Source organism: Delphinapterus leucas, chromosome X, assembly GCF_059928025.1.
Source record: "Delphinapterus leucas isolate spDelLeu-1000000601 "Yukka" chromosome X, BTC_Dleu_Yukka2, whole genome shotgun sequence".
NCBI classification, from domain to species: domain Eukaryota; kingdom Metazoa; phylum Chordata; class Mammalia; order Artiodactyla; family Monodontidae; genus Delphinapterus; species Delphinapterus leucas.
In genome coordinates, this window is record NC_143150.1 from 77,750,140 (window position 1) to 77,822,228 (window position 72,089).

Sequence of the window (72,089 nt, forward strand, 5' to 3'; positions counted from 1 at the left end):
CTTTTCCTGGGTCCTGGTGCACACAAGACTTTGTGTGTGCCCTCCAAGAGTGGATTCTCTGTTTCTCCCAGTCCTGTGGAGTCCCTGCAATCAAATCCCACTGGCCTTCAAAGTCAGATTTCCTGGGGATCCCTAGTCCCATTGCCAGACTCCCAGGCTGAGAAGCCTGACATGTGGCTCAGAACCTTTAATCCAATGGGAGAACTTCTGTGGTATATTTGTTCTCCAGTTTGTGGGTTCCCCACCAGCGGGTATGGGATTTGATTTTATCGTGATTACACCCCTCCTACTGTCTCATTGCAGCTTCTCCTTTGTCTTTGGATGTGAGGTATCTTCTTTGGTGGGGTCCAGCATCTTCCTGTCGATCGTTGTTCCACAGTTAGTTGTCATTTTGGTGCTCTTGAAAAAGGAGGTGAGTGTACTTCCTTCTACTCCACCACCTTGAACCAATCTCCCCCAGCCAGTCCCATCCCCTCCAGCTATCTATCGAGGAGACTACTTATTCTTCCATACCCATCTCCAATGCCACCTCTTTGGGGGAAATATCTTGAATCCTCCCTAAGACAACGTCCTGTCCTCTGCACTCTCACAACTTGCTTTGGGTTTTTTTTTCTAGAGTACCTTTCATACTAAAACATAATTATGTATGTGCCCATTGCCCCATTGTATCCATTTTCTAACTGATGCTGTAACAAAGTGCCACACACAACATAAATGGACCAGTGAGACCTTCAAGGTGGTGGAGGAGTAAGACGTGGAGATCACCTTCCTCCCCACAAATACACCAGAAATACATCTACATGTGGAACAACTCCTATAGAACACCTACTGAACGCTGGCAGAAGACCTCAGACTTCCCAAAAGGCAAGGAACTTCACACGTACCTGGCTACGGCAAAAGAGATAAAGAGACAAAAGATTAAGGACAGGGGGGCTTCCCTGGTGGCGCAGTGGTTGGGAGTCTGCCTGTCAATGCAAGGGACACGGGTTCGTGTCCCCTTCCGCGAAGGTCCCACATGCCACGGAGCAGCTGGGCCCGTGAGCCATGGCTGCTGAGCCTGCACGCCCGGAGCCTGTGCTCCACAGCAGGAGAGGCCACAACAGTGAGAGGCCCGCGTACCAAAAAAAAAAAAAAAAAAAAAGATTAGGGACAAGACCTGCACCTCTGGGAGGGACCTGTGAAGGAGGGAAAGTTTCCACACACTGTGAAGCCCCTCCACTTGCGGAGACAGAGACTAGCAGGGGGGAAACTTCAGAGCCACGGAGGAGAGCTCAGCAATAGGGGTGCAGAGGGCAAAGTGGAGAGATTCCTGCACAGAGGATCAGTGCCAACCAGCACTCATCAGCCTGAGAGGCTTGTCTGTTTACCCACCAGGGCGAGTAGGGTTTGGGAGCTGAGGCTCAGGCTTCAGAGGTCAGATCCCTGGGAGAGGACTGGGGTTGGCTGCATGAACACAGCCTGAAGGAAGCTAGTGCACAACAGCTAGCTGGGAGGGATCCAGGAAAAAGTCTAGAACTGCCTAAGAGGCAAGAGACTGTTGTTTCAAGGTGCGCAAGGAGAGAGGATTCAGAGCACCACCTAAACGAGCTCCAGAGACGGGCGCAAGCTGTGGCTATCAGTATGGACCCCAGAGACAGGCATGAAATGCTAAGGCTGCAGCTGCAGCCACCAAGAAGCCTGTGTGAAAGCACAAGTCGCTATCCACAGTGCAGCCCACCATTGGCAGGGTCCCAAGATACAGGGACAACTTCCCCAGAACACACTGCCCGCCTCAGGCTGTTGCAATGTCATGCTGGCCTCTGCTGCAGCAGGCTCGACCCGCATTCCACACCCCTCCTTAGTTCCGGCCTGAGTCAGCCAGAGCCCCTTAATGAGTTGCTACATTAACCCCATCCTCTCTGGGTGAAGAACAGATGCCCTCAGGTGACCTACACGCAAAGGCAGGGCCATATCCAAAGTGGAAACCCAGGAGCTGTGCGAACAAAGAAAAGAAAGGGAAATTTCCCCCAGCAGCCTCAGGAGCAGTGGATTAGATCTCCACAATCAATGTGATGTACCCAGCATCTCTGGAATACCTGAATAGACAATGAATCGTCCCAAAATTGAGGCAGTGGACTTTGGGAGCAACTATAGACTTGGGGTTTGCTTTCTGCATCTAATTTGTTTCTGGTCTTATGTTTATCTTAGTTTAGTATTTAGAGTTTATTATCGTTGGTAGATTTCTTTATTGATTTGACTGCTCTCTTCCTTTATATATATATATTTTTTTCTTTTTCTCTTTTTGTGAGTGTGTATAAGTATGCTTCTTTGTGTGATTTTGTCTGTACAGCTTTGCTTTTATCATTTGTCCTAGAGTACTTTCTGTCCGTTTTTGTTTGTTTGTTTGTTTTGTTTTGTTTGTATAGTTCTTAGCACTTGTTATCATTGGTGGATTTGTTTTTTGCTTTGGTTGCTCTCCTTTTTCCTTCTTTCTTTTTTTCTTATTACTTGTTAATTTTTAAATTTTTAGTAAGTTTTTTATTCTTATTTTAATAACTTTTAATTTCATTTTCTTTTCTTTCTTTCTTTTCTTTCTTTCTCTCTCTCTTTCTTTCTTTCCTTCTTACTTTCTTTCCTTCTTTCTGTCTTTCCTTTCCTCCCTTTTCTTGTGAGCCGTGTGGCTGACAGGGTCTTGGTGCTACAGCAAGGTGCCAGGCCTGTGCTAATACGGTGGGAGAGCCAAGTTCATAACATTGGTGCACCAGAGACCTCCCAGCTCCATGTAATATCAAACAGTGAAAGCTCTCCCAGAGATCTCCATCTCAATGTTAAGACCCAGCTCCACTCAATGACCAGCAAGCTACAGCGCAGGACACCCTATGCCAAACAACTAGCAGGACAGGAACACAAACACATACATTAGCAGAGAGGCTGCCTAAAATCATAATAAGGTCACAGACACCCCAAAACACACCGTCAGACTTGGTCCTGCCCACCAGAAACACAAGATCCAGCCTCATCCACCAGAACACAGGCACCAGCCACCTCCACCAGGAGACCTACACAACCCACTGAACCAACCTTAGCCACTGGGGACAGACACAAAAAGCAACGGGAACTACGAACCTCCAGTCTGCAAAAAGGAGACCCCAAACACAGTAAGTTGAGCAAAATGAGAAGACATAGAAGCACACAGCAGATGAAGGAGCAAGGTAAAAACCCACCAGACCAATCAAATGAAGAGGAAATAGGCAGTCTACCTGAAAAGTAATGCAGACTAATGATAATAACCATGATCCAAAATCTTGTAAACAGAATAGAGAAAATACAAGAAACTTTTAACAAGGACCTAGAAGAACTAAAGAGCAAACAAACAATGATGAACAACACAATAAATGAAATTAAAAATTCTCTAGAAGGAGTCAAGAGCAGAATAACTGAGGGAGAGAAACGGATAAGTGACCTGGAAGATAAAATAGTGGAAATAACTACTGGGAGCAAGAGGGCAGACAGCAGAAGCAAGAACAACTACAATCCTTCAGCCTGTGGAACAAAAACCACATTCACAGAAAGATAGACAAGATGAAAAGGCAGAGGGCTATGTACCAGATTAAGGACCAAGATAAAACCCCAGAAAAGCAACTAAATGAAGTGGAGGGAGGCAACTGCCCAGAAAAATAATTCAGAATAATGTCAGTGAAGATGATTCAGGACCTCGGAAAAATAATAGAGGGAAATATTGAGAAGATGCCAAATGTTTAACAAAGACCTAGAAGAATTAAAGAACAAACAAACAGAAATGAACAATACAATAACTGAAATGAAAAATACACCAGAAGGAATCAATAGCAGAATAACTGAGGCAGAAGAATGGATAAGTGACCTGGAAGACAGAATGGTGGATTTCACTGCTGCACAACAGAATAAAGAAAAAAGAATGAAAAGAAATGAAGACAGCCTAAAAGACAACTGGAACAACATTGAATGCAACAACATTCACCCTATAGTGGTCCCAGAAGGAGAAGAGAGAGAGAAAGGACCCGAGAAAATATTTGAAGAGATTATAGCCGAAAATTTCCCTAACATGGGAAAGGAAATAGCCACTGAAATCCAGGAAATGCAGAGAGTGACATACAGGATAAACCCAAGGAGAAACATGCCGAGACACATAGTAATCAAATGGGCAAAAATTAAAGACAAAGAAAAATTATTGAAAGCAGCAAGAGAAAGATGACAAATAACATACAAGGGAACTCCTATAAGGTTAACAGCTGACTTCTCAGCAGAAACTCTACAAGCCAAAAGGGAGTGGCATGATATATTTAAAGTGATGAAAGGGAAGAAACTACATCCAAGATTACTCTACCTGGCAAGGATCTCATTCAGATTCAGCAGAGAAATCAAAAGCTTTACAGACAAGCAAAAGCTAAGAGAATTCAGCACCACCAACCAGCTCTACAACAAGTGCTAAAGGAACTTCACTAAGTGGGAAACACAAGAGGAGAAAAGGACCTACAAAAACAAACCCAAAACAATCAAGAAAATGGAAAAAGGAATATACATATCCATAATTAACTTAAAGGTGGATGGAATAAATGCTCCAACCAAAATACACAGGCTCGCTGAATGGATACAAAAACAAGACCCATATATATGCTGTCTATAAGAGACCCAATTCAGACCTAGAGACACATACAGACTGAAAGTGAGGGGATGGAAAAAGATATTCCATTCAAATGGAAATCAAAAGAAAGCTGGAGTAGCAACACTCATATCAGATAAAACAGACTTTAAAATAACAAATGTTACAAGAGACAAGGAAGTTCACTACATATTAATCAAGGGATCAATCCAAGAGAAGATATAATAATTATACATGCATGCAATATAGGAGCACCTCAATACATAAGGCAAATGCTAACAGGTATAAAAGAGGAAATCGACAGTAACACAGTAATAGTGGGGGACTTTAAAATCTCACTTACACCAATAGACAGATAATCCAGAAAGAAAATTAATAAGGAAACACAAGCTTTAAATAACACAGCAGACCTGATATATTTAATTGACATTTATAGGATGTTCCATCTAAAAACAGCAGATTATACTTTCTTCTCACATGCACATGGAACATTCTCTAGGATAGATAACATCTTAGGTCACAAATCAAGCCTCAGTAAATTTAAGAAAATTGAAAAAATATCAAGCATCTTTTCCAACCATAATGCTATGAGATTAGAAGTAAACTACAGGGGAAATAAAGTAAAAAACACAAACACATGGAGTCTAAAAAATACGTTACTAAATAACCAAGGGATCACTGTAAAAGTCAAAGAGGAATCAAAAATTACCCAGAGACAACAATAAAAACATGACAATCCAAAATCTATGGGATACAGCAAAATCAGTTGTCAGAGAGAAATTTATAGCAATACAGTCCTACCTCAAGAAACAAGAAAAATCTCAAATGAACAATCTAACCTTACACCTAAAGGAACTAGAGAAAGAAGAATAAACAAAAACCAAAGTTAGTAGAAGGAAAGAAATCTTAAAGATAAGAGCAGAAATAAATGAAATAGAAACAAAGAAAACAATAGCAAAGATCATTAAACCAAAAAGCTGTTCTTTGAGAAGATAAAAAAAATTAATAAACTTTTAGGCAGACTCCTCAAGAAAAATAGGGAGAGGACTCAAATCAGTAAAATTAGAAGTGAAAAAGGAGAAGTTAGAACAGACCCCACAGAAACACAGAGCATCATAAGAGACTAGTACAAGAAACTCTATTCCAATAAAATGGAAAACCTAGAAGAACAGCCACAAATTTGTGTACAACCAGGAATTCTTACAAAGGTATAACCTTCCAAGACTGAACCAGGAAGAAATAGAAAATATGAACCAACTCAGCAATAAAAATAAATGGAATTGAGTTATTTGTAGTGAGGTGGATGGACCTAGTGTCTGTCATACAGAGGGAAGTAAGTCAGAAAAAGAAAAACAAATACTGTATGCTAACACATATATATGGAATCTAAAAAAAAAAAGGTTCTGAAGAACCTGGGGCAAGACAGGAATAAAGACGCAGAAGTAGAGAATTGACTTGAGGACATGGGAAGGGGGAATGGTAAGCTGCAACAAAGTGGGAGAGTGGCATGGACATATATACACGACCAAATGTAAAATAGATAGCTAGTGGGAAGCAGCCACATAGCACAGAGAGATCAGCATGGTGCTTTGTGACCTCCTAGAGGGGAGGGATATGGAGGTTGGGAGGGAGATGCAAGAGGGAGGAGATACGGGGATATATGTATAAGTATAGCTGATTCGCTTTGTTATAAAGCAGAAAGTAACACACCATTGTAAAGTAATTATACTCCAATAAAGATGTTAAATATATATATATATATATAAACAAACAGTCCAATCAAAAAATGGGCAGAAGACCTAAATAGACACTTCTCCAAAGGAGACATACAGGTGACCACGAAGCACATGAAAATCTGCTCAGCATCACTAATAATTAGAGAAATGCAAATGAAAAGTAAAATGAGGTATTACCTCCCACCAGTTAGAATGGGCATCATCAGAAAATCTACAAACAACAAATGCTGGAGAGGGTGTGGAGAAAAGGGAACCCTGTTTCACTGTTGGTGGGAATGTAAATTGATACAGCCATTATGGAGAACATTATGAAGGTTCCTTACAAAACTAAAAACAGAATTACCATATGATCCAGCAATCCCACTACTGGTCATATACCCAGAGAAAACCATAATTCAAAAAGACATAAGCACCCCAATATTCAGTGTAACCCTATTTACAATAGCCAGGTCATGGAAGCAACCTAAATGCCCAACGACAGAAGAATGGATAAAGAAGATGTGGTACATATATACAATGGAATATTACTCAGCCATAAAAGGAACAAAATTGGGTAATTTGTAGAGATGTGGATGGACCTAGAGGCTGTCATGCAGAGTGAAGTAATTCAGAAAAAGAAAAGCAAATATCATATATTAACGTATATATGTGGAATCTAGAAAAATATTACAGAAGAACTGGTTTGCAAGGCAGAAATAGAGATACAGATGGTAGACAACAAACGTATTGACACTAAGGAGGGAAAGTGGGGTAGGTGTGTGGTGGTGGTGGGATAAATTTGGAGATTGGCATTCACATATATATACTATGTGTAAAATAGATAACTAATAAGAACCTGCTGTGTAAAAAAAAAAATAAAATTCAAAAAAAAACCATAAAGAATGACACCAAAAAAAAAAGGCTTCAGGGTAGTGATGTGTAGAGTGATAGTAAGATGGGTTATAATAAAAACAAATTTTCAATCTCAAAAAAAAGAGGATAGGAGAAGTTTTCCCATGAAAATGGAAATAAAAAGATAGCTCAGGTAGCAATATTTATATCATTCAAAATAAACAAAAAATAGGCTGAAACAAGAGAAAAAAAATTACATAATGATAAAGGGATCAACCCAATGAGAAGCTAGAACAATTGTAAATATTTATGCAGCCAACATAAGAGCACCTAAATACATCAAGCAACTTTTAACAAACATAAAGGGAGAATTTGACAGTAACACAATAATACTGGAGATTTTAAAAATCACCTACATCAGTGGACAGATCATCCAGACAGAACTACAATAAGAGAAATCTGGCCTTAAAGACACATTATAACAAATAGACTTAGTAGATATATATAAAACATTTTATCCAAAAGCAGCAGACTATACATTTTTTCAAGTGCACATGGAACCTTCTCAAGGATAGACCATATGTTGGGACACAAAACAAGTCTCCATAAATGTAAGAAGATTGAAATCATATCAGTCATCTTTTCCAACCACAGTGGTGTAATACTAGAAATGAACTTCAAAAAAAAAATGAAAACCAGAACTGCAAGGAGGCTAAACAACATGCTATTAAACAACCAATGGGTCACTGAAAAAAAAAAGGAACTCAAAAAATACCTGGAGACTAAGGAAAATACAAATGTAACAGTCCAAAATCTATTGGATTCAGCAAAAGCAGCAAAAAGAGAGAATTTTATAACAATACAAGCCTACATGAGGAATCAAGAAAAATCTCAAGTAAACAGTGTAACCATATGCCTAAAGGAACTAGAAAAAAAACCCACCAAAGTAGAAAGAATGAAATGATAAAGATCAGAGCAGAAAGAAATGAAATAGAGACTAAAAAACATTAGACAACATCAATGAAACTTATACCTGGTTCTATGAAAAGATTAACAAAATTGATAAACCTTTAGCAAGAGTTATGTAGACAAAATGAGAGTGAGCCTAAATATGTAAAGTAAGAAATAAAAGAGAAGTTACAATTGACACCACTGATATAGGAAGATCATAAGAGATTACTACAATTATACACCAATAAAATGGACAACTTAGAAGAAGTGGGTAAATTCCTAGAAGCATACAATCTCCCAAGAGTGTTTCAGGAAGAAATAGATAATATGAATGGACCAATTACCAGTAATGCAATTAATTTGCTAATAAAAAAATTAACTCCCAACAATAAAAAGTTCAGGACCAGATGGCTTCACATGTGAATTTGACCAAACATTTAAAGAAGAGTTAACACCTATTTTTCACAGCATTCCAAAAAAATGAAGAGAAAATAACACTTTTGAACTCATTATATGAGGCCATCATCATTCTGATATGAAAATCAAAGACACCACAATAAAGAAAATTACAGACCAATATCACTGATGAACATAGATGCAAAAATCCTCAACAAAATATTAGCAAACCAATTTCAACAATACAATAAAAAGATCATATACCATGATCAAATGGATTTATCCCAGGGATGCAATGGTGGTCCAATATTTGCAAATCAATCAATGTGATACACCACATTAACAAAATGAAGACTTAAAATCATATGATCATCTCAACAGATGCAAAATAAGACGTTTGACAAAATTCAACATCCATTTATGATAAAAAAAAACCTCTCAACAAAGTGGGTATAGAACAAAGTGAGTATAGAATTGGGTATATGACAAAACTACAGCCAGCATCATACTAAAAATTCAAAAGCTGAAATTATTTTCTAAGTTCAGGAATGAGACAAGTGTGCCAAGTCTCCCCACCTTTATTCAACATAGTGTTGGAATTCCTATCAACAGTAATCAGATGGTAAAAAGAAGGAAAGGGAATCTGAATTAGAAGGAAATAAGTAAAATTGTCACTGTTTGCACATGACATGATAATATATGTACAAAATTCTAAAGATACCACCAAAATACTACTAGAACTAATAAATGAATATAGTAAAATTGTGGGATATGAAATTAATTACAGAAATCTGTTGTGTTTCTATACACAAACAATGAACTATCAGAAAGGGAAATTACTTTTTAAAATTCCATTTACAATTGCATCAGAAAGATAAAAATACCTAGAAATAATCTTTATAAAGCTTATTTAATCTCTCTAAGACAGGTACAAATATGATATTGATGTGCTTGTAAAGCTATAAGATTTTAATTAAAGAAATTGAAGAAAACACAAACAAATGGAGAATTATGCAGTGCTCATGGATTGAAAGAATTAATATTGTTAAAATGTCCATAATACTCAAGGCAATCTACAGATTCATTGCAATCCCTATCAAAATGCCAAATGCATTTTTTCACAGAACTGGAACAAATTCTAAAATTTATATTGAGACACAAAAGACCTTAACTAGCCAAAACAATCGTGAGAAAAACATCCAAATGTGGGGTATCATATTCCCTGATTTCAAACTGTACTACAAAGCTATGGTAATCAAAACATTATGGTAGTGGCACAAAAACAGACACATAGATTAATGGAACAGAATAGAAAGTCCATAAATAAACCGTCTCTTATATGGTCAATTAATCTTTGGCAGCCTCATCAACAAATGGTATTGAGTAAAGTGGACAGTTACATGCAGAAGAGTCAAACTGGACTACTTTCTCACACCACATACAAAAATAAACTCAAAATGGATTAAAGGTTTGAATGTAATACCTGAAACCATAAAACTCCCATAAGAAAACATAGGCAGTACACTTTTAGACATCAGTCTTAGCAATATTTTTCAGATACGTCTCCTCAGGCAAGGGACTCAAAAACAAAAATAAACAAATGAGACTACATCAAACTAAAAAGATTTTTACAGCAGAGGAACCTATCAACAAATAAAAAAGGTATCCTACTGAGTGGAAGAAGATATTTGAAAATGATATATCTGATAAGGAGTCAATATCCAAACTATATGTAGAACTCATACAACTCAACATCAAAAACAAACAACCCAATTATAAAATTGGCAGAAGACTGAATAGACATATTTTTCAAGGAAGACATATAGATGACCAATAGACACATGAAAAAAATGCCCAACATTAATAATCATCAAGAAAATGAAAATCAAACCACAATCAGGTACCATCTTACATCTTTCAGAATGGCTATCATCAAAAGACAACAAATAACAAGTGTTGACAAGGATGTGGATAAAGGAGAGCCCTCATGCACTGTTGGAGGCATTGTACATTGGTGAAACCACTATACAAAACAGTATGAAGGCTTCTCAATAAATTAAAAATAGAACTACCATATGATCTAACAATTTCACTTCTGGGTATTTACCCAAAATAAAACACTAATTGAAAAAGATATATGCATCTCAGTGTTCATTGCAGCATTATTTATAATAGCCAAGATATGGAAGCAAATTAAGTGTCCATTGATAGCTGAATGGATAAAGAAGTCATGGTATAAGATACAGTAAAAGTTACGTGGCCATAAAAAAATGAAATCTTGCCATCTGCAACAACATAGATAGACCTAAAGAGTTTTATTCTAAGTGAAATACATCAGTCAGAAAAAGCCAAATACAATGTGATTTCACTTATATATAGAACCTAAAAATAAATAAAATGAACAAACAAACAAAAACAGACTCATATACAGAGAAATGGTGTTTGCTAGAGGGAGGGGTTCGGGGTGGGCAAAATAGGTGAAGTGGATTCAGAGGTACAAACCTCCAGTTGTGTAATATTTAAGTCATAGGGATATAATATACAGCATAAAAAATTTGGTCAGTAATATTGTAATAACTTACTATAGGGACGGATATTTACTATACTTATTTGTGCAATCACTTTATACTATATACAAATTTCAAATCATTATGTAGTACACATGAAACTAACATAATATTGTATGTTAACTGTATTTCAATTAAAAAAAGAAAGAGCATGTGATGTGAAACAGTGTATATAAAGGAAAACGCTTTATTTATTTATTATTTTTATAATTTTAATTTTATATTGGAGTATAGTTGATTGACAATGCTGTGTTAGTCTCAGGTGTACAGCAAAGTGATTCAGTTATACAGATACATGTATCTATTCTTTATAAAATTATTGTCCCATTTAGGTTATTACAGAGTATTGAGCCTGTGCTATAGAGTAGGTCCTTGTTGGTTATCTACTTTAAATATAGCAGTGTGTACACGTCAATCCCAAATTCCCCATCTATCCCTCCCTCCTACCCTTCTTCCCTGGTAACCATGAGTTCGTTTTCAAAGTCTGTTTTGAGTAAAGTGAGCTCATTGGAGATAAAGCTTCTATACTTTTATCAAAGTGAAAATAAATGTGATTTCACTGTCCAGAAGATGGCGGAGGAGTAAGACGCGGAAATCACCTTCCTCCCCACACATACATCAGAAATACATCTACATGTGGAAAAACTCCTACAGAACACCCACTGAACGCTGGCAGAAATCCTCAGACCTCCCAAAAGGCAAGAAACTCCCCACGTACCTGGGTAGGGAAAAAGAAAAAAGAATAAACAGAGGCAAAAGAATAGGGATGGGACCTGCACCAGTGGGAGGGAGCTGTTAACGAGGAAAGGTTTCCACACACTAGGAAGCCCCTTCGCGGTCGGAGACTGTGGGTAGCGGAGGGGGGAAGCTTCGGAGCCGCGGAAGAGAGCGCAGCAACAAGGGTGCGGAGGGCAAAGCGGAGAGATTACCGCACAGAGGATCGGTGCTGACCAGCACTCACCAGCCTGAGAGGCTTGTCTGCTCACCCGCCGGGACGGGCGGTGGATGGGAGCTGAGGCTCGGGCTTCGGTCGGATCCCAGGGAGAGGAATGGGGTTGACTGCATGAACATAGCCTGAAGGGGGCTACCTCACCACGGCTAGACGGGAGGAAGTCCGGAAATAAGTCTGGAGCTGCCGAAGAGGCAAAAGACATTTTCTTCCCTCTTTGTTTCCTGGTGTGTGAGGACAGGGGATTAAGAGCGCTGCTTAAAGGAGCTCCAGAGACAGGCGTGAGCCGCGGCTAACAGCGTGGACCACAGAGACAGGCATAAGATGCTAAGGCTGCTGCTGCAGCCACCAAGAAGCCTGTGAGTGAGCACAGGTCACTCTCCACACCTCCCTTCCGGGGAGCCTGTGCAGCCCGCCACTGCCAGGGTCCCGGGATCCAGGGACAACTTCCCCGGGAGAACGCACGGTGCGCCTCAGGCTGCTGCAACGTCCTGCTGGCTTCTGCTGCCGTAGGCTCGCCCCACATCCACACCCCTCCCTCCCCCCGGCCTGAGTGAGCCAGAGCCCCTGAATCAGCTAATCCTTTAACCTCGTCCTGTCTGAGCAAAGAACAGAGACCCTCCAGCGACCTACACGCAGAGGTGGGGCAAAATCGAAAGCTGAGCCCTGGGAGCTGTGCAAAAAAAGAAGAGAAAGGGAAATTACTCCAAGCAGCCTCAGGAGCAGCGGATTAAATCTCCACAATCAACTTGATGTGCCCTGCATCGGTGGAATACCTGAATAGACAAGGAATCATCCCAAATTGAGGAGGTGTATTCTGAGAGCAAGATTTATTATTTTTTCCCCTTTTCCTCTTTTTGTGAGTTTGTATGTGTATGCTTCTGTGTGAGATTTTGATGTATAGATTTGCTTTCATCATTTGCCCTAGGGTTCTGTCCGTCCGTTTGTTTTTATTTTACTTAAAAATTTTTTTCTTAATAATTAGTTTTTATTTTAATAATTATAGCCAGGAGTCAGTGCTGTGCCCCTGAGGTGGGACAGCCACTGCAGGACGCTGGTCCAAAAGACATCTTCCTACTTGAAGTAATATCAAATGGCAAAAATCTCCCAGAGATCTCCATCCCAACAACAAGAACCAGATCCACTCAACGACCAGCAATCTACAGTGCCGGACACCCTATGCCAAAAAACTAGAAAGACAGGAACACAACCCCACCCATTTGTAGAGAGGCTGCCTAAAATCATAAGGCCACAGACACACCAAAACACACCACCAGACATGGACCTGCCCACCAGAAAGACAAGATCCAGCCTCATCCACCAGAACACAGGCACTAGTCCCCTCCACCAGGAAGCCTACACAACACACTGAACCAACATTAGCCACTAGGGAGAGACACCAAAAACAACAGGAACTACGAATCTGCAGCCTGCAAAAAGGAGACCCCAAACACAGTAAGATAAGCAAAATGAGAAGACAGAAAAAAACACAGCAGATGAAGGAGCAAGATAAAAACCCACCAGACCTAACAAATGAAGAGGAAATAGACAGTCTACCTGAAAAAGAATACAGAATAATGATAGTAAAGATGATCCAAATTCTTGGAAATAGAATAGACAAAATGCAAGAAACATTTAACAAGGACCTAGAAGAACTAAACATGAAACAATCAATGACGAACAACTCAATAAATGAAATTTAAAATACTCTAGAAGGGATCAATAGCAGAATAACTGAGGCAGAAGAACAGATAAGTGACCTGGAAGGTAAAATACTGGAAATAACTACTGCAGAGCAGAAGAAAGAAAAAAGAATGAAAAGAACTGAGGACAGTCTCAGAGACCTCTGGGACAACATTACATGCACCAACATGCAAATTATAGGGGTCCCAGAAGAAGAAGAGAAAAACAAAGGTACTGAGAAAATATTTGAAGAGGTTATAGTTGAAAACTTCCCTAATATGGGAAAGGAAACAGTGAATCAAGTCCAGGAAGCACAGAGAGTGCCATACAGGATAAATCCAAGGAGAAACACGCCAAGACACATATTAACCAAACTGTCAAAAATTAAATACAAAGAAAACATATTAAAAGCAGCAAGGGAAAAACAACAAATAACACACAAGGGAATCCCCATAAGGGTAACAGCTGAACTTTCAGCAGAAACTCTGCAAGCCAGAAGGCAGTGGCAGGACATATTGAAAGTGAAGAAGGCGAAAAACCTGCAACCAAGATTATTCGATCCAGCAAGGATCTCATTCAGATTTGATAGAGAAACTAAAACCTTTACACACAAGCAAAAGCTGAGAGAGTTCAGCACCACCAAACCAGCTTTACAACAACTGCTAAAGGAACTACTCTAGACAAGAAACACAAGAGAAGGAAAAGACCTACAATAACAAACCCAAAACAATTAAGAAAATGGGAAGAGGAACATACATATAAATAATTACCTTAAATGTAAATGGATTAAATACTCCCACCAAAAGACACAGACTGGCTGAATGGACACAAAAACAAGACCCATATATATGCTATCTACAAGAGACCCACTTCAGACCTAGGGACACATAGAGACTGAAAGTGAGGGGATGGAAAAAGGTATTCCGTGCAAATGGTAACCAAAAGAAAGCTGGAGTAGCATTTCTCATATCAGACAGAATAGACTTTAAAATAAAGACTATTAGAAGAGACAAAGAAGGACACTACATAATGATCAAGGGATCAATCCAAGAAGAAGATATAACAATAGTAAATATTTATGCACCCAACGTAGTAGCACCTCAATACAGAAGGCAACTACTAACAGCTATAAAAGGGGAAATCGACAGTAACACATTCATAGTAGGGGACTTTAACACGCCACTTTCACCAATGGACAGATCATCCAAAATGAAAATAAATAAGGAAACACAAGCTTTAAATGATACATTAAAGAAGAGGGACTTAATTGATATTTATAGGACATTCCATCCAAAAACAACAGAATACACATTATTCTTAAGTGCTCATAGAACATTTTCCAGGAGAGATCATATCTTGGGTCACAAATAAATCCTTGGTAAACTTAAGAAAATTGAAATTGTATCAAGTATCTTTTCTGACCACAACACTATGAGACTAGATATCAATTATAGGAAAAGATATGTAAAAAATACAAACAAATGCAGGCTAAACAATACACTACTCAATAACGAAGTGATCACTGACGAAATCAATGAGGAAATAAAAAAATACCTAGAAACAAATGACAATGGAGACAGGGCGACCTAAAACCTATGGGATGCAGCATCAGCCGTTCTAAGAGGGAAGTTTATAGCAATGCAATCCTACCTTAAGAAGCAGGAAACATCTGGAATAAACAACCTAACCTTACACCTAAAGCAATTAGGGAAAGAAGAACAAAAAAAACCCAAAGTAAGCAGAAGGAAATAAATCATAAAAATCAGATCAGAAATGAATGAAAAAGAAATGAAGGAAACAGTAGCAAAGATCAAGAAAACTAAAAGCTGGTTCTTTGAGAAAAAAGATTGATGAGCCATTAGCCAGACTCAACAAGAAGAAAAGGGAGAAGACTTAAATCAATAGAATTAGAAATGAAAAAGGAGAAGTAACAACTGACACTGCAGAAATACAAAAGATCATGAGAGATTACTACAAGCAACTCTATGCCAATAAAATGGATAACCTGGAAGAAACGGACAAATTCTTAGAAATGCACAACCTGGCAAGACTGAAACAGGAAGAAATAGAAAATATGAACAGAACAATCACAAGCACTGAAATTGAAACTGTGATTTAAAATCTTCCAACAAAAAAAAGCCCAGGACCAGATGGCTTCACAAGTGAATTCTATTAAACATTTTCAGAAGAGCTAACACCTATCCTTCTCAAACTCTTCCAAAATATAGCAGAGGGAGGAACACTCCAAAACTCTTTCTACAAGGACACCATCACCCTGATACCAAAACCAGTCAAGGATTTCACAAAGAAAGAAATCTACAGTCCAATATCATTGATGAACATAGATGCAAAAATCCTGAACAAAATACTAGCAAACAGAATCCAATAACACATTAAAAGGATCATACACCATGATCCAGTGGGGTTTATTCCAGGAATGCAAGGATTCTTCAATATATGGAAATCAATCAACGTAATAAACCATATTAACAAATTGAAAGAGAAATACAATATGATCATCTCAATAGATGCAGAGAAAGCTTTCGACAAAATTCAACATCATTTATGATAAAAACCCTGAAGAATGTAAGGATAGAGGGAACTTTCCTCATCATAATAAAGGCCATATATGACAAACCCACAGCCAACATCATCCTCAATGGTGAAAAACTGAAACCATTTCCACTAGGGTTAGGAACAGGACAAGGTTGCCCACTCGCACCACTCTTATTCAACATAGTTTTGGAAGATTTAGCCACAGAAATCAGAGAACAAAAGGAAATAAAAGAGATCCAATTCAGCAAAGAAGTAAAGCTGTCACTGTTGGCAGATGACATGATGCTGTACATAGAGAATCCTAAAAATGCTCCCAGAAAACTACTAGAGCTAATAATGAATTTGGTAAAGTAGCAGGATACAAAATTAATGCACAGAAATCTCTGGCACCCCTGTACACTAATGATGAAAAATCTGAAAGTGAAATTAAGAAAACACTCTCATTTACCATTGCAAAAAAAAGAATAAAATATCTAGGAATAAACCTACCTAAGGAGACAAAAGACCTGTAAGCAGAAAGTTATAAGATACTGATGAAAGAAATTAAAGATGATACAAATAGATGGAGAGATATACCATGTTCTTTGATTGGAAGAATAAACATTGTGAAAATGACTCTAATACCCAAAGCAATCTACAGATTCAATGCAATCCCTATCAAACTATCACTGGCATTTTTCACAGAACTAGAACAAAAATTTTCACAATTTGTATGGAAACACAAAAGACCCCGAATAGTCAACGCAATCTTGAGAATGAAAAACAGCTGGAGAAATCAGGCTCCCTGACTTCAGATTATACTACAAAGTTACAGTAATCAAGACAGTATGGTACTGGCACAAAAACAGAAAGATAGATCAATGGAATAGGATAGAAAGCCCAGAGATAAACTCACACACATATGGTCACCTTATCTTTGATAAAGGAGGCAGGAATGTACAGTGGAGAAAGGACAGCCTCTTCAATAAGTGGTGCTGGGAAAATTGGACAGGTACATGTAAAAGTATGAGATTATTTCACTCCCTGACACCATACACAAAAATAAGCTCAAAATGGATTAAAGACCTAAATGTGAGGCCAGAAACTATCAAACTCTTAGAGGTTAATATAGGCAGAAAACTCTATGACATAAATAACAGCAAGATCATTTTGACCCACCTCCAAGAGAAATTGAAATAAAACCAAAAATAAACAAACGGGACCTAATGAAACTTCAAATCTTCTGCACAGCAAAGGAAACCATAAAGAAGACTAAAAGACAACCCTCAGAATGGGAGCAAATATTTTCAAATGAAGCAACTGACAAAGGAATAATCTCCAAAATTTACAAGCAGCACCTGCAGCTCAATAACAACAAAAAAAAACCAATCCAAAAATGGGCAGAAGACATAAATAGATATTTATCCAAAGAAGATATACAGATTGCCAACAAACACATGAAAGAATGCTCAACATCATTAATCATTAGAGAAATGCAAATGAAAACTACAATGAGATATCATCTCACACCAGTCAGAATGGCCATCATCAAAAAATCTAGAAACAATCAATGCTGGAGAGGGTGTGGAGAGAATGGAACACTCTTGCACTGCTGGTGGGAATGTGAATTGGTACAGCCACTATGGAGAACAGTATGGAGGTTCCTTAAAATATTACAAATAGAAATACCATATGACCCAGCAATCCCACTACTGGGCATATACCCTGAGAAAACCATAACTCAAGAAGAGCCATGTACCAAAATGTTCATTGCATTTCTATTTACAATAGCCTGGAGATGGAAACAGCCTAAGTGTCCATCATCAGATGAATGGATAAAGAAGATGTGGCACATATATACAATGGGATATTACTCAGCCATAAAAAGAAACGAAATTGAGTTATTTGTAGTGAGGTGGATGGACCTAGAGTCTGTCATACAGAGTGAAGTAAGTCAGAAAGAGAAAAACAAATACCATATGCTAACACATATATATGGAATCTAAAAAAAAAAAAAAAAAGGTCATGAAGAACCTAGGGGCAAGACTGGAATAAAGACACAGACCTACTAGGGAATAGACTTGAGGATATGGGGAGGGCGAAGGGTAAGCTGTGACAAAGTGAGAGAGTGGCATGGACGTATATACACTAACAAAAGTAAAATAGATAGTGGGAAGCAGCCGCATAGCACAGGGAGATCAACTTAGTGCTTTGTAACCACCTAGAGTGGTGGGATAGGGAGGGTGGGAGGGAGGGAGATGCAAAAGGGAAGAGATATGGGAACATATGTATATTCATAACTGAGTCACTTTGTTATAAAGCAGAAACTAACACACCATTATAAAGCAATTATACTCCAATAAAGATGTAAAAATAAAAAATAAAATGATAAAAAATGTGAGACTTCCGGGAAGATGGTAGAAGAGTAAGACGCGGAGATCACCTTCCTCCCCACAGATACACCAGAAATACATCTACACGTGGAACAACTCCTACAGAACACCTACTGAACGCTGGCAGAAGCCCTCAGACCTCCCAAAAGGCAAGAAACCCCCCACGTACCTGGGGCAGAAGAATAAAGAATAAACAAAGACAAAAGATAGGGACAGGACCTGCACCAGTGGGAGGGAGCTGTGAAGGAGGAAAAGTTTCCACACACTAGGAGGCCCCTTCGCAGGCGGTGACTGTGGGTGGCGGAGGGGGGAGCTTTGGAGCCATGGAGGAGAGCACAGCAACAGGGGTGCGGAGGGCAAAGCGGGGAGATTCCTGCACAGAGGATCGGTGCCGACAGGCACTCACCAGCCCGAGAGTCTTCTCTGCTCCCCCACCGCGGCGGCAGGGCTGGGAGCTGAGGCTCGGACTTCGGTCAGAGCGCAGGGAGAGGACTGGGGTTCACCGCGTGAACACACCCTGCAGGGGGTTAGTGCACCACAGCTGGACGGGAGGGAGTCCGAGGAAATGTCTGGACCTGCCGAAGAGGCAAGAGAGTTTTTCTTCCCCCTTTGTTTCCTGGTGCGCGAGGAAAGGGGATTACGAACGCTGCTTAAAGAAGCTCCAGAGAAGGGGTCGAGCCACGGCTAAAAGTGCGGACCCCAGAGACAGACATGAGATGCTAAGGCTGATGCTGCCACCACCAAGAAGCCTGTGTGCGAGCACAGGTCACTATCCACACCCCTCTTCTGAGGAGCCTGTGCAGCCTGCCACTGCCAGGGTCCCGGAATCCAGGGTCAACTCCTCTGGGAGAACACACTGTGCGCCTCAGGCTGGTGCAACATCATGCTGGCCTCTGCCGCCACAGGCTCACCCCGCACTCCGTGCCCCTCCCTCCCCCCAGCCTGAGTGAGCCAGAGCCCCCGAAGCAGCGGCTCCTTCAACCCCGTCCTGTCTGAGCGAAGAACAGACGCCCTCCGGCGACATACACGCAGAGGCGGGTCCAAATCCAAAGCTGAGCCCCTGGGAGCTGTGAGAACAAAGAAGAGAAAGGGATATCTCTCCCAGCAGCCTCAGAAGCGGTGGATTAAAGCTCCACAACCAACTTGATGTACCCTGCATCTGTGGAATACATGAATACACAACGAATCATCCCAAATTAAGGAGGTGGACTCTGAGAGCAAGATTTATTATTTTTTCCCCTTTTCCTTTTTTTGTGAGTGTATTCTTCTATGTGAGATTTTGTCTGTATAGCTTTGCTTCCACCATTTGTCCCAGGGTTCTATCCATCCGTTTTTTTGTTTCTTTTCCTCTTAATAATTATTTTTTTATTTTAATTAATTTATTATATTTTACCTTTATTTGATTTTACTTTATCTTCTTCCTTTATTCCTTCCTTCCCTCCTTCCTTCTTTCCTTCCTCCCTCACTCCCTCCTTTCTTTCTATCTTTCTGCTTCTACTATTATTTTCTCTACTTTTTCTCCCTTTTCTTCTGAGCCGTGTGCATGAAAGGCTCTTGGTGCTGCAGCCAGGAGTTAGTGCTGTGCCTCTGAGGTGGGAGAGCCAACTTCAGGACACTGGCCAACAAGTGACCTCACAGCTGCACATAATATCAAATGGCGAAAATCTCCCATAGTTCTCCATCTCAACACCAACAACCAGCTACACTCAACGACCAGCAAGCTACAGTGCTGGACATCCTATGCCAAACAACTAGCAAGACAGGAACACAACCCCACCCATTAGCAGAGAGATTGCCCAAAATCATAATAAGTCGACAGATACCCCAAAACACACCACCAGACGTGGACCTGCCCACCAGAAAGACAAGATCCAGCCTCATCCACCAGAACACAGGCACTAGTCCCCTCCACCAGGAAGCGTACACAACACACTGAACCAACATTAGCCACTGGGGACAGACACCAAAAACAATGGGAACTACGAACCTGCAGCCTGCAAAAAGGAGACCCCAAACACAGTAAGATAAGCAAAATTAGAAGACAGAAAAACACACAGAAGATGAAGGAGCAAGGAAAAAAACCCACCAGACCTAACAAATGAAGAGGAAATAGGCAGTCTACCTGAAAAAGAATTCAGAATAATGATAGTAAGGATGATCCAAAATCTTGGAAATAGAATAGACAAAATGCAGGAAACAGTTAACAAGGACCTAGAAGAGCTAAAGATGAAACAAACAATGATAAACAACACAATAAATGAAATGAAAAATACTCTAGATGGGATCAATAGCAGAATAACTGAGGCAGAAGAATGGATAAGTGACCTGGAAGATAAAATAGTGGAAATGACTACTGCAGAGCCGAATAAAGAAAAAAGAATGAAAAGAACTGAGGACAGTCTCAGAGACCTCTGGGACAACATTACACACACCAACATTCGAATTATAGGGGTTCCAGAGGAAGAAGAGAAAAAGAAAGGGACTGAGAAAATATTTGAAGAGATTATAGTTGAAAACTTCCCTAATATGGGAAAGGGAATAGTTAATCAAGTCTAGGAAGCAAAAAGAGTCCCATACAGGATAAATCCAAGGAGAAATACACCAAGACACATATTAATCTAACTGTCAAAAATTAAATACAAAGAAAACATACTAAAAGCAGCAAGGGAAAAACAACAAATAACACACAAGGAAATCCCCATAAGGTTAACAGCTGATCCTTCAGCAGAAACTCTGAAAGCCAGAAGGGAGTGGCAGGACATATTGAAAGTGATGAAGGAGAAAAACCTGCAACCAATATTACTCTACCCAGCAAGGATCTCATTCAGATTTGATGGAGAAATTAAAACCTTACAGACAAGCAAAAGCTGAGAGAGTTCAGCACCACCAAACCAGCTCTACAACAACTGCTAAAGGAACTTCTCTAGGCAAGAAACACAAGAGAAGGAAAAGACCTACAATAATGAACCCAAAACAATTGAGAAAATGGGAATAGGAACATACATATTGATAGTTACCTTAAATGTAAATGGACTAAATGCTCCCACCAAAAGACACAGATTGGCTGAATGGATACAAAAACAAGACCCACATATTTGCTGTCTACAAGAGACCCACTTCAGACCTAGGGACACATAGAGACTGAAAGTAAGGGGATGGAAAAAGATACTTCATGCAAATGGAAACCAAAATAAAGCTGGAGTAGAAATTCTCATATCAGACAAAATAGACTTTAAAATAAAGACTATTAGAAGAGACAAAGAAGGACACTACATAATGATCAAGGGATCGACCCAAGAACAAGATATAACAATTTTAAATATTTATGCACCCAACGTAGTAGCACCACAATACAGAAGGCAACTACTAACAGCTATAAAAGGGAAATCGACAGTAACACATTCATAGTAGGGGACTTTAACACGCCACTTTCACCAATGGACAGATCATCCAAAATGAAAATAAATAAGGAAACACAAGCTTTAAATGATACATTAAAGAAGAGGGACTTAATTGATATTTATAGGACATTCCATCCAAAAACAACAGAATACACATTTTTCTCTAGTGCTCATGGAACATTCTCCAGGATAGATCATATCTTGCATCACAAATGAAGCCTTGGTAAATTTAAGAAAATTGAAATTGTATCAAGTATCTTTTCCAACAACAACGCTATGAGACTAGATATCAATTATAGGAAAAGATCTGTAAAAAATACAAACACATGGACGCTAAATAATACACTACTTAATAACGAAGTGATCACTGAAGAAATCAAAGAGGAAATAAAAAAATACCTAGAAACAAATGACAATGGAGACATGACGACCCAAAATCTATGGGATGCAGCAAAAGTAGTTCTAAGAGGGAAGTCTTTAGCAGTACAATCCTACCTTAAGAAACAGGAAACATCTCGAATAAACAACCTAACCTTGCACCTAAAGCAATTAGAGAAAGAAGAACAAACCCCCCCCAAAGTTAGCAGAAGGAAAGAAATCATAAAAATCAGATCAGAAATAAATGAAAAAGAAATGAAGGAAACGACAGCAAGGATCAATAAAACTAAAAGCTGATTCTTTGAGAAGATAAACAAAATAGATAAACCATTAGCCAGACTCTTCAAGAAAAAAAGGGAGAAGACTCAAATCAATAGAATTAGAAATGAAAAAGGAAAAGTAACAGCTGACACTACAGAAATACAAAAGATCATGAGAGATTACTACAAGCAACGCTATGGCAATAAAATGGATAACCTGGAAGAAACGGACAAATACTTAGAAAGGCACAACCTGCCATGCCTGAATCATGAAGAAATAGAAAATATGAACAGACCAATCACAAGCGCTGAAATTGAAACTGTGATTTAAAATCTTCCAAGAAACAAAAGCCCAGGACCAGATGGCTTCACAGGCGAATTCTATCAAACATTTAGAGAAGAGATAATACCTATCCTTCTCAAACTATTCCAAAATATAGCAGAGGGAGGAACACTCCCAAACTCATTCTACGAGGCCACCATCACCCTGATAACAAACCAGACTAGGATGTCACAAAGAAAGAAAACTACAGGCCAATATCACTGATGAACATAGATGCAAAAATCCTCAACAAAATACTAGCAAACAGAATCCAACAGCATATTAAATGGATCATACACTTTGATGAAGTGGGGTTTATTCCAGGAATGCAAGGATTCTTCAATATACGCAAATCAATCAATGTGATACACCATATTAAAAAACTGAAGGAGAAATACCATATGATCATCTCAAGAGAGGCAGAGAAAGCTTTTGACAAAATTCAGCACCCATTTATGATAAAAACTCTGTAAAAAGTAGGAATAGAGGGAACTTTCCTCAATATAATAAAGGCCATGTATGACAAACCCACAGCCAACATTGTCCTCAATGGTGAAAAACTGAAACCATTTCCACTAAGATCAGGAACAAGACAAGGTTACCCACTCTCACCACTCTTATTCAACATAGTTTTGGAAGTTTTAGCCACAGCAATTAGAGAAGAAAGGGAAATAAAAGGAATCCAAATCGGAAAAGAAGAAGTAAAGCTGTCACTATTTGCCGATGACATGATACTATACATAGAGAATCCTAAAGATGCTACCAGAAAACTAGTAGAGCTAATCAATGAATTTGGTAAAGTAGCAGGATACAAAATTAATGCACAGAAATCTCTGGCATTCCTATACAGTAATGATGAAAACTCTGAAAGTGAAATCAAGAAAACACTCCCATTTACCATTGCAACAAATAGAATAAAAATATCTAGGAATAAACCTACCTAAAGAGACAAAAGACCTGTATGCAGAAAATTATAAGACACTGATTAAAGAAATTAAAGATGATACAAATAGATGGAGAGATATACCATGTTCTTGAATTGGAAGAATCAACACTGTGAAAATGACTGTACTACCCAAAGTAATCTACAGATTCAATGCAATCCCTATCAAACTACCACTGGCATTTTTCACAGAACTAGAATAAAAAATTTCACAATTTGTATGGAAACACAAAAGACCCCGAATACCCAAAGCAATCTTGAGAACGAGAAACAGAGCTGGAGGAATCAGGCTCCCTGTCTTCAGAATATACTACAAAGCTACAGTAATCAAGACAGTATGGGACTGGCACCAAAACAGGAAGATAGATCCATAGAACAGTATAGAAAGCTCAGAGATAAACCCACGCACATATGGTCACCTTATCTTTGGTAAAGGAGGCAAGAATGTACAGTGGAGAAAGGACAGCCTCTTCAATAAGTGGTGCTGGGAAAACTGGACAGGTACATGTAAAAGTATGTCACTCCCTAACACCATACACAAAAATAAGCTCAAAATGGATTAAAGACCTAAATACAAGGCCAGAAACTATCAAACTCTTAGAGGAAAACATAGGCAGGACACTCTATGACATAAATCACAGCAAGGCCCTTTTTGACCCACCTCCTAAAGAAATGGAAATAAAAACAAAAATAAACAAATGGGACCTAATGAAACTTCAAATCTTTTGCACAGCAAAGGAAACCATAAACAAGACCAAAAGACAACCCTCAGATTGGGAGAAAATATTTGCAAATGAAGCAACTGTCGAAGGATTAATTTCCAAAATTTATAAGCATGTCATGCAGCTTAATAACAAAAAATCAAACAACCCAATCCAAAAATGGGCAGAAGACCTAAATAGACATTTCTTCAAAGAAGATATACAGACTGCCAACAAACACATGAAAGAATGCTCAATATCACTAATCATTAGAGAAATGCAACTCAAAACTACAATGAGATATCATCTCACACCAGTCAGAATGGCCATCATCAAAAAATCTAGGAACAATAAATGCTGGAGAGAGTGTGAAGAAAAGGGAACCCTCTTGCACTGTTGGTGGGGATGTAAATTGATACAGCCACTGTGGAGAACAGTATGGAGGTTCCTTAAAAAACTACAAATAGAACTACCATATGACCCAGCAATCCCACTACTGGGCATATACCCTGAGAAAACCATAATTCAAAAAGGGTCATGTACCAAATTTTTCATTGCAGCTCTATTTACAATAGCCCAGAGATGGAAACAACCTAAGTGTCCATCATCGGATGAATGGATAAAGAAGATGTGGCACATATACACAATGGAATATTACTCAGCCATATAAAGAAATGTAATTGAGCTCTTTGTAATGAGATGGATAGACGTAGAGTCTGTCATACAGAGTGACGTATGTCAGAAAGAGAGAGACAAATACCGTATGCTAACACATATATATGGAAGTTAAGAAAAAAAATGTCATGATTACCTAGGGGTAAAACAGGAATAAAGACACAGACCTACTAGAGAATGGACTTGAGGATATGGGGATGGGGAAGGGTAAGCTGTGACAAAGCGAGAGAGAGGCATGGACATATGTCCACTACCAAATGTAAGGTAGATATCTAGTGGAAAGCAGCCGCATGGCACAGGGAGATCAGTTCGGTGCTTTGTTGCTGCCTGGAGGGGTGGGATAGGGAGGGTGGGAGGGAGGGAGACACAAGCGGGGAAAAAAAACCCACAACATTATGCTAAATGAAATAAACCAGCCATAAAAGGATTAAAAAAATGTGATTTCAATAGACTGTAATAAGTTTGTATGCATATTGTGATGAATAGAGGAAGCACTACGAAAATGATACATAGTAATATATTCAATAGCACTATAAATAAATCAGAGTGTAATCAAAAAATTCTCAAGAAAAGCACATGAAGGCAAGAATGAGGAATGTGAGGAACAAAAATCAGAGTGAGCACACCGAAAAATGATAATAAAATGAAATACTTAAGTCCTAACATATAAACAATTTCTTTAAATGTAAATGGTTTTAATACACCAATTAAAAGAGGTTGGGAGATTGGATTAATAAGAGAAACATGACCCAATAAATACACTTCAAACGTGATGACAAAGATAGATTAAAGGTAAAAGGATAGAAAAAGGTATACTTTGTAAACATTTTATTTACTTTTCCACTGTTTTTAAAATATTTTTATTAGCAATAAATACTTTTTATCAAATTAAATTCGTGGTCATATTCTTTAATATTTTATTGGTTTAAGTTTTTATATTTCAAATATATACCATTTACTTATTGTGAAATTGATTAATCAAACTTGAGACTATTTTCATAAACACAGTAACTTTACATGACAGATTTTACAGCTTGAGGCTCACGTTAGTCAATTGATTTCTGTGTTCTGTTTTGAAGACATGCATAGAGATAATCCTAATTACACAGAATAGAAATGACAAAACATAAGTTTTTTAAATAGTAGTTTCCCTTATATTTAACAATGCTCTTTAATTAACTGTTCTAGAAAGCGTGACAAAGTATAGACTGTCTTGTGACGGTTTCAAAGTTGAATCATCAACAATATCTAATAACTATTGTCATTCCTGTATTGGTTTTTATTCTATGTGGAGGGCATGAATAAATGGCCTCCCCAGAAAATATGCCTCCACTACTTGGAAGAAAAGACATTTAAATTGTATGGTAACATTTGATATTAAGATATTTTAATCTGTGACCTTTCACATAGTTTCATATATCTTAGTTCTCTCATCAGAGGTGCATTCAATTTCTAAACAGTTGATCTAATTTGTTTTTCATATTGATTCCACACTTGTCTCAGTTTAATCTCAGACACCTTGAAGTTAAAAAACAAGAGATTATTTCTATACGCTGCCACAATGACTTTATTGAATGTGTTAAAAAAATATCAGCAGGACATGTAAGGTTGTACAACGATGTTATGTTGATATGTATCTAATGGCAGAGATATTTAGCTGATGGGATCTTTTTATCACCTTTCCCAAAAGTGATTTCTTGTCTCATTTGAATTATTCATAGGACATAATGTCTCAAACTTCATGATGAAAATTAAATTTGGTACTCACATTCCACAGATCTACAAACTGTGCTGAAAAGCCCATAGTCTAAAGAACATGCTTTATTCAGGTCAGACAATTTGCATGGAATTACCCAACATTGTTTAATGTTAATTTTTTTTCTTATTCAAACAGAAAGTCACAAAAATTATAATCATCCTCATCAGTTCACTCAGTCCCATGTAATTAATTTTTTTATCTTGATCTTTTGTTAGCACTTTTATGAATTAATCAGTTTTCCATTAGAGTTCTGAAAATGCTTATTCATTCATTTCAGCAGTATAGTCAGTTACCAGAAACCTGTGCTTGTCAGAGTCTTTTCCATGAATTCCTTGAAGATGGAACCCTTTTATAGGAATATTTTTGCAAAAGCATCTGAGTACACCCAGATCTGTCTGTAAATGACAAAAGACTTAAAAATGATCACGGTTAAAGATTTGATGAAAGTTCATAATAATGCAATTGACAAGGAAATTTAGTTATTTCTGAGATATACATTTTAAAATAATAACAAGAATTATGACTTATAAGATTATACCAGAACATATAAGATTTTTAGGAATTTCATGTAATGTCTGAAATATTTATATTAACATATTTCCATACAAATAACCCAAAGAAAGTTTAGTATTAGTTGTTTTTTAGGTTTTTTAAATTTTTAATTTATTTTTTTTTATACAGCAGGTTCTTATTAGTCATCAATTTTATGCACATCAGTGTATACATGTCAATCCCAATCTCCCAATTCATCACACCACCAACCCCACTCCCCCACAGCTTTCCCCCCTTGGTGTCCATACGTTTGTTCTCTACATCTGTGTCTCAACTTCTGCCCTGCAAACCGGTTCATCTGTACCATTTTTCTAGGTTCCACATACATGAGATAATGTACGATATTTGTTTTTCTCTTTCTGACTTACTTCACTCTGTATGACAGTCTCTAGGTCCATCCACGTCTCAACAAATGACCCAATTTCATTCCTTTTTATGGCTGAGTAACATTCCATTGTATATATGTACCACAACTTCTTTATCCATTCATCTGTTGATGTGCATTAAACATTGTTTAATGTTAATATTTCAAAGCAGAAATTGTTATATTAACATCAGATTAAGTAAACATCAATGTAAAGGAAACGTATAGAGACAAAGATGGTAATTACATAATGATAAAAGGGTCAATCCACCAAGAAGACACAACAATTCTAAATGTGTATGTAGCAAACAACAGAGCATCAAAAAACATCAAGCAAAAACTGATAAAACTGAAAGGAGAAATAGACAAATCTGAAGTTATGTTCAGAGATTTCAGCATTTCCCTTTCAGCAACTGATAGGCTGGAAAATAGCAAATTAGCAAAAATATAGAAGAATTAAGGTCCCTTGGCCAGCTATGTTCCTATGCACAGCTGCATTGTCAGAGACAGTATCTCCACTGGAGTCTTCTTTATCTAGGGCCTTTGGCAGAGACCTTCTTCAGGTGTGTCTGCATATGGAGGTGAGTAGAATATTAGCTACACATTTCTCTACTCTGACTCAATATGAAAACTTTTCCATTCATAGCTCTTCCCCTTTTTTTCCTCTCCCTGACCCTGAGTATGTAAAGTGGTAGAGGTCTTTTATTTGGGGCTCCCTGGGCAATGAGACAATTCCCTATAGCTGTGTTGATCTACCTTACTCTCAACTGATGCTCTTACAGGGAGAAAAAATTGAAAAATAGGGGAGTTGATGCTCTCTCCAGTTTAGCTTCTTGTGTATACTGTTACAGTAAGTAATTAAAGGCTTGTTGTATTAATCAGATTGTTGGTTTTAATTCTGGCTTGTTGTCTTTACTGGATACACCAACATATGGAAGTTCATTTGTCTTCAGCTTAGCTCAGCTCTTGACAAAACTTTAGGGGAGAGAGGTAACATCAGCAAATGGTGGAATAGGAGTTTCCAGCTTATGTCCCTTCACAGAAACATTGATACAACAGCTATCAACATGCAAAAATATTTTCATGAGAATTCTGGATTCCAATTAAGAGAATATAGTGCCCAGGATGAACACAGAAATTAGAAAAGACACATAAAAAAGAGTAGTAAGGGAAGTTTCACTCTCCCTGAGTCACCCCTCCCCCAAGCCCATGCAGCACAGGGTGAAGAGATATATCCTCCATACACTCCCATGAGAACATGGGGAAGTGAGTTTCTTAGGTCACTGTAGACCTTGGCATCTTGCCTGCATCAGTGAACCCTGATGCCAGGTCAGCCACTGTGGACACAGACAATAGGCTTACCAGGGCCATTCGCCCACAGACACCAGGGGAAGGCCTGCCTGTGGTCCCCACCTGACAGCCCATCTAGAATATCTGGCTGGGTTGACTAATAAAGGGATTTCCCTGCCAAAGCCAGTCTGTAATGACTTGAAGAGCTGACTACTTCTTCAAATACACAGACACCAACACAAGGCTGCAAGGATCATGAAGGATTAGAGAAACATGATACCACCAAAGGAATAAAATACCAACCCTAGATAAATGGAGATCTACTAATTGCCTGACAAAATTTTAAATTTTATTAAAGAAGCTCAGTGAGCCACAGGAGAACACAGGCAAACAACTACACAAAATCATGGAAATAATACATGAAAAAATGAGAAGTTTAACAAAGAGATAGAAAACATACCAAAGATGAGTTATGGATTTGAACAATAAAGTGAACTGAAAAATGCAATGGAGAGCTTCAACAGCAGGTTCAATCAAGCAGAAGAAAGAATCAGCAAGCTTGAAGACCAGTCATTTGAAATTACCCTGTCAAGAAGAAAAATAAAGACTAAAAAGGAATGAAGAAAGCCTACAAGATTTATGGAACACCATCAAGAGGGCTAATATGCATATTATAGGAGCCCCAGAAGGAGAACACAGCAAGTGGTAGAAAGCTTATTTAAGGAAATAATGCCAGAAAACTTCCCAAATCTGGAGAGACATATGGAATTCCAGGTACATGAAACTCAACAGTTTCCAAACAGATTGAGCCAAACAGGGTTTGCACCAAGATACAGTATAATCAAACTATCAAAGACAAAGAGAGAATTTTGCAATCAGCAAGAGATAAGACTTGTCACATATAAAGGTACCCCCTTAAGGCTATCCAAGGATTTCTCAGAAGAAAACTTGCATGCCAGAAGAGAGTAGGAGGATGCACTTAAAGTGCTGAAAGAAAAATGCTAACCAATCATATTTTACCTGGCATAGCTCTCCCTCAAAGAAGGAAAGATAAAGACTATCCCAGACAAACAAACATTGAGGGAGTTCATAACCACTAGGCCTATCTTACAAGAAACGATACAGGGAGTTATTTGAGCTGAGATGAAAAGATGCTAAATAGTAACATGAAAATATCTGAAAGTACAAAATCATGAGAAACCTAAGTATATAGTCAAATTCAGAATACTCTAATACTGTAAGGTGATATATAAAACAATTTAAACTCTAGTATAAAGATTAAAAGATAAAATTAGTTTTTAATCTTCATACTAAATATTTCCAAGCTATCAAACTTATAAGCTTTTGAACAGCAAAGAAATCCATAAACAAAATGAAAAGACCACCTACAGACTGGGAGAAAATATTTGTAAATGATGTGACTGACAAGGGCTTAATTTCCAAAATATATTAATAGCTCATACAACTCAATAACAAAAAAATAAATAAATAAAATAAAATAAACAACTTAAAAAAATGAGCAGAAGACCTAAAAATAGACATTTCTCTAAAGAAGACATACAGATGTTTAAAAAGACATGAAAAAATGCTCAACATCACTAATTATTAGAGAAATGCAAAGCAAAACTACAATGAGGTATCTCACACCAGTCAGAATGGCCATCATCAAAACGTCTACAAACAATAAATGCAGGAGAGGGTGTGGAGGAAAAGGAACCCTCCTACACTGTTGGTGGGAATGCAAACTGGTACAGCCATTATGTAGAACAGTATGGAGGCTCCTTTAAAAACTGAAAATAAACCTACTATATGATCTAGCAATCCCACTCATGGGCATAAACCCAGAGAAAGCCATAATTCAAAAAGATACATGCACCCCAACCAATGTTCATTGCAGCACTATTTACAATAGCCAGGACATGGAAGCAACCTAAATGTCCATCAACAGAGGTATGGCTAAAGAAGATGTGGAACATATGTACAAAGGAATATTAGCCATAAAAAGAAATGAAACTGGGTCATTTGTACAGACATAGACACTGTTATACAGAGTGAAGTAAGTCAGAAAGAGAAAAACAAATATTGTATATTAATGCATATATGTGGAGTCTAGAAAAATGGTATAGATAATCTTATTTGCAAAGCAGAAATAGAGACACAGACATAGAAAACAAATGTATGGATACCAATGGGGAAAGAGGGGGTGGGATGAATTGGGAGATTGGGATTGACATATATGCACTATTGATACTATGTATAAAATAGATAACTAATGAGAACCTACTGTATAGCACAGGGAACTCTATTCATTGCTCGGTGGTGACCTAAATGGGAAGCAAATACAAAAATGAGGGGATATATGTATATGTATAGTTGATTCATTTTGCTGTACAGTAGAAACTAACACAATATTGTAAAGCAAATATACTGCAAAAAAAATTTTCTTAAAAGTCAATTGCCTTTATACACACTAACAGCAAACTATTTGAATAAAACATGAAGTAAACAATCCCATTCACAAGAGGATCAAAAGGAATTAAATATTAATACTTAGGAATAAATTTATTCAAGCAGGTGAAATATGTACACACACACAAATGTAAAATATTGACAAAAGAAATTGAAGGAGAGGGATTGGTTCAATATGGCAGAGTAGAGGGACATGTGCTCACTCCCTCTAGTGAGAGCACCGGGATCACAATTAACTGCTGAACAACCATCAACAGGGAGACACTGGAACTCACCAAAAAAGATATCCCACATACAAAGACAAAGGAGAAGCTGCACTGAAAAGGTAGGAGGGGACCAATCACAATAAAATCAAATCCCGAACTACTGGGTGGGTGACTCACAAACTGGAGAACACTTATACCATAGAAGTCCACCCACTGGAGTGAAGGTTCTGAGCCTCACGTCAGGCTTCCCAACCTGGGGGTCTGGCAACAAGAGAAGGAATACCTAGAGAAACAAACTTTGACAGCTAGTGGGATTTGATTGCAGGACTGTGACAGGACTGGGGGAAACAGAGACTCCATTCTTGGAGGGCACACACAAAGTAGTGTGTGCATCAGGACCCAGGGGAGGGAACAGTGACCCCATAGGAGACTGAACCAGACCTACCAGCTAGTGTTGGAAGGTCTCCTGCAGAGGTGGAGGATGGCTGTGGCTCACTGCGGGGACAAGGAAACTGACAGCAGAAGTTCTGAGAATTACTCCTTGGTGTGAACCCTCCAAAAGTCTGCAATTAGTGCCACCACAAAGCACAGTAAGCTCCAGTGCTGGGTCACCTCAGACCAAGCAAACAATAGGTAGGGAACCCAGCCCCACCCATTAGCAGACAAGTGGATTAAAGTTTTACTGAGCTCTGCCCACCAGAGCAACAACCAGCTCTACCCACCACCAGTTCCACCCAAGAGGAAGCTTGCACATGCCTCTTAGATAGCCTCAGCCACCAGAGGGCAGAGAGCAGAAGCAAGAACTACAATCCTGCAGCCTGTGGAAGAAAAACCACATTCACAGAAAAATAGGCAAAATGAAAAGGCAGAGGACTATGTACCAGATGAAGGAACAAGATAAAACCCTAGAAACACAATTAAATGAAGTGGAGATAGGTAAACTTCCAGAAAAAGAGTTCAGAATAATGATAGTGAAGATGATCTAAGAGCTCGGAAAAAGAATGGAGACAAAGATTGAGAAGATGTAAGAAAAGTTTAACAAAGACCTAGAGGAATGAAACAACAAACACCTAGAAGAATTAAAAAACAAGCAAACAGAGGTGAACAATACAATAACTGAAATGAAAAATACACTAGAAGGAATCAATAGCAGAATAACTAAGGCAGAAGAACGGATAAGTGACCTAGAAGACAGAACGGTGGAATTCACTGCAATGGAACAGAATAAATAAAAAGGAATGAAAAGAAATGAAGACAACTTAAGACAACTCTGGGATATTAAATGCAACAATATCCAGATTATAGGGGTCGAAGAAGGAGGTGAGAGATAGGACCTGAAAAAACATTTGAAGAGATCATAGTCAAAAACTTCCTTAACAAGGGGGAGGAAATATCCACCCAAGTTCATGAAGTGCAGAGAGTCCCAGGCAGGATAAACCAAAGGAGAAACATGCCGAGACACATAATAATCAAATTGACAAAAATTAAAGACAAAGAAACATTATTAAATGCAACAAGGGAAAAACGACAAATAACATAAAAGGGAACTCCCATAAGGTTAACAGCTGATTTCTCAGCAGAAACTCTACAAGCCAGAAGGGAGTGGCACGATATATTTAAAGTGATGAAAGGGAAGAACCTACAACCAAGATTATTCTACCCAGCAAGGAACTCATTCAGATTCAGCAGAGAAATCAAAAGCTTTAAAGACAAGCTAAAGCTAAGAGAATTCAGCACCACAAAACCAGCCCTACAACAAATGCTAAAGGAACTTCTCTAACCGGGAAACACAAGAGAAGTAAAGGACCTACAAAAACAAACCCATAACAATTAAGAAAATGATAATAGGAACATACATATTGATAATTACCTTAAATGTGAATGGATTAAATATTCCAACCAAAATACACAGACTGGCTGAATGGATACAAAAACAAGACCCATATATATGCTCTCTACAAGAGACCCACTTCAGACCTAGGGACACATACACACTGAAAGTGAGGGGATGGAAAAAGATATTCCATGCAAATAGAAATCAAAAGAAAGCTGGAGTGGCAATATTCATATCAAATAAAATAGACTTTAAAATAAAAATGTTACAAGAGACAAGGAAAAACACTACATAATGATCAAGGGATCAAACCAAGAAGAAGAGATAACAATTACAAATATATATGCACCCAACATAGGAGCACCGCAATACATAAGGCAAATGCTAACAGGTATAAAAGAGGAAATGGACAGTAACACAGTAATAGCGGGGGATTTTAAAACCTCACTTACACCAATGGACAGATCATTCAGACAGAAAATTAATAAGTAAACACAAGCTTTAAATAATACAATAGACCAGATAGATTTAATTGATATTTATAGGACATACAATCCAAAAAATGCAGATTACACTTTCTTCTCATATGCACATGAAACATTCTCCAGGATACGTCACATCTTGGGTAAAAAATCAAGCTTCAGTAAATTTAAGAAAATTGTAAGCATATCAAGCATTTTTTCTGGCTGCAACACTATGAGACTAGAAATCAATTATATGGAAAAGAAACATAAAAAACATAAAAGCATGGAAGCTAAACCATACGCTACTAAATAACCAAGAGACCACTGAAGAAATCAATGAGGAAATAAAAAATTACCTAAAGACAAAAGACAATGAAAACACAACGATCAAACACCTGTGGAATGGGAGGAGCTTCAGGATGGCGGAAGAGTAAGATGTGAAGATCACCTTCCTCCCCACAAATACACCAGAAATACATCTACATGTGGAACTACTCCTACAGAACACCTACTGAACGCTGGCAGAAGACCTCAGACCTCCCAAAAGGCAAGAAACTCCCCATGTACCTGGGTAGGGCAACAAAAAAAAGAAAAAACAGAGACAAAAGAATAGGGACAGGACCTGCACCAGTGGGAGGGAGCTGTGAAGGAGGAAAGGTTTCCACACACTAGGAAGCCCCTTGGCGGGCGGAGACTGTGGATGGCGGGAGGGGGAAGCTTCAGAGCCACAGAGGAGAGTGCAGCCACCAGGGTGCGGAGGGCAAAGTGGAGAGATTCCCGCACAGAGGATCAGTGGACCAGCACTAGCAGCCCAAGAGGCTTGCCTGCTCACCCGCCAGGGCGGGCGGGGGCTGGGAGCTGAGGCTTGGGCTTCGGAGCTTAGATCGCAGGGAGAGGACTGGGGTTGGCGGCGTGAACACAGACTGAAGAGTCTAGTGTGCCACAGCTAGCTGGGAGGGAGTCCAGGAAAAAGTCTGGATCTTCCTAAGAGGCAAGAGACTTCTTGCCACTTTGTTGCCTGGTGCGCAAAGAGACGGGATTAAGAGCACCACTTAAAGTAGCTCCAGAGAAGGGCGTGAGCTGCAGCTATCAGCGCAGACTTCAGGGACGGGCAAGAGACGCTAAGGCTGCTGCTGCAGCCACCACGAAACCAGTGTGCAAGCACAGCTCACTATACACAACTCCCCTCCTGGGAGGCTGTGCAGACCTCCACTACCAGGGTCCCATGATCCAGGGACAACTTCCCTGGGAGAACACACAGCACGCCTCAGGCTGGTGCAATGTCACGCTGGCCTCTGCCGCCGCAGGCTCGCCCCGTACTCCGTACCCCTCCCTCCCCCCAGCCTGAGTGAGCCAGAGCCCCCAAATCAGCTGCTCCTTTAACGCCGTAATGTCTGAGCGAAGAACAGATGCCCTCAGGTGACCTACACACACAGGCGGGTCCAAATCCAAAGCTGAACCCGAGGAGCTGTGCGAACAAAGAAGAGAAAGGGAAATTTCTCCCAGCAGCTTCGGAAGCAGCGGATTAAATCTCCACAATCAACTTGATGTACCTTGCGTCTGTGGAATACCTGAATAGATAACGAATCAACCCAAATTGAGGAGGTGGACTTTGGAAACAATGATACATATATTTTTCTCCCTTTCTCTCATTTTGTGAGTGTGTATGTTTCTGTGTGTGATTTTGTCTGTATAGCTTTGCTTTTAACGTTTTTTAACATCTTTGTTGGAGTATAATTGCTTTACAATGGTATGTTAGTTTCTGCTTTATAACAAAGTGAACCAGTTATGCATATACATATGTCGCCATATCTCTTCCCACTTGCATCTCTTTCCCTCCCACCCAACCTATCGCACCCTTCTAGGTGGTCACAAAGCACCGAGCTCATCTCCCTGTGCTATGCGGCTGCTTCCCACTAGCTATCTATTTTACGATTGGTAGTGTATATATGTCCATGCCACTCTATCACTTTGTCCCAGCTTACCCTTCCCCCTCCCCATATCCTCAAGTCCATTCTCTACTAGGTCTGCATTTTTATTCCCGTCTTGCCCCTAGGTTCTTCTCATCATTTTTTTTTAGATTCGATAAATATGTGTTAGCATATGGTATTTCTTTTTCTCTTTCTGACTTACTTCACTCTGTATGACAGTCTCTAGGTCCATCCACCTCACTACAAATAACTCAGCTTCTTTCCTTTTTATGGCTGAGTATTATTCCATTGTATATATGTGCCACAACTTCTTTATCCATTCATCTGTCAGTGGACACTTAGGTTGCTTCAAAGTCCTGCCTATTGTAAACAGAGCTGCAGTGAACATTGTGGTACATGACTCTTTTTGAATTATGGTTTTCTCAGGGTATATGCCCAGTAGTGGGATTTCTGGGTCCTATGGTAGTTCTACTTTTAGTTTTTTAAGTAATCTCCATATTGTGCTCCATAGTGGCTGTATCAATTTATATTCCAACCACCAGTTCAAGAGGGTTCCCTTTTCTCCACACCCTCTCCAGCATTTATTATTTGTAGATTGTTTTGATGATGGCCATTCTGAATGGTGTGAGATGATATCTCATTGTAGTTTTGATTTGCATTTCTCTAATGATTAATGATGAGCATTCTTTACTGTGTTTGTTGGCAATCTGTATATCTTCTTTGGAGAAATGTTTATTTACATCTTCCGACCATTATTGGATTGGGTTGTTTCTGTTTTTGATATTTACCTGCATGTGTTGCTTGTATATTATGGAGATTAATCCTTTGTCAGTTGCTTCATTTACAAATATTGGCTCCCATTCTGAGGGTTGTCTTTTCGTCTTATTTATGGTTTCCTTTGCTGTGCAAAAGCTTTTAAGTTTCATTAGGTCCCATTTGTTTATTTTCCTTTTTATTTCCATTTCTCTAGCAGGAGGGTCAAACAGAATCTTGCTGTGATTTATATCATAGAGTGTTCTGCCTGTGTTTTCCTCTAAGAGTTTGATGGTGTCTGGCCTTACATTGAGGTCTTTAATCCATTTTATTTTTGTGTATGGTGTTAGGGAGTGTTCTAATTTCATTCTTTTACATGTAGCTGTCCAGTTTGCCCAGCACCAATTTTTGAAGAGGCTGTCTTTTCTCCACTGTATATTCTTGCCTCCTTTATCAAAGATAAGGTGACCATATGTGCGTGGGATTATCTCTGGGCTTTCTATCCCATTCCATTGATCTATATTTCTGTTTCTGTGCCAGTACCATACTGTCTTGATTACTGTAGCTTTGAAATAGAGTCTGAAGTCTGGAAACTTGATTCCTCCAGCTCCATTTTTCTTTCTCAAGATTGCTTTGGCTACTTGGGGTATTTTGTGTTTCCATACAAATTGTGAAATTTTTTGTTCTAGTTCTGTGAAAAACGCCAGTGGTAGTTTGATGGGGATTGCATTGAATCTGTACATTGCTTTGGGTAGTGGATTCATTTTCACAACATTGATTCTTCCAATCCAAGAACATGGTATTTTTTTCATCAGTCTTATAATTTTTTTCATCAGTCTTATAATTTTCTGCATACAGGTCTTTTGTCTCCTTAGGTAGGTTTATTCCTAGGTATTTTATTCTTTTTGTTGCAATGGTAAATGGGAGTGTTTTCTTGATTTCACTTTCAGATTTTTCATCATTAGTGAATAGGAACGCCAGAGATTTCTGTGTATTAATTTTGTACCCTGCTACTTTACCAAATTCATTGATTAGCTCTAGTAGTTTTCTGATAGCATCTTTAGGATTTTCTATGTATAGTATCATGTCATCTGAAAACAGTGACAGCTTTACTTCTTCTTTTCTGTTTTGGATTCATTTTATTTCTTTTTCTTCTCTGATTGCTGTAGCTAAAACTTCCAAAATTATGTTGAATAATAGTGGTGAGATTGGGCAACCTTGTCTTCTTCCTGATCTTAGTGGAAATGGTTTCAGTTTTTCACCATTGAGGACAATGTTGGCTGTGGGCTTGTCATATATGGCCTTTATTATGTTGAGGAAAGTTCCCTCTATGCCTTCTTTCTGAAGCGTTTTTATCACAAATGGGTATTGAATTCTGTCAAAAGCTTTCTCTACATCTATTGAGATGATCATACGGTTTTTCTCCTTCAATTTGTTAATATGCTGTATCACGTTGATTGATGTGCATATATTGAACAATCCTTGCATTCCTGGGATAAACCCCACTTGATCATAGTGTATGATCCTTTTAATGTGTTGTTGGATTCTGTTTGCTAGTATTTTGTTGAGGATTTTTGCATATATGTTCATCAGTGATATTGGCCTGTAGTTTTCTTTCTTTGTGACGCCTTTGTCTGGTTTTGGTATCAGAGTGATGGTGGCCTCCTAGAATGAATTTGGGTGTGTTCCTCTCTCTGCTGTATTTTGGAAAAGTTTGAGAAGGATTGGTGTTAGCTCTTCCCTAATGCTTGATAGAATTCGCCTGGGAAGCCATCTGTTCCTCATCTTTTGTTTGTTGGAAGATTTTTAATCACAGTTTCAATTTCAGTGCTTGTGATTGGTCAGTTCATATTTTCTGTTTCATTCTGCTTCACTCTCGGAAGGCTGTGCATTTCTAAGAATTTGTCCATTTCTTCCAGGTTGTACATTTTACTGGCATATAGTGGCTTGTAGTAATCTCTCAAGATCCTTTGCATTTCTGCAGTGTCAGCTGTTACTTCTCATTTTTCATTTCTCATTCTATTGAGTCTTCTCCCTATTTTTCTTGATAAGTCTGGCTAATGGTTTATCAATTTTGTTTATCTACCCAAAGAACTAGATTTTAGTTAAATTGATCTTTGCTAACATTTCCTTCATTTCTTTTTCATTTACTTCTCATCTGATCTTTATGATTTCTTTCCTTCTGCTAACTTTGGGTTGTTTTTTTTTTGTTGTTCCTCTTTCTCTAACTGCTTTAGGTGTAATATTAGCTTGTTTATTTGAGATGTTTCTTGTTTCTTAAGGTAGGCTTGTATAGCTATAAACTTCCCTCTCAGAACTGCTTTTGCTGCATCCCATAGTTTTTGGGTTGTCGTTCTTTCATTGTCATTTGTTTCTAGGTATTTTCTGATTTACTCTTTGATTTATTCAGTGATCCCTTGGTTGTTAAGTACTGTGTTGTTTAGCCTCCATGTGTTTCTATTTCTTACAGATTTTTTACTATAATTGATATCTAGTCTCATAGCGTTGTGGTCGGAAAAGATACTTGATATGATTTTAATTTTCTTACATTTACCAAGGTTTGATTTGTGATCCAAGATATGATCTATCCTGGAGAATGTTCCAAGAGCAATTGAGAAGAATGTGTATTCTGCTGTTTCTGGATGGAATCTCCTATAAATATCAATTAAGTACATCTTGTTTAATGTATCATTTGAAGCTTGTGCTTCCTTACTTATTTTCATTTTGTATGATCTTTCCATTGGTGAAATTGGGGTGTTAAAATCCGCTACTATGAGTGTGTTACTGTCGAGTTTCCCTTTTATGGCTCTTAGTATTTGCCTTATGTATTGAGCTGCTCCTATGTTGGGTGCATAAATATTTACAATTTTTATATCTTCTTCTTGGATTGATCCTTTGGTAATTATGCAGTGTCCTTCTTTGTTTCTTGTAATAGTCTTTGGTTTAAAGTCTATTTTGTCTGATATGACAATTGCTACTCCAGCTTTCTTTTGATTTCTATTTGCATGGAATATCTTTATCCATCCCCTCCCTTTCAGTCTGTATGTGTCCCTAGGTCTGAAGTCAGTCTCTTGTAGATAGCATATATATGGGTCTTGTTTTTGTATCCATTCAGCCAGTCTATGTCTTTTGGTTGGAACTTTTAATCCATTTACCTTTAAGGTAATTATCAACATGTATGTTCCTATTACCATTTTCTTAATTGTTTTGGGTTTGTTATTGTCGGTCTTTTCCTTCTCTTGTGTTTCCTGCCTAGAGACGTTCCTTTAGCATTTGTTGCAGAGCTGGTTTGGTGGTGCTGAATTCTCTTAGCTTTTGCTTGTCTGTAAAGCTTTTCATTTCTCCATCAAATTTGAATGAGATCCTTGCTGGGTAGAGTAATCGTAGTTGTAGGTTTTTCTTTTTCATCACTTTAATATGTCCTGCCACTCTCTTCTGGCTTGCAGAGTTTCTGCAGAAAGATCAGCTGTTAAGCTTATGTAGATTCCCTTATGTGTTACTTATTGTTTTTCCCTTGCTGCTCTTAGTATTTGTTCTTTGTATTTAATTTTTGGTAGTTTGATTAATATGTGTCCTGGCGTGTTTCTCCTTGGATTTATCCTGTATGGGACTCTCTGTGCTTCCTGGACTTGATTAACTATTTCCTATCCCGTATTAGGGAAGTTTTCAACTATAATCTCTTCAAATAATTTCTCAGTCCCTTTCTTTTTCTCTTCTTCTTCTGGGACACCTATAATTTGAATGTTAGTGCGTTTAATGTTGTCCCAGAGGTCTCTGAGACTGTCCTCAAATCTTTTCTTTCTTTCTTCTTTATTCTGTTCTGCAGTTGTTATTTCCACTATTTTATCTTCCAGGTCACTTATCCATTCTTCTGCCTCAATTTTTCTGCTATTGATCCCTTCTAGAGTATTTTTAATTTAATTTATTGTGTTGTTCATCTCTGTTTTTTTGCTCTTTAGTTCTTCTTGGTCCTTGTTAAACGGTTCTTGTATTTTCTCCATTTATTTCCAAGACTTTGGATCATCTTTACTATCATTGTTCTGAATTCTTTTTCAGGTAGACTGCCTATTTCATCTTCATTTGTTAGGTCTGGTGGGTTTTTGCCTTGCTCCTTCATCTGCTGTGTGTTTCTCTGTCTTTTCATTTTGCTTAACTTACTGTGTTTGGAGTCTCCTTTTCGCAGGCTGCAGGTTTGTAGTTCCCGTGTTTTTGTTGACTGTCCCCAGTGGCTAAGGTTGGTTCAGTGGTTTGTGTAGGCCTCCTGGTGGAGGGAACTAGTGCCTGTGTTCTGGTGGATGAGGCTGGATCTTGTGTTTCTGGTGGGCAGGTCCAGGTCTTGTAGTGTGTTTTGGCGTGTCTGTGGCCTTATTATGATTTTTGGTAGCCTCTGTGCTAATGGATTGGGCTGTGTTCCTGTCTTGCTAGTTGTTTGGCATAAGGTGTCCTGCACTGTAGCTTGCTGGTCATTGAGTAGAGCTGTGTCTTGGCCTTGAGATGGAGATCGCTGGGAGATTTTTGCCATTTGGTATTACGTGGAGCTGGGAAGTCTCTTATGGAGCAGTGTCCTGAACTTGGCTCTCCCGCCTCAGTGGCACAGCCTGGACGCCTTGCTAGAGCACCAAAAGCCTGTCCTGCACACGGCTCAGAATAAAAGGGAGAAAAAAAAGAAACAAAGGAAAGAAAGAAGAAGATAAAATAAAATAAAGTAAAATAAAATAAAACGTTATTGAAATAAAAAATAATTTTATGAAAATAAATTATTAAGTAATAAAAAAATAAATAAAATACAAACGGATGGGATGAACCCTAGGGCTCATGGTAAAAGGAAAGCTATACAGACAAAATCACACACAGAAGCATACACATACAGACTCACAAAAAGAGGAAAAGGGAAAAATATGTATATATCCTTGCTCCCAAAGTCCACCTCCTCAATTTGGGAAGATTCCTTGTCTATTCAGGTATTCCACAGATGCAGGGTACATCAAGTTGATTGTGGAGATTTAATCTGCTGCTCCTGAGGCTGTTGGGAGAAGTTTCCCTTTCTCTTCTTTGTTCGCACAGCTACCGGATTTCAGCTGTGGATTTGGACCTGCCTTGGTGTGTAGGTCACCTGAGGGCATCTGTTCTTCACTCACACAGGACAGGGTTAAAGGAGCAGCTGATTTGGGGGCTCTGGCTCACTCAGGCCGGGGGTAGGGAGGGTACGGAGTGTGGGGCGAGCCTGCGGTGGCAGAGGCCAATCCTGTTGCACCAGCCTGAGGCACGCCATGTGTTCTCCCGGGGAAGTTGTCCCTGGATCACGGGACCCTGACAGTGGCAGGCTGCAGAGGTTCCCAGGAGGAGAGGTGTGGATAGTGACCTGTCCTTGCACACAGGCTTCTTGGTGGCTGCAGTAGCAGCCTTAGCGTCTCATGCTCCTCTCTGTGGTCCACTCTGATAGCTGCAGCTCACGCCCGTCTCTGCCGCTCGTTTAAGCGGTGCTCTTAATCCCCTCTCCTCATGCACGAAGAAACAAAGAGGCAAGAAAATATCTCTTGTCTCTTCGGCTGCTCTAGACTTTTCCCCAGACAGCCTGCCAGCTAGCTGTGGCATACTAGCCCCCTTCAGGCTGTGTTCACGCAGCCAACCCCAGTCCTCTCACTGTGATCAGATTGAAGACAGAGGATCAGCTCCCAGCCCCCAAACATCGAAGCAGGTGAGCAGAGAAGCCTCTCAGGCTGGTGAGTGATGGTCCTCACTGAACCTCTGCACAGGAATCTCTCCACTTTTCCCTCCACACCCCTGTTGCTGCGCTCTCCTCAGTGGCTCCGAAGCTCCCCCGCTCTGCCGCCTGCAGTCTCTGCCCGTGAAGTGGATTCCTAGTGTTTGGAAACCTTTCCTCCTTCACAGCTCCCTCTCACTGGTGCAGGTCCCGTCTCTATTCTTTGTCTCTGTTTTTTCTTTTTTTATACCCTACCCAGGTACGAGGGGAGTTTCTTGCCTTTTGTAAGGTCTAAGGTTTTCTGCTAGCATTCAATAGGTGTTCTGTAGGAGTTGTTCCAAATGTAGATGTATTTCTGGTGTATTTGTGGTGAGGAAGGTGATACCCGCATCTTATTCTTCCGCCATCTTGAAGCTCCTCCCCTGCTTTTAACATTTGTCCTAGGGTTCTGTCTATCCTTTTTTTCCTTTTTTGTTATAGTTTTCAACACTTGTTATCATAGGTGGATTTGTTTTTTGGTTTGCTTGCTCTCTTATCTCTCTCTTTCTTCCTTTATTAGTTAAAAAAATTTTTTAATAATTATTTTTATTTTAATAACTTTATTATACTTTATTTTATTTTAGATTATGTTCTTTTTTCATTCTTTCTTTCTTTTCTCACTTTTATTGTGAGCCATGTGGATGACAGGCTCTTTGTTCTCCAGCCAGGTGTCAGAGCTGTGCCTCTGAAGGGGGAGAGCCAAGTACAGGATACTGGTCCACAACAGACTTCCCAGCTCCACATAATATCAAGCAGTGAAAATCTCCCAGCAATCTCCATCTCAAGGCCAAGACCCAGCTCTGCTCAACGACCAGCAAGCTACAGTGCTGGACACCCTATGCCAAACAACTAATGAGACAGGAACACAGCCCAATCCATTAGGATATAGGCTGCCTAAAATCACAGTAAGGCTGCAGACACTCCAAAACACACCACCAGATGTGGCCGTGTGCACCAGAAAGACAGGATCCAGCCTCATCCACCAGAACACAGGCAATACTCTCCTCCACCAGGAAGCCTACAAAACCAACTGAACCAACCTTAGCCACTGGGGACAGTCAGCAAAAACATGGAAACTATGAACCTGCAGCCTGCAAAAAGGAGACCCCAAACACAGTAAGTTAAGCAAAATGAGAAGACAGAGAAACACACAGCAGATGAAGGAGGAAGGCAAAAACCCACCAGACCTAACAAATGAAGAAGAAATGGGCAGTCTACCTGAAAAAGATTTCAAAATAAAGATAGTAAACTTGATTAAAAAAATCTTGGAAATACAATGGAGAAAATACAAGAAAGATTTAACAGGGAACTTGAAGAACTAAAGAGGAAACAAACAGTGATGAACAACACAATAAATGAAATTAAAAATTATCCAGAGGAATCAATAGCAGAATAACTGAGGCAGAAGAATGGATAAGTGACCTGGAAGATAAAATAGTGGAAATAACTACTGCAGAGCAGAATAAAGAAAAAAGAATGAAAAGAATTGAGGAAAGTCTCAGAGACCTCTGGGACAAGAGTAAACGCACCAACATTCAAATTATAGGGGTCCCAGAAGAAGAAGAGGAAAAGAAAGTGACTGAGAAAATATTTGAAGAGATTACAGTTGAAAACTTCCCTAATATAGGAAAGGAAATAATTAATCAAGTTCAGGAAGCACAGAGAGTCCTATACAGGATAAATCCAAGGAGAAACACACTGAGACACATATTAATCAAACTAACAAAAATTAAATACAAGGAAAAAATATTAAAAGCAGCAAGGGAAAACAACAAATAACACACAAGGGAAGCCCCATAAAGTTAACAGCTGAACTTTCAGCAGACACTCTACAAGCTAGAAGGGAGGGGGAGGACATATTTAAAGTGATGAAGGAGAAAAACCTACAACACAGATTACTCTACCCGGCAAGGATCTCATTCAGATTTGACAGAGAAATGAAAAGCTTTACAGACAAGCAAAAGCTAAGAGAATTCAGCACCACCAAACCAGCTCTATAACAAACGCTAAAGGCACTTCTCTAGGCAGGAAACACAGGAGAAGGAAGAGACCTACAGTAACAAACCCAAGACAATGAAGAAAATGGTACTAGGAGCATACATATCGATAATAACCTTAAATGTAAAGGGATTAAATGCTCCAACCAGAAGGCAAAGACTGGCTGAATGGATACAACAGCTGTACTGATATATATGCTGCTTACAACGGACCCACTTCAGACCTAGGGACACATACAGACTGAAAGTGAGGGGATGGAAAAAGATATTCCATGCAAATGGAAATCAAAAGAAAGCTGGAGTAGCAATTGTCGTATCAATGAAACTAGACTTTAAAACAAAGCCTATTTAAAGAGACAAAGAAGGACACTACATAATGATCAAGGCATCAATCTAAGAAGAAGATATAACAATTTTAAATATATATACACCAAACATAGGAGAACATCAATATATAAGGCAAATGTTTACAGCCATAAAATGGGAAATGGACAGTAAAACAATCATAGTAGGGGACTTTAACACCCCACTTTCACTAATAGACAGATCATCCAAAATGAAAATAAATAAGGAAACACAAGCTTTAAATGATACATTAAACAAGATGGACTTAATTGATATTTATAGGAGATTCCATCCAAAAAAAACCAGAATACACATTCTTCCCAAGTGCTCATGGAACATTGCACAATATAGATCATATCTTGGGTCACAAATCAAACCTTGGTAAAGTTAGGAAAATGGAAATCGTACCAAGCATCTTTTGCGAAAACAATGCTATGAGACTAGATATCAATTACAGGAAAAATTTGTAAAAACTACAAACACATGGAGGCTAAACAATTCACCACTTAATAACCAACATGTCACTGAAGAAATCAAAGAAGAAATTAAAAAAATACCTAGAAACAAATGACAATGAAAACGCGACAACCCAAAACTTATGGGATGCAGCAAAAGCAGTTTTAAGAGGGAAGTTTATAGGAATACATTCCTACCTTAAAAACAAGAAAAATCTCAAATAAACTACCTAACCTTACACATAAAGCAATTAAAGAAAAAAAACCCAAAAGTTAGCAGAAGGAAATAAATCATAAATATCAGATCAGAAATAAAAGGAAAATAAATGAAGAAAACGATAGCAAAGATCAATAAAACCAAAAACTGGTTCTTTGAGAAGATAAACATAATTGATAAACCATTAGCGAGACTCATCAAGAAAAAAAGGGAGAAGACTGAAATTAATAGAATTAGAAATGAAAAATGAGAAGTAATAACTGACACTGCAGAAATACAAAGGATCATGAGAGATTACTACAAGCAACGCTATGCCAATAAAAGGGACAACCTGGAAGAAATGGGCAAATTCTTAGAAATGCACAACCTTCCGAGACTGAACCAGGAAGAAATATGAACAGAAAAATCACAAGCACTGAAATGGAAACTGTGCTTAAAAGTCTTTCAAGAATCAAAAGCCCAGGACCAGATGGCTTTACAGGCAAATTCTATCAAACATTTAGAGAAGAGCTAACACCTAAACTTCTCAAACTCGTCCAAAATATAGCAGAGAGAGGAACACTCCCAAACTCATTCTACGAGGCCACCATCATCCTGATACCAAAACCAGACAAGGATGTCACAAAGGAAGAAAACTACAGGCCAATATCTCTGATGAACATAGATACAAAAATCCTCAACAAAATACTAGCAAACAGAATCCAACAACACATTAAAAGGATCATACACCATGATCAAGTGAGGTTTCTCCCAGCAATGAGAGGATTGTTCAATATAAGCAAATCAATCAATGTGATACACCATATTAAAAAATTGAATGAGAAAAACCTTATGATCATCTCAGTAGATGAAGAGAAAGGTTTTGACAAAATTCAACACCCATTTATGATAAAAACACTCCAGAAAGTAGGCATACAGGGAACTTTCCTCAACAGAGTAAAGGCCATATATGACAAACCCACAGCCAACATCATCCTCAATGGTGAAAAAGTGAAACTATTTCCACTAACATCAGGAAGAAGACAAGGTTGCCCATTCTCACCACTGTTATTCAAAATAGTTTTGGAGGTTTTAGCCACAGAAAACAGAGAAGAAAAAGAACTAAAAGGAATCCAAATCAGAAAAGAAGAAGTAAAGCTGTCACTGTTTGCAGATGACATGATACTATACATAGAGAATCCTATAGATGCTACCAGAAAACTAAGAGAGCTCATCAATGAATTTGGTAAAGTAGCAGGACACAAAATTAATGCACAGAAATCTTGCATTCCTATACACTAATGATGAAGAATCTGAAAGAGAAATTAAGGAAACTCTCCCATTTACCATTGCAAGAAAAAGAATAAAATATCTAGGAATAAACCTACCTAAGGAGAGGAAAGACCTGTATGCATAAAACTCTAAGACACTGATGAAAGTAATGAAAGATGTTACAAACAGATGGAGGGATATACCATATTCTTGAATTGGGAGAATCAACATTGTGAAAATGGCTATACTACCGAAAGCAATCCACAAATTCAATGCAATCCCTATCAAACTACCACTGACATTTTTCACAGAACTAGAACAAAAAAATTCACAAATTCTATGGAAACACAAAAGACCCCAACTAGCCAATGCAATCTTGAGAAAGAAAAATGGAGCTGGAGGAATCAAGTTCCCAGACTTCAGACTATATTGCAAAGCTACAGTAATCAAGACAGTATGGTACTGGCACAAAAACAGAAATATAGATCAATGGAACAGGATAGAAAGACCAGAGATAAAACCACACAATATGTTCACCTTATTTTTGATAAAGGAGACAAGAATATACAATAGAGAAAAGAGAGCCTCTTCAATGAGTCGTGCTTGGAAAACTGCACACCTACATGTAAAAGAATGAAATTAGAATACTCCCTAACACCGTACACACACAAGAAAAACCCCTCAAAATAGATTAAAGACCTAATGGTAAGGCCAGACACTGTAAAACTCTTAGAGGAAAACAAGCACTCCATGACATAAATAAGAGCAAGTTCCTTTTAGACCCACCTCCTAGAGAAATGAAAATAAAAACAAAATAAACAAATGGGACCTAATGAAACTTAAAAGCTTTTGCACAGCAAAGGAAACCATAAACAAGACAAAAAGAGAACCCTCAGAATGGGAGAAAATATTTGGAAATCAAGTAACTGACAAAGGATTAATCACCAAAATTTACACGCAGCTCATGCAGCTCAATACCAAAAACACAAACAACCCAATCCAAAAACGTGCAGAAGACCTAAATAGACATTTCTCCAAAGAAGATTTACAGATTGCCAGCAAACACATGAAAGGATGCTCAACATCTAGAGAAATGCAAATGAAAACTACAATGAGATATCATCTCACACCACTCAGAATGGCCATCATCAAAAAATCTACAAACAATAAATGCTGGAGAGGGTGTGGAGAAAAGGGAACACTCTTGCACTGTTGATGGGAATGTAAATTGATACAACCATTATGGAGAGCAGTATGGAAGTTCCTTAAAACACTACAAATAGAACTACCGTATGACCCAGCAATCCCACTACTGGGCATATACCCTGAGAAAACCATAATTCGAAAAGAGTCATGTACCAAAATGTTCATTGCAGCTCTACTTACAATAGTCAGGAGATGGAAGCAACCTAAGTGTCCATCATCGGATGAATGGATAAAGAAGATGTGGTACATATATACAATGGAATATTACTCATCCATAAAAAGAAATGAAATTGAGTTATTTGTAGTGAGGTGGATGGACCTAGAGTCTGTCATACAGAGTGAAGTAAGTCAGAAAGAGAAAGACAAATACTGTATGCTAACACATATGTATGGAATCTAAGAAAAAAAATGGTCATGAAGTACTTAGGGGTAAGACGGGAGTAAAGACACAGACCAGAGCATGGACTTGAGGATATGGGGAAGGGGAAGGGTAAGCTGTGACAAAGGGAGAGAGTGGCATTGACATATATACACTACCAAATGTAAAATAGATAGCTAATGAGAAGCATCCGCATAACACAGGGAGATCAGCTCAGTGCTTTGTGACCACATGGATGGGTGGGATAGGGAGGGTGGGAGGGAGGGAGACGCAAGAGGGAAGAGTTATGGGAACATATGTATATGTATAACAGATTCACTTTGTTATAAAGCAGAAACTAACACACCATTGTTAAGCAATTATACTAAAATAAAGATGTAAAAATAAAAGACTGTGCTGTATGAAAAATAAATTTAAAAATTCAAAAAATGAAAAGAAAAAAATTGAAGGAGACCCAAATTAATGGAAATATAAGGATGACTATTATTTATTTTAACAAAAGATAACAAGTGTTGTCAAAGATTTGGATAAAAGGGAACTCTTGTAATCTCTTAGTGAAAATGTAAATTAGTACAGACATTATGGAGAAGAGTATGAAGGTTACAAAAAATTAAAAATAGAATTGCTATATGCTGCAGCACCACCATTTCTGGGTATTTATCCAAAGTAAAGAAAAACACTATTTTTAAAAATACATGCATCCCCATGTTCATTGCAGCATTATTTACAGCAAACAAGTCATGGATGTGGATGAATCTAGAGACTGTCATACAGAATGAAGTAAGTCAGAAAGAGGAAAACAAATATCGTATATAAATGAATATATGTGGAACCTAGAAAAATGGTACAGATGAACCGCTTTGCAGGGCAAAAATTGAGACACAGATGTAGAGAACAAACATATGGACACCAAGAGGGGAAAGCGGTCGGGGCGTGTGGTGGTAGTGTGATGAACTGGGAGATAGGGATTGACTTATATACATTAATATGTATAAAATGGATAACTAATAAGAACTTGCTGTAAAAAAATATTTTAAAATTACAATTCAAATAACTACTGAGAGCAGAAAAAAGAAAAAGGAAATAAAACAACTGAGGACGGTCTCAGAGACTGCTGGGAAAACATTAAAAGCACCAACATTCGAATTATAGGGGTACCAGAAGAAGAAGACCAAAAGAAAGGAATTGAGAAAATACTTGAAGAGGCTAGAGTTGAAAATTTCTCTAACATGGGAAAGGAAATAGTCAATCAAGTCCAGGAAGCACAGAGAGCCCCATACAGGAAAAATCCAAGGAGAAACACACGAAGACACATATTAATGAAAGTATCAAAAGTTAAATACAGGGCTTCCCTGGTATCCCAGTGGTTAAGAATCTGCCTGCCAATGCAGGGACACGGGTTCGAGCCCTGGTCTGGGAAGACCCCACATGCCATGGAGCATCGAAGACTGAGCCTGCACTCTAGAGTGCACGAGCCACGACTACAGAGTCTGTGCACCACAACTATGGAAGCCCATGCGCTTAGAGCCCATACTCTGCAAAAAGAGAAGCCACTGTGTTGAGAAGCCTGTACACTGCAACGAAGTGGAGCCCCTGCTAGCTGCAACTAGAGGAAGCCCACACACAGCAACGAAGACCCAACACAGCCAAAAATGAAATTAAAGTTAAGAAAACGTTAAATACAATGAAAAATATTAAAAGCAGCAAGGGAAAAGCAACAAATAATATACAGGGAAATCCCCATAAGGTTAACAGCTAATCTTTCAGCAGAAACTCTGCAAGCCAGAAGGGAGTGGCAGGACATATTTAAAGTGATGAAGGAGAAAAACCTGCAACCAAGATTACTCTACCCAGCAAGGATCTCATTCAGATTTGATGGAGAAATTAAAACCTTTACAGACAAGCAAAGGCTGAGAGAATTCAGGACCACCAAACCAGCTTTCCAAAAAATGCTGAAAGAACTACTCTAGGCAGGAAACACAAGAAAAGGAAAAGGCCTACAATACAAAACAAAAAGAAGTAAGAAAATGGTAATAGGAACATACATATTGATAACTACATTAAATGTAAATGGATTAAATGATCCAGCCAAAAGATATAGACTGGCCGAATGGATACAAAAACAAGACCCACATATATGCTATCTACAAGACACCAACTTCAGATCTACGGACACATACAGACTGAAAGTGAGGGTATGGAAAAAGATATTCAATGCAAACAGAAATCAAAAGAAACCTCAAGTAGCAATTCTCATATTAGACAAAATAGACTTTAAAATAAAGATGATTACAAGACACAAAAAGCACACTACATAATGATCAAGGGATCAATCCAAGAAGAAGATATAACAATTGTAAATATTTATGCACCCAAAAAAGGAACACCTCAATATGTAAGGCAAATGCTAACAGCCATAAAAGAGGATATCGACAGTAACACAATCATAGTAGGGCACTTTAACACCTCAATTTCACTAATTGACAGATCATCCAAAATTAAAATAAACAAAGAAACATAAGCTTTAAATAATACCTTAAGATGGACTTAATTAATACTTATAGGACATTCCATCCAAAAACAACAGAATACACTTTCTTCTCAAGTGCTCATGGATTATTCTCCAGGATCGATCATATTTTGGTTCACAGCTCAAGCCTTGGTAAATTTAAGAATATTGAAATCGTATCAAGTATCTTTTCCTACCACAACTCTCTGAGACTAGATAACAATTATAAGAAAAAAATCAGTAAAAAAACAAACAAAAAAATGAAGGCTAAACAATACACTACTAAATAACCAAGAGGTCATTGAAGAAGTCAAAGAGAAAATCAAAAATACTTAGAAACAAATGACAATGAAAACATGATGACTCAAAATCAGAGATGCAGCAAAAGCAGGTCTAAGAGGGAACTTTATAGCAATACAATCCTACCTCAAGAAACAAGAAACATCTCAAATAAACAACCTAACATTGCACCTAAAGCAATTAGAGAAAGAAGAACAAAAAAATCCCAAAGTTAGCAGAAGGAAAAACATCATAAAAATCAGATCAGAAATAAATGAAAAAGAAATGAAGGAACCAATAGCAAAGATCAATAAAACTAAAACCTGGTTCTTTGACAAGATAAACAAAATTGATGAACCATTAGCCAGACTCATCAAGAAAAAAAGGGAGAAGACTCAAATCAATAAAATTAGAAATGAAAAAGGAGAAGTAACATCTGACACTGCAGAAATACAAAAGATCATGAGAGATTACTACAAGCAACGCTATGCCAATAAAATGGACAACCTGGAAGAAATGGACAAATTCTTAGAAATGCACAACCTGCCAATACTGAATCAGGAAGAAAGAGAAAATATGAACAGACCAAGCACAAGCACTGAAATTGAAACTGTGATTAAAAATCTTCCAACAAACAAAAGCCCAGGACCAGATGGCTTCACAGGCGAATTCTATCAAACATTTAGAGAAGAGCCAGCACCTATCCTTCTCAAACTCTTGCAAAATATAGCAGAGGGAGGAACACTCCCAAACTCATTCTATGAGGCCACCATCACCCTGATACCAAAACCAGACAAGAATGTCACAAAGAAAGAAAACTACAGGCCAATATCACTGATGAAAATAGATGTAAAACTTCTCAACAAAATACTAGCAAACAGAATCCAACTGCGCATTAAATGTATCATACACCATGATCAAGTGTGGTTTATTCCAGGAATGCAAGGATTCTTCAATACACGCAAATCAATCAACGTGATACAGCATATTAACAAATTGAAGGAGAAAAACCATATGATCATCTCAATAGAGGCAGAGAAACCTTTTGACAAAATTCAACACCAATTTCTGATAAAAACCCTGCAGAAAATAGGCATAGAGAGAACTTTCCTCAACATAATAAAGGCCATATATGACAAACCCACAGCCAACATCATCCTCAATGGTGAAAACCTGAAAGCATTTCCACTAAGATCAGGAACAAGACAAGGTTGCCACTCTCACCACTCTTAATCAACATAGTTTTGGAAGTTTTAGCCACAGCAATCAGAGAAGAAAAGGAAATAAAAGGAATCCAAATCGGAAAAGAAGTAAAGCTGTCACCATTTGCAGATGACATGATACTATACATAGAGAATCCTAAAGATGCTACCAAAAAACTACTAGAGCTAATCAATGAATTTGGTAAAGTAGCAGGATACAAAATTAATGCACAGAAATCTCTGGCATTCCTATACAGTAATGATGAAAACTCTGAAAGTGAAATCAAGAAAACACTCCCATTTACCACTGCAACAAAAAGAATAAAATATCTAGGAATAAACCTAACTAAGGAGACAAAAGATCTGTATGCAGAAAATTATAAGACACTGATGAAAGAAATTAAAGATGATACAAATAGATGGAGAGATACACCATGTTCTTTGATTGGGAGAATCAACATTGTGAAAATGACTCTAGTACCAAAAGCAATCTAGAGATTCAATGCAATCCCTATCAAACTACCACTGGCATTTTTCACAGAACTAGAACAAAAATTTTCACAATTTGTATGGAAACACAAAAGACCCTGAATAGCCAAAGCAATCTTGAGAACGAAAAACGGAGCTGGAGGAATCAGGCTCCCTGACTTCAGACAATACTACAAAGCTACAGTAATCAAGACAGTATGGTATTGGCACAGAAACAGAAAGATAGATCAATGGAACAGGATAGAAAGCCCAGAGATAAACCCACTCACATATGGTCACCTTATCTTTGATAAAGGAGGCAGGAATATACAGTGGAGAAAGGACAGCCTCTTCAATAAGTGGTGCTGGGAAAACTGGACAAGTACATGTAAAAGTATGAGATTAGATCACTCCCTAACACCATACACAAAAATAAGCTCAAAATAGATTAAAGACCTAAATACAAGGCCAGAAACTATCAAACTCTTAGAGGAAAACATAGGCAGGACACTCTATGACATAAATCACAGAAGGATCCTTTTTGACACACCTCCTAGAGCAATGGAAATACAAACAAAAATAAACAAATGGGACCTAATGAAACTTCAAACCTTTTGCACAGCAAAGGACACCATAAAGAAGACCAAAAGACAACCCTCATAATGGCAGAAAATATTTGCAAATGAAGCAGCTGACAAAGGATTAATTTCCAAAACTTATAAGCAGCTCATGCAGCTTAATAACAGAAAAACAAACAACCCAATCCAAAAATGGGCAGAAGACCTAAATAGACATTTCTCCAAAGAAGATATACAGACTGCCAACAAACACATGAAAGAATGCTCAACATCACTAACCATTAGAGAAATGCAAATGAAAACTACAATGAGATATTATCTCACACCAGTCAGAATGGCCATCATCCAAAAATCTAGAAACAATAAATGCTGGAGAGGGTGTGGAGAAAAGGGAACACTCTTGCAATGTTGATGGGAATGTAAATTGATACAGCCACTGTGGAGAACAGTATGGAGGTTCCTTAAAAAACTACAAATAGAACTACCATATGACCCAGCAATCCCACTACTGGGCATATACCCTGAGAAAACCATAATTCGAAAAGAGTCATGTACCAAAATGTTCATTGCAGCTCTATTTACAATAGCCCAGAGATGGAAACAACCGAAGTGTCCATCATCGGATAAATGGATAAAGAAGATGTGGCACATATATACAATGGAATATTACTCAGCCATATAAAGAAAGGAAATTGAGCCATTTGTAATGAGGTGGATAGACCTAGAGTCTGTCATACAGAGTGAAGTAAGTCAGAAAGAGAGAGACAGATACCGTATGCTAACACATATATATGGAATTTAAGCAAAAAAGTGTCATGAAGAACCTAGGGGTAAAACAGGAATAAAGACACAGACCTACTAGAGAATGGACTTGAGCATATGGGGAGGGGGAAAGGTAAGCTGTGACAAAGCGAGAGAGAGGCATGGACATATATACGCTACCAAACGTAAGGTAGATAGCTAGTGGGAAACAGCAGCATAGCACAAGGAGATCAGCTCGGTGCTTTGTGACTGCCTGGAGGGGTGGGATAGGGAGGGTGGGAGGGAGGGAGACGCAGGAGGGAAGAGATATGGGAACTTATGTATATATATAACTGTTTCATTTTGTTGTAAAGCAGAAACTAACACACCATTTTAAAGCAATTATAATTCAATGAAGATGTAAAAACAAGAAATAAATGAAAACGAAATTAAGGAAACAATAGTGTAGATCAATAAAACTAAAAGCTGGTTCTTTGAGAATATAAGAATAATTGATAAACCATAAGCCAGACTCATCAAGAAAAAGAGGGAGAAGACTCAAAGCAATAGAATTTGAAATGAAAAAGAAGTAAAAACTGACACTCCAGAAATTCAGAGGATCATGAGAGATTACTACAGGCAACTATATGCCAATAAAATGGACAACCTGGAAGAAGTGGACAAATCATTAGAAAAGCACAGACTTCCGAGACTGAACATGGAAGAAACAGAAAATATAAACAGACCAATCACAAGCATTGAAATTGAGACTTTGAAAAAAATCTTCCAACAAACAAAAGCCTCGACCTGATGGCTTCACAGGTGAATTCTATCAAATATCTAGAGAAGAGCTAACACCTATCTTTCTCAAACTCTTCCAAAATATCGCAGAGGGAGAAACACTTCCCAACTCATTCTACAAGGCAACTATCACTCTGATACCAAAAACGGACAAAGATGTCACAAAAAAGAAAACTACAGGCCAGTATCACTTGTGAACATAGATGCAAAAATCCACAACAAAATACCAGCAAACAGAATCCAACAGCACATTAAAAGGATCATACACCATGATCAAGGGGGCTTTATCCAAGGAATGCAAGTATTCTTCAATATACGCTAATGAAACAATGTGATAAACCATATGAACAAATTGAAGGAGAAAAACCATATGGTCATCTCAATAGATGCAGAAGAAATCTTTCAACAAAATAAAACCCCCATATATTTAAAAAAAAACCTCCAGAAAGCAGGCATAGATGGAACATACCTCAAAATATAAAAGGCCAAATATGACAAACCCACAGCCAACATCATTCTCAATGGTGAAAAAGTGAAACCATTTCCACAAAGATCAGGAACCAGACAAGGCTGTCCACTCTCACCATTATTATTCAACATAGTTCTGGAAGTTTTAGCCACAACAATTAGAGAAGAAATAGAAATAAAAGGAATCCAAATCGAAAAAGAAGTAGTAAAGCTGTCACTGTTTGTAGATGACATGATACTACACATAAAGAATCCTATAGTAGCTACCAGAAAACTATTAGAGCTCATCAATGAGTTTGGTAAAGTAGCAGGATAAAAAATTAATGCACAGAAATCTCTTGCCATCCTATACACTAATGATGAAAAATCTGAAAGAAAAATTAAGGAAACATCCGATTTACCATTGCAACAAAAAGAAAATGTACCTAGGAATAAACTTACCTAAGAAGAAAAAAGACCTGTGTGCAGAATTCTATACGACACTGGAGAAAGAAATTAAAGATGAGACAAACAGATGGAGAGATATACCATATTGTTTGATTGGAAGAATCAACATTGTAAAAATGACTATACAGCCCAAATCAATCTACAGATTCAGTGCAATCCCTATCAAACTAAAAATGGCATTTTCCACAGAAATTAGAACAAAAATTCAATTTGTATGGAAACACAGAAAACACCGAACAGCCAAAGCAATCTTGAGAAAGAAAAACGGAGCTGGAGGATTCAGGCTCCCAGACGTCAGACTACATTAAAAAGCTACAGTAATAGGGCTTCCCTGGTGGCGCAGTGGTTGAGAGTCCGCCTGTCGGTGCAGGGGACGCGGGTTCGTGCCCCGGTCCGGGAAGACCCCACATGCCGTGTAGCGGGTGGGCCCGTGAGCTATGGTCGCTGAGTCTGCATGTCCAGAGCCTGTGCTCTGCAACGGAAGAGGCCACAACAGTGAGAGGCCCGCGTACTGCAAAAAAAAAAAAAAAAAGCTACAGTAATCAACACAGTATGGTACTGGCATAAAACCACAAATATAGATCAATGGAACAGGATAGAAAGCCCATAGAAAAAGCCACCCACATATGGTCACCTTATTTTTGATAAAGGAGTCAAGAATATACAATGGAGAAAAGACAGCCTCTTCAAGAAGTGGTGCTGTGAAAACTGGACAGGTACATGGAAAAGAATGAAATTAGAACACTCCATAACACCATACACAAAAATAAACTCAAAATGGATTAAAGACCTAAATGTAAGACCAGACACTATAAAACTCTTAGAGGAAAACAAAGGCAGAAAACTCTATGTCATATATCACAGCAAGAGACTTTTTGACCCACTTCCTAGACAAATGGAAATAAAAACAAAAAGGAACAAATGGGACCTACTGAAACGTTAAGGCTTTGCACAGCAAAGAAAACCATAAACAAGATGAAAAGCAACCCTCAGAATGGGAGAAAATATTTTCAAATGAAGCAACTGACAAAGGATTAATCCCCCAAATATATAAACAGCTCACGCAGCTCAATATTACAAAAAAACAACCCATTCCAAAAATGAGCAGAAGACTTAAATAGACATTTCTCCAAAACAGATATACATATTGCCAACAAACACATGAACGAATGTTCAACATCACTAATCATTAGAGAAATGCAAGTCAAAACTACAATGAGGTAGCAACTCACACCAATCATAATGGCCATCATCAAAAAATCTACAAACAATAAATATTGGAGAGGGTGTGGAGAAAAGGGAAACCTCTTGCACTGTTGGTGGGAATGTAAATTGATACAGCCACTATGTAGAACAGTATGGATGTTCCTTAAAAAATTAATAATAGAACTCCCATACGACCCACTAATCCAACTACTGGGCATATACCCAGAGAAAATCATAATTCAAAAAGAGACATGTACCACAATATTAATTGCATCTGTATTTACAATAGCCAGGACATGGAAGCAACCTAAGTGTCCATCAACAGATGAATGGATAAAGAAAATGTGGCACATATATACAATAGAATAATACTCAGCCATAAAAAAAAATAAATTGAGTTAATTGTAGTAAGGTGGATGTACCTAGGGAATGTCATACAGAGTGAAGTAAGTCAGAAAGAGAAAAATAAATACTGTATGCTAACACATACATATAGAAACAAACAAACAACAAAAAAAAGGTTCTGAAGAACCCTGCGGCAGGAGAGGAATAAAGACACAGACATAGAGAATGGACTTAAGGACACAGGGAGGGGGAAATGTAAGCTGGGATGAAGTGAGAGAGTGGCATGGACTTATATATATTACCAAATGCAAAATAGATAGCCAGTGGGAAGCAGCTGCATAGCACAGGGAGATCAGCTCAGTGCTTTGTGATCACCTACAGGGGTGGGATGGGGGGGTGGGATAGGGAGGGTGGGAGGGAGGGAGACACAAGCGGGAGGAGATATGGGAACATATGTATATGTATAACTGATTCACTTTGTTATAAAGCAGAAACTAACACACGATTGTAAAGCAATTATACTCCAGTAAGATGTTAAAAAAAAGGGTTTTTTCTTCAAGGAATTCATGGAAAAGACTCTGACAAGTACAGGTTTCTGGTAACTGACTATACTGCTCAACTGAATGAATAAGCATTTTCAGAGCTCTAATGGAAAACTGATGCATTCATAAAAGTGCTAACAAAAGATCAAGATGAAAAAAAATTAATTACATGGGACTGAGTGAACTGATGAGGATGATTATAATTTTTGTGACTTTCTGTTTGAATAAAAAAATAAATCCCAGAAGGACTCAGAGGCAAAAAATATACAAATCAATTGTCACTGCAAAGTAAAGGGGCTGTTACAGTGGAGGATTACTGGACTGAATGTCAATATTATGACATAGTATGAGTGTGTTTTGTGTCTGGTAATTACAATAATTGTTGCTTTGTTGTGGTCATCCATTTACAATGTTTGGTGTCAGTTTATTTATTTCTTGAAAAACTAAAATACAGTGTGTGTGTGTGTGTGTGTGTGTGTGTGTGATATAATTAATTAATTAATTTTTAAAAATCTTCCAGCAAACAAAACCCAGAACCAGATGGCTTCACAGGCAAATTCTATCAAATATTTAGAGAAGAGCTAACACCTATCCTTCTCAAACTCTTCCAAAATATAGCAGAGGGAGAAGAACTCCCCAACTCATTCTATGAGGCCACCATCACCCTGATATCAAAATCAGACAAAGATGTCACAAAGAATGAAACCTACAGGCCAATATCACTGATGAACATAGATGCAAAAATCCTCAACAGAATAATAGCAAACAGAATCCAACAGCACATTAAAAACATCATACACCATGAACAGGTGGGGTTTATGCCAGGAATGCAAGGATTCTTCAATATACACAAATCAATCTATGTGATAAACCATTTTAAGAAATTGAAGGATAAAACCATATGATCATATCCGTAGATGCAGAAAAAGCTTATGACAAAATTCAACACCTATTTATGATAAAAACCCTCCAGAAAGTAGAAATAGAGGGAACTTACCTCCAGAAGTAGGCATAGAGGAAACTTACCTCAACATACTAAAGGCCATATGTGACAAACCCACAGCCAACATCATCCTCAATGGTGAAAAAGGGAAATCATTTCCACTAAGATCAGGAACAAGATAAGGTTGCCCACTCTCATCTATTATTCAACCTAGCTTTGGAAGTTTTAGCCACAGCAATCAGAGAAGAAAAAGGAATGAAAGGTATCCAAATTGGAAAAGAAGAAGTAAAGCTGTCACTGTTTGCAGATGACATGATACTATACATAGAGAATTCTAAAGATGCTACCAGAGAACTACTAGAGCTCATCAATGAATTTGATAAAGTAGCAGGATACAAAATTAATGCACAGAAACCCCTGGCATTCCTATACACTAATGATGAAAAATCTGAAAGAGAAATTAAGGAAACACTCCCTTGTAACACTGCAACAAAAGGAATAAAATACCTAGGAATAAACCTACCTAAGGAGACAAGAGAACTGTATGCAGAAAACTATAAGACACTGATGAAAGAAATTAAAGATGATACAAATAGATGGAGAGATATACCATGTTCTTGGATTGGAAGAATCAACATTGTGAAAATGACTACACTACCCAAAGCAATGTACAGATTCAATGCAATCCCTATTAAGCTATCAATGACATTTTTCACAGAGCTAGAACAAAAAATTTCACAATCTGTATGGAAACACAAGAGACCCCGAATAGCCAAACCAATCTTGAGAAAGAAAAACGGAGCTGGAGGGATCAGGCTCCCTGACTTCAGACTATACTACAAAGCTACAGTAATAAGGACAGTATGGTACTGGCACAAAAACATAAATATAGATGAATGGAACTGAATAGAAAGCCCAGAGATAAACCCACGCACATATGCTCACCTTATCTTTGATAAAGGAGGCAAGACTATACAATAGAGAAAAGGCAGCCTCTTTAGTATGTGTATGCACAGCTACATGTAAAAGAATGAAATTAGAACACTCCCTAACACCATACACAAAAATAAAATGGATTAAAGACCTAAATGTAAGGTCAGACACTATAAAACACTTAGAAGAAAACAGGCAGAACACTCTATGACATAAATCACAGCAAGATTCTTTTTGACCCGCCTCCTAGAGAAATGGCAGTATAAACAAAAATAAATAAATGGGACCTAATGAAACTTAAAAGCTTTTGTACAGCAAAGGAAACCATAAACAAGATGAAAAGACAACCCTTAGAATGGGAGAAAATATTTGCAAATGAAGCAACTGACAAAGGATTAATCTCCAAAATTTACAAGCAGCTCATGCAGATCAATTTGAATAAAACAAACAGCCCAATTCAAAAAATAGGCAGAAGATCTAAATAGGCATTTCTCCAAAGAAGATATACAGATTTCCAACAAACACATGAAAGGATGCTCAACATCACTACTCATTAGAAAAATGCAAATCAAAACTACAGTGTGGTACCACATCACACCACTCAGAATGGCCATCATCAAAAATATACAAACAATAAATGCTGGAGAGGGTGTGGAGGAAAGAGAACCCTCTTGAACTGTTGTTGGGAATGTAAATTGATATAGCCACTATGGAGAACAGTACAGAGGTTCCTTAAAAATCTAAAAGTAGAACTACCATATGACCCAGCAATCCCACTTCTGGGCATATACTCTGAGAAAACCGTAATTCTAAAAGAGTCATGTACCACATTGTTCATTGCATCTCTATTTACAGTAGCCAGGACATGGAATCAACCTAAGTGACCATCGATAGATGAATGGATAAAGAAGAGGCGGCACATATATGCAATGGAATATTACTCAGGCATACAAAGAAATGAAATTGAATTATTTCTAGCGAGGTGGATGGACCTAGAGACAGTCATGCAGTGTGAAGTAAGTCAGAAAGTGTAAAACAAATACCGTATGTTAACACATGTATATGGAATCTAAAAAATAAAATGGTTCTGAACAACCTAGGGCCAAGACAGGAATAAAGACGCAGACGTAAAGTATGGACTTGAGGACACTGGGAGGGGGAAGGGTAAGCTATGCCGAAGCGAGAGAGTGGCATGTACATATATACACCACCAAATGTAAAATAGATAGCTAGTGGGAAGCAGCCACATCACACAGGGAGATCAGCTTGGTGCTCTGTGACCATCTACAGGGGTGGGATAGGGAGGATGGGAGGAAGATGCAAGAGGGAGGAGATATGGGGACATATGTATATGTATAGCTGATTCACTTTGTTATAAAGCAGAAACTAACACACCATTGTAAAGCATTTATAGTCCAATAAAGATGTTAAAATAAAAGAAAATGACATAAATGTATTATCTTTCAGTTCTGTAGATCAGCAGTCTGACACTAGTCTCACTGGAGTAAAGTCAATGTGTTGGCAGAACTCCTTTGTTTTCTGGAAGCTCTAATGGAGAATCTGTTTCCTTGACTTTTCCAGTTTGTAGAGACCGCTTACATTCTTTGGCTCTAGCCCCCTCCCTCTATCTTCAAAGCCAGCAACAGCAAGTGGATTTCTTCTCAACTGTCATCATTCTGACCTCCTTTTCTTCCTCCCTCCTCCACTTATAAAGGCCCTGTAATGACATTGGGCCCATGTGGATATTCCAGGAAATATCTTCCTATTGTAGGATCATCTGATTAGCAGCCTTAATTCCATCTGCAACTTTAATTTCCCTTTGCCCTGTAATATTCTCAGGTTCCAGGCATTAGGGCATGAAAAATTTGGGGGGGTCCATTATTCTACCTACCATATCCATTTCAGCTATGAATTCCCCAAGGGCTAAGCCAGGTCTGATTTATCTTTGCAACCCCCCACCCTGCACTCCTCCCTCCAGCCCTGTGTCTGGCCCAGAGTGGGTGCTCATCAGTAATTAAGCAAACACGTTATAACCTGTCATGTTTACCAGATCTCGCACTTCTCAGAGAACAGAACCTTCCATAAGTCTATCCTAAATTTTACGTGCTTTGCTACCCTAATTGGACTGATGCCAGGTCCTGTGGTGCCTCAACCCTTTTGCTATTTTTCCCTGGCTAGTGAGATCTAACTTGAAACAAACTGATAACTAGCCATGCCAATGCAGCCATAGCAGGGACAGGTAGCCAGGTCTCCTAGAATGGTTGTCCCATTCTTGAGACAGGGCTTCTTCCTGTTCCTTGTAGGTTAGATCTTTAAAGCCTCGGCCATCTGTGCTGCAGGGAAAAGTAGGAGAGTGAATACTCCCCGCAGGAAGACCATCCTCCTTCAGGGTGCCCTCCCAGGCACCCCTCCTTTGATCTAGTCAGGCCTGCCTGCCCCATTCACCTAACTCTTCTTCAGTAGCCTTCTGTATGTGTGAGGGAGTGGGTCTTGGCTTCCCAAAGCTAGAGAACTAGTACCATATCCGTATCTTGGTAGTTTGTCCCCTACATTCTGTTCAGAGTTGTGCATGTGAAAAGGGCTCTGTAAACCCAGAATCTGGCCCCAAACCATTTTTGCAAACGCTATTCCTCCTGTTACCTGAGACTACTCTCTATTTCCCCAAAATGGCATAAATGAACCCATCACCTTGTCTTTCCTTATGCCATTCTTCTGCCAAGAATGCCTGACTTTCCCTCTCCATACTGTCCTCTTTTTCTTAAACTACACACACACCACCACTACCACCACCACATCTATTCATCTTTCAAAGCCCAGTTAAAATTGTTCCTTCTCTGTAAAATCTTCCTTACCATCTTGTTGAAATTTATCCCTCCTTCCTCTCCATCCTCCCAGCAGTTTGTACTTCTATTTAGCATGGACTCCATTCTCCCTTGTGTGCTGGTTGTTTGCTTACTCATCTACTTCCCCACTGGCTGGTAAATATCTTTGAGGTTTATTCACCTTGGTGTCTCACCCATCACCCACCCCACTTCCACCGCCCCCAGCCTTACCTCCATCACATAATGCCTAGCACCAAATTTGTGGTCAGTCATTGTTTACTCAGCAAATGAATGGCTCTCTCATCTTTTCCCTGGTACCATGGAAGGCTCAGGACAAATCTTGGTCCATGTGTTGCAAAGTCCTCCTGCTTCCACGACCCCTGTCCTCCTCACTCCCAATTCCACACACATACTTTGGCCCTTGTGCTCTTTTCTATACTCATCCTCTCTGTAGCCCAAAGGCCCAAAATTACATCACTCACATGACTATTGGACTATACTCATACACTTGCCAAATAATGAAGCTGGAAGAGATTTTAGAGAACCCCCCCATCTGCTACCCAGTTCACAAAAGGAACTGAGGAACTGAGACTCACAGAGGAAGGATTTGCCCAAGCACCTTCATCGTATTAACCAAGTTAGAACTAAATCCCTGAAAGGTTTTCAGATTTCTTAGTTCAGTTTGCTTTGCACACTGCTACTATAACTTAGCCGTGCATGGAAAAGTGGGTAAATGGTGCCACACAGTGGCTGAGAGGCTTAGCTTCATCTACCAGCCTTGTTCCTCAAAAGTGGAATTCCCAGCCACATCCCGCTCTTCCTTTCTCCCCTGAAGGATGAGGGAACAGGGAGGTCACCTTCCAGGGATAATCCACAGGATATCCACATAGCCCCACCCTCTGCAGGCAAGGAACAGGACACAAACATTATTCCACATCTTTACCAAGAAAGGTGGGGAAGTGGAGCCACAGGCATCTTGGGAGCTAGAGAGTTGGCCTTCCTGGAGGGACTTGGAAGAGGGAATTCAGGCTTTCCTTCCCTGATCCCAGGGCTTTTGCTGCTGGGCTGGTTATTAACCAAATGTTTCTTTGCCACATCTGGCCTGCTAAGGATTGGCTTAACATCCTGGCACAGGCCTCCCTATCCAGAATTCCAGAATTTGCAGATTTGAAGACCCAGGGCTCGGGCTGGAGAGGTGGACATTCCCAGATTCTTTCTTTCTTTCTTTCTCTCTTTCATTGAAGTATAATTGACTTACAATATTATATTATTTTCAGGTGTACAACATAGTGACTCAATACTTTTATTAACTTGATCAATACTTTTAATTATTGATCACCACAATAATTCTAGTTACCATCTGTCAGCATACAAAGCTTTTACAATATTATTGACTATATTCCCAATCTTGATTTATATATTTTATAACTGGAAGTTTGTACCTCCTAATCTCCCCCACTTATTTCACTCATCTCCCCACTCCCCTCCCCTCTGGCAACCACCAGATTGTTCTTTGTATCTATGAGTCTGCTTCTGGTTTGTTATGTTTGTTCATTTGTTTTGTATTTGAGATTCCACCTATAAGTGAAATCATGTGTTGTCTTTCTCTGCCTGACTTATTTCACTTAACATCATACCCTCAAGGAACATTTATGTTGTCACAAATGGCAAGATTTCATTCTTTTTTAATGGCCAAGTAATATTCCATCACACACACACACACACACACACACACACACACACACACACCATCTTCTTTATCCATCTATCTATCATTGGACACTTAGGTTGCTTTCATATCTTGGCTATTATAAATAATGCTATGAACATAGGAGTGCATATATCTTTTGGAATTAGTGAATACCCAGAAGTTAAATTGGTGGATTAATTCTATTTTTATTTCATAGGGGAACCTCCATATCATTTTCCACAGTGGTTGTACCAATTTATCACCCCTCCAACAGTGCACAAGGGCTCCCTTTTCTCCACATGCTTGCCAGTACTTGTTATTTGTTGTCTTTTTGATCATAGCCATTCTGACAGGTGAGATATTCACTTGCATTTACCTGATGATTAGTGATGCTGAGCATTTTTTCATGTGTCTGTTGGCCATCTGTATGTCTTTTTTGGAAAAATGTCTATTCAAGTCTTCTGCCTATTTTTAAATTAGGTTGTTTTTTTTGATGTTGAGTTATATGAGTTATTTGTATATTTTGGATATTAACTTGTTTTCAGATATATTGTTTGCAAATATCTTCTCCTATTCATTGGGCTGCCTTTTTGTTTTGTTGATAGTTTCCTTCACTGTGCAAAAGTTTTCTAGCTTGATGTAGTCCCACTAGTTTATTTTTGCTTTTGTTTCCCTTGCCTGAGGATACATATGCAAAAAATATTGCTAAGACCAATGTCAAAGAGCATACTGCCTATATTTTCTTCTAGGAGTTTTATGGTTTCAGGTCTTACATTTAAGTCTTTAATTCATTTTGAGTTTATTTTTGTATATGGTGTGAGAAAGTAGTCCCAGATTCTTTCAATAGGGGTTTAAACAAGCTAGTTTGGAGGTTAAGAAACTAGTCCTTTCCCCCTTTGGACACAGAATTATACCCTAGTTTCCCTCCCAAAGCCTTCTTGGTCCAGTTCCTAGCAGGAATCTTCTACATTATAGGTCAGAGGAAAGGGAAGTTTAGTTTCAGGCAAAAGAGGGAAAGGGGGACAGGTTTTGTGTCATCTGCCAAGAACTGACAGCATGCCTCATCTGGGAATGGAGATTCTTGGAAGTTTAGGAAACAAGAAGCTCCCTAGGGCTGAACCTAGGCCAGGGCCACCTGCTTGGCCCCTCCAATGAGCCATCATCTTTGACTCTCAGCTGCTCTATGGCTGGATGCCAGGGTAGAAGGAAACATGGGGTGGAGTTGGGCTGCCAGGAAAATGAGGCCTGGCCCTAGCCTAGTTCCAGAATGAAATTAGGGGCAGATGACTATAAATCAGGCAGGAGTTCTGGGATAAATGAATCTTTCTTCATTCCTCTCTCATCTGAGTTTCAGGTTCCAGGAATCTGTCCAAAGTATGGGATCCTGAGTGAGCTGATTGCTGGCAGTCTGGGGAAGGGAAGGGATCCCTAGAAAGCTGGGTCAGGGGCAGAAACGATAATAATTGATGGAAAATAGAGAACACTTGGTGGTGACAGGGGCTTAGGCATGGGCTAAAGCATATTTTATGGGTGGGGGTGGAAGTTATGCAGCCAAATGATATTTAAATGAAATGATCTTGAAAATTGATATCTTGGTTGGCTTGAAACTCCTAGGAACAGAGCAAGACACCCTTCCCCAAGCCAAGGAATCAGACCACAATTTCCTCTTCCATCTACCCCCCTTCCTCAGGCCTGGAGCACAAGATGCCATTGTCCCCTGGGGTTGTCCCTCCACCCCAGAGGGGTGCTGATTCTGGAGCCGGGATGATTCTAACACATTATCTAAGCCTTTTATATCCATGGAGTATTCCATACACTTTAACTACCTTTCAACATCTAACACTCAATTAGAACACAGGGGTAATTTGACCATGACACGTTACTACCTAGATGGCCATCTAATTAGCACCCCATGGCTCTGTGATGTTGGCAGGGCAGGGAGAGTTACCTCCATTTTACAGATGAGGAATTGAGATTCAAAGAGATGAAGCTAATTGCCTCAGGATCTCAGTGCTGGAGGGATCTAACATCACTCTAGTCAAAATCACCTTTTGATGCTTAAAACTCAACTCCACCCTCCACCCCCCACATCCAGCCAATGCCCATGTCCAATAACTGGGTAGCAGTACTTGAACACCTCTAGCAACTTGCAAATAACTCTGATGTGAGTTGAGGCAGCCTTTGTCAAAAGCCCACAGACTATTAGTATGGGGCCAAGGTTTAGGCTGAGTTTAAAGAAGAGCTTGCACCTGAGGTTGACATACTGGCTATTTCCCAAGTAGGGGGGCTTTTATGCAGATTTAGCTGGTTTCCATCAGTCATCTTCTTATGTTGTAGCAAAATCAAGACTCAAGAGGGGAGAGGGGCAAACCCACCTGAGCAAACAGAAGAAATAACAAACCATGGAGTGCTGAAAATAATCCTTTATTCTGAGGCAGGACGAGGATGGGAGGGATGGGGTGAGGGAAAAGGGAAGCCTAGCCAACACCATGGAACCTAGAAGACTCGAAGGATATCCAGATAGCCTGAGATTAAGAGTTTGGGTACTGGTCAGAAGTGGCAGCATGGGGGTTTGATTCCAATTTTGGGTGCTAAACTAGTTGGGCCACTTTGTAAAGACCACCTGGGTTAGCAGCTGCCGTGCTGCAGATAAACATCTCCTTACCCTTTGCCAGAATGTCAAAGATTGAAATAAAAAAGAAGACCCAGCTCCCTTCTACCTCTGAACTAGTTTTGGAGTTGGGAGCAGGGATGGGGTCATCCAGAACCAGAGAAGCTAACCCTAGAAATGATTTTGTTAGTGCTGTTATTATATAAGTAATAGTCACCATTCATAGAGCTACTATTAATAGGAAAACTGGGGTCCAGAGGGAAGTTATTGTCTACATTAACATTAAAACTAAGCAGACTATTTGGTCAGTTTTGGTCAGCTTGATTTACCTGATTAATTCAGTGGAAAAATATCAGCTAGTAGAGCTTCTTGGCATGAAGCTAACCAAATAAACAGTTTCTCTGACTGAACATTTTGCTTTCCCACCTCTTATTTTTGATTTATGAAGACACTATGTCTGGGCTTGACTTGGTTTTCAGGTGCTCTCACTTCACCAGGTTGCTCAGAGCACAGAGGAAAGAGGAGCTCTTATGCCCATCCCATGCCCATAGCTGTTCTCTCTGCCCATCCTATCTTTGCCAGGACTGGACTCACCTCCAAGCAAGAACAGGAGCCTATGGAAAATAGCTTGGAGCTTCTCTCTCAACCTCCCTTCCTCCTTCCTTCTCTCCCTCCCTCTCTTCCTCCTTCCCTCCTTCCCTCTCTACTGTGGGCCTAAGAAAGGCTCTGGACTCCTAACCCTGGGACCAGCCCTCTATATACTGCTTCCCCTCTGCTAGCAGGGGCTCTATCTTTTCCAGCCATCTTATCCACTCATCATCCACTCACTGGTTTTGGCAGTAATCATCTGTCCCTGAGGAGCCCCAAGGAAGCAGTGGGAATGGAAATGATTTTCCTTTCCTTCTTTTGACTTAGGGAAACGCTGGGGGAAGGGAGAGCCATTTCCATGCTGTGGAAAGCAGCTTTCTAGTTCCTTAACACTGTTTGCCTCTTGGAAGGCACCCTCTGGTGAGGGAGTTTTTGTTGAATTTAAAGGAAAGCAAGGAATTTTCTAAGGAGCAAGAACAGAGAAATGAAAGGGAAAGGAAAAGAAAGGGGGTGAGGTTGGTCAGCTTGATCCTTAGATTCTCACTGGGACCTTGGTTGAGTTCTGGAGGCCCTGGGAACAGTGAATTATTCTACATCTGTATCCTCTCCTTTCTTGGTTTCCCCCCAGGAGTTAGAGAGCTATATTTTGTACAGCTGATGTGATTGAATAGATTTATGAGTACTCATTTTGTATGCTTAGGGCCAGGGAGTGATAGGCAGGAAGTTAATAATGAAAGAATGGTGGGAAGAGCCTTTGGGGAAGGAAAGGGGTAACAGTAAAGGGACAAAATAAGTTAAGTGGGGGAAAGGAGAGGAGCTTGTGCAGAAGAAGCTAAAAGCATGGGTTTGAACCCACAGCAGGTCACCCCCCTACCACTTGTGCGGCTGGATCTAGTCTAACTAGAGGATGGCACCTCTACAAATAGATTGATAGGTCCTGCCTCCTCAGTGAGTAGGGGGCCAAAATGTGAAGACTCCTTTCAAATTTCCATGAAAATGCTATACCAAGAGGACACCTAATAAATACGACCCTGCTAAAATATAAATTAATACAATAGACTCTTATAGCTGGAAAAGGGATCTCAGTACCCATCTAGCCCATCACCCCTCTCCTCTCCACCACCACCACCTTGGAACTAAAGAAACCTAAAGAGAAGATAAACCAATAATTTAGCCACAGCTTTATTCCCTTAACTTGGGGGAAAGGGGGAGAAAAAGGCTACCAGTGGCTTTCTGTGACCATGAACGCTTAACACAAAGGAACACTTCCTGACAGTAGATTTTCAGGCCCTCCTCTGGTAAGGTAGTGGGGGATAAACTGGGAATGAAGGGCTCATTCAATATTCCTCTAGCCCCTTCAGATGATGCTGGAGTAGGCTGCTTTAGGGAACAGAAACCCAATTTTTAAAGGGGTCCATGAAAAAGCAAGCCCCCTTGTCCCCATCCCAGTAATCCAGATTACCCACTGCTCAGGATTTAACTCCAAACAGGAGGGCCATACCCTTTTTATCTAGAACCCTGGAAACAGCACAGGACAGCAAGTTGACAGTGTGTTCTGAAAAAAAATAAAATAAAAACAAGGAAGGAAAGTGTTTAGTCATTTTCCTCCAAGCCAGTGGTTTCCAGATGTTGCTTGAGCAACCAGATCCAGCCTCAAAAGCCCAAAAGAATGCAGTAAAAATTTGAGAAGGGGCTTAGGGTTCTAACTAGGGATTTCCTTAAAAAGGCAATGTGCTGTGAGCAGAGCTGTGTGGAATATTTCAAAATTCAGCTCTGTTGCCAGCTCAAGACCAAAGCAGTCATTTGCATACTGCTCTGCAAGTACATCCACCATCCAAATACATTGTTTGGGGCTCTGATTTTCACACTCTAATTTCTCCAGAAAATCAGGCCTATAGGTCAGCTAGCTTATTTTGCATGCAGACATGCTGGTATTTAACCCTGAAAGATCCTCTCCTTCCAACTGCCTTGGGAAGAGGGCAGGACAAGTTACAAAAGATCAGTTTTACAGCTGGAGGAAACTGGGGCTAGAGTGGCAAAGAGATTTGGGTAAGGTGGCAGAATTGGGAAGAATCTAAAATTTTCAAACTCCCAAGCCAGTGCTCTATCCCCTATATTTTCACTCCTATCATAGAAGCTGAGGAATAAGAGACCATCCAGAACTTGGATCCAGCCGAAAGAATAGGAGAAGGAGGGCTGTGGGTCTCAGGGCCTGAAAGGTGGAAGTGGTGTCAAGGAGGAAGTCCTTCGGCCTATTTACCTATGTATGTATAAGGTTGCAGCTCTGTATAAATTCAGCTGCTTGCAGTAGATATAGTTGATGGCCTGGGAGAGGAAAATATCCACTTTGCAGAACATGTTCTCTAACTACAGGAAGGAAACAAGATAAGCTTGGACTCAGGGTTAAAGCTCAGCTACCTTTGAGTCAATCTAGGGTGTCAGCTGCCATGCTATGGGTCCCTGGCATGCGCCATGGGTCCCTGGCATGCGCCCCAGGGAGCCAGAGAGGTGTAAGATAATCCAAAGCTCAGGTTCTTACCCAAAGCCTTGTCTCAACCATTAAATTCACCCTTACAAAGTACTTGCAGACATTTTACAGAGACCACAGACCCATATCCCAGGCCATCTGGTGAAGGAGCTTCTGGAGTTCTGACCACTAGAGGAAATTGGCACAGTGGAAGAAGGTGAGTTTAGCTTTTGTACAGCAAGTAAATGGGGCCAAAGTGAAGGAGCTGGACAACTGTTGTGGCCTCAGGCTACGAGATTCCTCAAACAATCTCTCCCTAGACACACATGGACCTCCTCCTCCATTTTGTGGGAGAAAGGGGTAAGGTGTGCCTCTAGCCCAGGCTTAACCAGAGGAAGTGAGATGGGGAGAGAGGGAAAGGAGTAGGATGGGACAGGAGCCCTTTGGGTCTTGGAGGAGAAGAGTGGGTCTCAATCAGGTGGGCGTCAAACAACTCAGGTTTTCACTGAGGAATTTATCTAATCGACTGAGCTCCATGAGGAGGGGTGAGCTCTTCCTGAGCCTCCTCTCCACCCTCCACCAGCCTTCCCTGCTTGAAGAAACAGACTGCAGGCCACCACAGGAAATAAAGCATCCAGTGACTCTAGCGGCCAACTTGGAGCTTGCTGCTAGTAGACACTGGGGATATTGTAGGAGGAGAAAGGGTCAGAGAGAAGGGAGCATAGGGAAAACTAGTTGAGGGCTGTGAACTCACCTTTACCATCTCCTATTCTTGTCCATGAGGTGGAAGAGCAAGGGAATGAGGCTGTAGCAAACCTGATTGTGGAGGAAGGTAATGTTCTTCTTGTCTTCCCTGACTACCAACCAAGTTTCCAAACATAGTGATGGCTCTTGCACAGACATAGTCTCGCTCCCATGAGAAGTAAGGGCTGTGTGTCCAGGAGCTTTGAGCACCTCAGCCCCAGCACAGCCATTCTAGCCATTTCCATAGCACTCGACCTCTGCCCACCAGTCCAGAGAAACAGGACACTGTATCCTTAGGTTCACGGCCCTGAGTGACACCATTCTCCTGGCATGCACACACATTGAGTCATCCAAATTTACCACTACATACTCACATGTAACCTGCTCCTTGATCACACACATGCACCCCTCAGATGTGTGGGTAATATGAGAATACATACACAGAATCATAAAATATCCACAATTGTACACCCCTGGACATACAAACTCTCACACAACTACATATGCATGTACTTACCTAAACCTGTACATGTACATCAACCACACTCACAGTGTTTACACTCATCCCCTTTAGGCATAAATATGACCACAGTCTGTCACACCTATACCTCCTTTGCATATGCACACAACCATATCACTCTGTACACCCACGGGATGATCTACATATGCAAAGACACACAACCCCTCCCATTCACACATGCTCTCACCCTCTGTGCTTACCTACATACATCCAGCAGTACCTTTACACATACCCAGCATACTGGTTTGCGGATACTAGTCCTTTTTACATTGCTTCATAAGCACTCCTAGGTCTTTTGCATGATATCCTTGTTTCCTGCTTCCTGCTGCTTGTCTTGTACATTTTTCTTGTTCTTTTTTTAAACTTTTCTATGTAGAAAATTTCAAAAGTACAAAAGTAATGAGAACAGTAAAATGAACCTTGTGAATTCATCACCCAGCTTCAACAATTACTTATATGTGTTTACGTTCAACATTCAACAAACATTTACCACGTGTCAGTACTCTGCATGTGTATGCTACTGCGACGTAGCAGGGGGCTAAAGGCATAGTATGTGTTTAATAAACATTTGTTGAATTGACAATTTTCAGGCACTGGGCTGACCTTTGGGATTAAAAAATCATGAAGT